Source organism: Trichosurus vulpecula, chromosome 1 (assembly GCF_011100635.1).
Source record: "Trichosurus vulpecula isolate mTriVul1 chromosome 1, mTriVul1.pri, whole genome shotgun sequence".
Classification (NCBI taxonomy): Eukaryota; Metazoa; Chordata; class Mammalia; order Diprotodontia; family Phalangeridae; genus Trichosurus; species Trichosurus vulpecula.
In genome coordinates, this window is record NC_050573.1 from 527410020 (window position 1) to 527480263 (window position 70244).

A 70244-nucleotide genomic window follows, 5' to 3' on the forward strand; every position below is an offset into this window, starting at 1 on the left:
CCCTCCAGTGCTAAATGATTTTTCCACTACCACCAGCAAAAATAAAACCAAAACAAAACCAAAGATTCTGACCTCATTAAGTAAATAGCATGCTGCAATGTAAAATGCACTGGCTCCGGAGCCCGAGGATCTGGGTTCAAATGTTACTTTTGATGTTTACTATTTGTATGATCATGCCCAGTCACTTAAATTTCCTGCACTCTAGTTTCCTCAACTGTAAATGAGTGATCCTAGGGTGAAAGGACTAAAGTTGGAAAGCACCTCAGAAGCCATCTAGTCCAAACCCTTCATTTTAGAGATGGGGAAACTGAGGCAGTTGATGAAGATTAAATAACTTGACTAGGGTCACACAGGTAGAAAACTTTGGAAGAAAGATTGACCTCCAGTCCTCTGACCTAAGGTAGGGATAAGGGATTAGATTAGATGACCTAAGAGGTCTCTCCTACCTTTCGAGCTAGAAACCTATGGCTTCAGGTCTCCTCAAGACCCTCATTCCATTAGTTTATGGTTTCTTAAGCTGGGGTCTGTGAATTTGATTTTGTAAAATGTTTTGATAAGTATATTTCTGTATAAATGTTTTACATTTGAAGCCTATGTATTTTATTTTATGCATTTAAAAGCAACATTCTGAGAAGTGTTCATTATTTTGCCAAAAGGAACCATAACACATAAAAAGGTTAAAGACCCTTGCGTTAGTTACTCCCTCTATTTCTTGCATCTTCAATCCTTATGTCTCCACTAGCTTCATAACAGTACTACTATCAATAAAATTAGACATTTATACTGCCCTTTTAAGGTCTGCAAAGCACTTTACATACATTATCTAAATGTGCTCAAGTCTCTGATATCCTAAAACAAACTTCTTTTAATACTACTAATCCTCTGAACCACACACCCTCTCACCCCTTCTTATTGTCCATCTGCTTACTTACTCTCTTCCTAGTGTCCTGCCCATAATGACAACTTCAACCACCATGTCCAAGCTCAATAATGACAAAAGCGGAATGAGATCCCCATCTCCTGACTCTATGATTAGTGCTTTATTCCCATTACATAGGCTGCCTTAACCCAAACTCCTCTCTCCAAGATCAAGGCTGACCCCACTGATTAAATGGATCTTTTTTTAATCCCTTATTCTTTTTTTTCAGTAGCATTTGACAACTGTTGGCCACCCCTTTCCTGAAACACTTGATTGCCTTGGCTTTCATTATATAATCCTCATCTTTTTTTTTTCCCAATCCAACACCAAAAAAAAAAAAATGCTGTGCCAAGCACTTGTTATAGACTAGGCACTCTACTAGGAACTGGGGGGGAAAGACTGATTATAAAATAAACAAAATTCCCTTCCCTCAAGGAACTTACATTTTCCTGGACAGAAATAATCAATATGCAAATAAATACACAATAATTTCCTACATTTCTGAACAAATTTCCTGTCTCCAATGGTTTCTCATCCCTTTGAGCATCCCCAAAAGCTTTGTCCTCTTGTCTTCTCAATATATACTTATAATGAACTCACATACACTTATGGCTTCAAATATATAGGATCATATGGTTGAGATAGCTAGGTGGTTCAATGGATGGAACAGCAGACCTGGAGTCAAGGAGACCCAAGTTCAAATCCTGCCTCAGAAGCTAGCTGTGTGACCCTATGTGTGTCACTTAATCCATGTTTCCCTCAGTTTCCTCAACTGTAAAATGGGCATAATAATGACACCTATCTCCCAGGGTTGTTGTGAGGATTAAATGAGACAATGTTTGTCTCAAGCATTTAGCACAGTGCCTGGCACATAGTGTGGAATGGGACAGCAGGTAGAGAAAGATTAGTTTGTGTTTTGTTAATGAATAGTTAGGTAGAGATATTCATTGTTGTTTAATTGTTTTTCAGTTGTGTTTCAATCTTTGTGACCCTATTTGGGGTTTTCTTAGCAAAGACACTTGATTGGTTTGCCATTTCCTTCTCTAAGTCATTTTACAGATGAGGAAACTGAGGTAAGCAAGGTTAGACTTGCCCAGGGTCACATAGCTAGTAAGTGTCTGAGAGCAGATTTGAATTCAGGTCTCTCCAGCTATAGTAATGAGCATTGGTTAAGAAATCGCCTTGTGTCAGGCACTGTGCTAAACACTGCATAGACAAATATAGGCAAAAAGAAAGATAATCTTGCTTTCAGGGAGTTTACATTCTAATATGAGAAGCCAACACTCCAAGAGAGCTGAAAAGTGGGAATGAGAGAGAAGGAATGTATCTAGTGTAAGGACAAGGAAAAGCCTGAGTGAATAAAGGTAGTCTGGTCTGAGATTATAAAAAAAAATGGAGGCTCTAGAAAGAATTTGTCTATGGGAGAAAGGGGAATAAGGCTTGTGGAAGAATATGCTAGGTTGTATAGGTTGCAGAGGTGGGAGACTCTTCCAGGGAAAAAATTCATTAAGCTCTTTGAGAAGTTTAAGATTAGCTAGCAGTAGAGAGCCATGATTTTGAAATCAGACAGGGCCAGGTGGAGAATGGAAACTACAGTAAAATACTAAATTTAGGATTAGTTTTTTCTCTTTTATTTTACACACACATATTTATAGAATAAAACAAGCACTTCTATAACATAGTACAATAAAAAAGATAATTGTATATGAAGCTGCTAATCTACTAAGCACAACTTGCTATTCCTTTCAAATATGTAGCAAAATTATCATTTACATTTTCTTCTTTTTTTCTACTGTTCCCAACCCCGAACTAGAGATGACTACCATTAGACATAAATAGGTGTGTGTGTGTGTATGTGTTTGTAAAATTATCTTTTTATCAGTTTTCCTCTGGATGCAGTTGGAGTCTTTCATCAGATGTCCTTTATAGTTAATTTGTGTGTTTATAATAGTCAAGATAATGTATTCACTCAAAGTCATTCTTAAAACAATATTGCTATTACTGTATACGATGTTCTCTTGGTTCTGCTCATTTTGCTCTTCCTCATTTCATGCAAGTCTTAGAATGTTTTTCTAAGATCACTGAGTTCATTCTTTCTTGTAGCACAGTAATATTCTATCACTATTATATACCACAATGTATTCAGTTGTTTCCCAATTGATGAACATCTCTGCAATTTCTGGTTTATTGCCACCAGAAAGAATGCTGCTATAGTAAATTTAGAACATACTGGTTCTTTTCTTTTTTTCCTAATCATCTTTGAAAATAGACTAAGTAGTGGTATTGATGTGTTGGGGTCCTTACCACCCCAAATCCCAGGCCTTTGTCCAGCAAAGGCCCGATCTCACGGACAATGAATGAGGCGGGAGGCAAGATGGTGAACAACTCTGTTTATTCAGGTTAGTAGCAAAACTTTTATATCTTTGGTTACATAGGCACTAGGGCCTCCCTGGTTCCTCCTACTCTCCTCCCTTTTCCTTCCCACACTCTCCCATGATTCCCTTCTGATCAGGCAAGTCTGGACAAAGACCCAGAACTGCCACGTTGTCAACAAAGGCAAGACCCTTCCTCCTAGTACCATCTTGTCCCACCCTTACCTCAGAGCCCTGAGTTTACCTCAGCAGGCCCTGGACACGGAGGTCCAGTGAGGGCAGAGGTTGGCTCTAACTCACCCCGTTACATTAATGGGTCAAAGGACAGTTTAATAACTCTTGGGGAATAATTCCAGATTGCTCTCCAAAATGGTTGGGTCAGTTCACAATTTCACCAATGACTAATTAGTGTGCCAATTTTTTCACATCCTCTTCATTCCCCTTCTATCATTTTAGCCAGTCTGGTAGGTATAAAATGATATCTCAAGATTGTTTTAATTTACATTTCTTTAATCAATAAGGATTTAGAGCATTTTCATATGTTTATAAATTGTTTTGAATTCTTCACTGGAAAACAGCCTATTCATATCCATTGACCATTTATCAATTGGGGAATGACTTGTATTCTTATAGATTTGACAATGTTCTTTATATATTTGAGATAGAAGACCTTTATCTAAGAAACTACCTATAAATTTTCCCTAATTTTCTGTTTTCCTTCTGATCTTAACTACACTGTTTTCTTTACACAAAATCTTTTAATTTAATGTAATTGAAATTATCTATTTTGCCCCAAACTTTGCTTTCTCTCTTGTAATGAGTAATATATTCTATATTCTTCTAATTTTCTTGTAAAATCTCTCATCTCTCTTTAAATCTAGGTCACGTATCCATTTTTACCTTATCTTGGTGCATAGCATAAGATATTGTGCTAGACTCAGTTTTTGCCATACAGCTTTCCAGTTTTCCCAACAATTTTTACCAAATAATGATTTTTTATCCCCAAATTTTATGTCTTTACACTTGATAAATACAAGGTTTCTTTGCTGCTGTAAATCATATGTCTACTCTATTTCACTGATCTACCTTTTTGTTTCTTAACCAGTACCAGGTAGTTGTGACAATTACTACCTTATAGTATAGTTTGAGGTCTGGTACTGCTAAATCTTTTCCTTTACATTTTTTCCATTATTTTTTATATTCTTGATTTTTTGTTTTTCTGAATTAATTTTGTTATTTTTTTCTAATACAGCAAAAATGGTAATTTAATTGAAATGTCATTGAATATACAAATTAGTTTAAGTAAAATTCTCATTTTTATTCTATTGGCCCTGTGTATTCATGAACAATTAATATTTCTCCAGTTATTTAAATCTGATTTTATTGGTATAATTTTTTTCTATACTTTTGTTCCTGGATTTGCTGTGGCAAGTGTATTCCCAGGTATTTTATATTGTCAAGAGTTATTTTAAATAGGGTATCTCTTTCTATCTCTTCTTGAAGAGATTTTTGGGATGTGCTGATGATTTATGTAGATTTACTTTATATCCTGCTACTTTGCTAAAATGATCGGTTGTTTTGACCAACTTTTTTGTCATCAAAGTAAGATTCTATGGTCTGTTTTTTTCCTGCTGTTTGCTCATTTTCCCGGTTTATTACTTGACTACTTAATTCTTTATTACAGTAGGTCTCTGCCTCCAGTGTGGAGGGTGCACTGTCCCAAGCTTCAGGGGTTTTGTGCAGCTGTTTTCAGAGACACTTCTAGGGCAATGTAATTTTCAGTTCTTCCAAGGTAGTATAATCAAGGAGAGGTGTTTACTCCTCTCCTGGTCTGTGCTCTGGTCTGTGAGTGACCACAGGCACTCTTTTCTGCCTTGGAACTGTGAGGGGGATTCCTTCTCCACTGCCACCACAAGCTCCCTCACACTAGTTCTCCTCCTCACTTCTGGACTGCCACCCAGGATTTTGACCCAGATCCAAGCACAGGAAAAGCAAGAGAATACTACCTCAATGCCAAAAACTCAATCCATGCAATCCCCCTCTGATCAGCCACTTGATCCCACCACCATCTATAGACTGAGAGCTCCAGAGGCAGCCTCTGCTGCTGCTGCTGCTGCTGCTGCCACTGCCGCCACCACCATGGAGCTAGGGCCAGGCTGCACTACTCTCTGACCCATGTCTGACAGCTCTTTCCTACTGACCTTCTAAGTTGTCTTTGGTGTTTGTGGGTTGAGAAGCCTGGAAACCATCCCAGCTGCCAGTGATTCAGTCCCCCAAGGCCTGCTTTGGGTTCAAGTTTTGCAGTGCACTGTACTCCTCCCTCATCCTGGTGCAACAGACCTTTCCTGTCAACATTCCAGGTTGTCTTGGGCCGGAAATTTGTTTCACTTTGTCATTCTGCTGCTCTAGACTTTGTTTAGAGTCATTTTTTGCAGGTATTTGGAGGGATTTGGGGGAGATCTCAAGCAAGTCCTTGATTTTACTCCTCCATCTTGGCTCTGCTTCTTGGATTACTTTTATTTGATTTTTTAAATTACCTGTCTCTTGCTCTTCTCTCTCTGTAAAACAAGCTTAAAAAATTTATTCATTTGAGTTATAGGATCATTCCCCCACCCTCTGATTTTGTAAATGAGGAAATTGAGCCCTAGGAAATTTAAGTGATTTGTACAAGGTCATACAAGTGGTTAAGAATCAGAGGTGGAATTGGAATTCTGGTCCTCTAACTCCAAAAGCACTTTCTTTTATAGAAATGTCAAGATAAAGACATCCATAGCTTTAGGGTAAGGAAGTCTCACCATTTCTCCTCTCCCTTCATTTATCTGGGTCACCAATCAACCATTTGACCAGGTGAGTAAAATGACTATGCAGTTGCCATGGGACTTTTCAAGGACCAAGATTCACAGTGGAGGGAGTCACAGAGAAACACAAAGGATTCCCATGTGTTGCATTCTTCAGGACCAAGTCTTTAAAGAACAGACTGCTTTTTCATAGTGTTACTGTGTCTGGTCTCTCCTAATCATTTCGGAATCCTGTGTAGAGTTTGTCCCAACCTTACTCTCTGATGTATAGACATATATGTAATTTTTATCTTTCAGGTCAGGTATGAAAATCCAAATTAAGAGAGAGTGGCATTAATCAATATTGTTGAGCACACAGGCTGTTCAAGGTGCTGAGTGCTGATCACTGTGGAAGAGGCCTGACAAAAGACCTTTGACCTACTAGCAGGAATTTACAAGTTAAGTAAGGTAAGATTGGATAGAAATGCATAAAGACTTTAGAAGTTAGCATGTTTTAGACTGATCTTTGGGATGGGATTGGATGGGTTAAGGCAGTTGGTTAGAATTCTCCCCACTATTATTTTACATAGTTCTGGAAAAGATAATGACAACAGTAAGACAATAGAATTGAGTTAAAAGCATAAACATTGACAAAGAAGAGATAAAATTTCCCCTATTGTGTGAACAATAAGATGGCTTACATAGAAAATCCTAGACAATCTGTAGTTGGCCAATAGGAAGAGTTGAAGTCTTAAAATTCTGGCTTGCCTTTTGTGTTTATATGCTTTGGGGAAAGGAAGAATGGAGAGGAAGGTGCCCAAAGACTAAAGATAGAATTTGGGATACAATAATAGGCTCTCTTCACCCTGCCATGATCATGTGATTTCTAATGCTACTGCGAAAAAATGGTCAATTATCTACACATTGCCACATTTGAACTTTGCAAAAGCTTTGTGATGTGTCTATTACAGATATCATTATTCCCTCTTTACAGTGAGAAAACTGAGTCTTGGAGGAGTTGTGAGTTGTAGGTGATCACATAGCTAGTAAGTGTGAGGCAGGATTTGAGCACAGCATTCTATGCACTGTGTCACATGGCCTCTCAAACAGAATATATTTCATATGCATTTTCACAGAAATTTTCCAATCCTTATTCTTTTTTTTAAGAGGCTGGAGGAGTAATGAGTGAGAGAGGGCGAGTGAGGAGTCTTTTTTGCCACCAAGTCCTTGGTTTCTATTCCTCAGCATCAAGGGTTTTAGGCACAAGTTTCAGAATGATTGGCTTCTTGGGCTTCATCAAACCCCTATTGTCTACTTCCAAGGGAATCTGTAGAGGAAAACAAATGGAATGTACTGAATTACTTGATTCATTCAACAAGCATTTATTAAATGCTTACCAACAATATGCAAGGCACTATGGATGCTAGGATATGCTGGGAGCTAGGGAATGCAAAAACCAAAACTTAACCATCCATGCCCTCAAGGAGTTTACATTCTATTGAAGGGAAAATATGTTCAGAAATAAGTGTGTATATACATATATATACATATATGTGCATGTGTATGTCTGCGTGTCTGTGTCTATGCGTGTCTCTGCACATGTGTGTATGCATATTTGTTTGTGGACATTCAGAAAGAATATATAAAGTGATTTCAGTGGTGAGGAGGACACAAAAGCTTGAGAAGGAGGATTAGAAATGCCCTCAAGTAGGAATAGCATTTGAAATAAACCTTGAAAGAATCTAGAGATTTCAAGAGGTAAAACTGAAGAGGTTGTGCATTCAGGGATGAGAAATAGCACATGTATGATAAGCCTGGGTGAAGGTGAGTGGAGCCAGATCTCACTGGCTCTGATGATTGTGAAATTTTCACTGTGGAACTTACACCTCAGAAATCAGCAATTGCTATCAATCAGGATTTAATTTATTGTTTTGGTGATGGTCTAGACTTAAGAGAGTATTCATAATGCAGACTAAACCAAAATACATTCTGCTTCCCATGACCACCCAGTTATTAAGCATTTCCCAGTATGCCCCTCAATTGCTATATAAATGTGGCTTGAGTCGGCAGCATTCAGTAGAGGACTCGGAGAATGAAGTCATCACCAGATTGGAGGCCTGGTGACTATAGGACAACTACAGGAGAAATAACAATTATTATGTCAATCATATGCTGTTATACATTATCTATTGCATATGTAATAATGATGATTATAAGTGCCATTTACATAGCATTTTAAGGTTTGCAAAATGCTTTACAACTATCCTCTCATTTGAGTTTCATGACATCCTTGCCTATGATTCCTTCTACTTCTGAACCAGTGTGTTTAAATTCAAATAAAAACTGGGGGTCACTAAACCATACATAAGGATACTTGGTGGCAGCATATTGACTTAGTTTCAAGCTATAATGTTGTCTATGCATTACTGCATTTTTCTTATTTTGCTAAATATTTCAGAAATATATTTTAATCTGTGGCACATGTACACATATATACATAGACATATATGTGTATGTGTATATACATACATACATATACACATATATAATTTATTTTGCTGAATATTTCCCACTTACAGTTTAATCTGGGGTTTTTATATATTTTATTTATTTTGTTAAATATTTCCCAAGTACATTCTAATATGGAATTCAAAAAGAACGTTGCAGGTTGCATGGACCTTGTGTTTGACACTTATGCTCTTAAGCACTCTATAACTTGAATACTGCTCTCCACAGCTAATTGAGCCCAGCTTGGGGGCTCTGAAAAAGAACAAGAGAAGGTTTTCTGTGAAAAATCCATTCCAAAGGTCCCGTGTAGTTCTAAATTTCTATTCAATTCAATCTGACAAATATTTATTTATTTATTTGGGTGCCTACTACGCATATGGCACAGTGCTGGGCACTTATGTGGAACCCAAAGATGATGATCACTCCTTCTCTCCATCAAGAACGTATCATCCAGTACACAGGATAGGGCAGTTACAAAAACATTGCTCCAAGAGAGTGTAGGATATTTGCCATAAGAGCAATAGAAACAAAATTTTTAGTGTGTATATGTGTGCATGTGTGTGTGTGTGTAGGTAAGGTAGGGTGTGGTTATCAGGGAATGCTTCATAAAAGAGGTAACTAATTAAGAAGCTTTGAAATATTGGTGCCATTTCAACAGATGGGACTTCAGGGCAGGTGGCCAGGAGAAGGGAATTCCAGGTAAAATGGATGGCATAAGCCAAGACACAGGGGTGGGAGAACACAGAAGAGTTTGGAAATGTCGATCAATCACATTTGGTTTCAGTGTGTAGGTGCAGTGGGAGATAAGTCTGGAAAGATAGAATGAGGCCACATTGGGGGCCTTGAAGATCAGGCCAAGGAAGACTCAGTTTAGTAGGCAGTGGAGAAGCATCAAAGATTTTCAAGGAAAGGATTTGCTATTGACCATTAAACAATAGCTCTAATAACTCCTACAACTTAGAATATAAAATAAGGAGAAATAAGGTGTAGGATCCCTTCCAATCAACAATAAGTCAATTGAATGGTGAGTGATTATAAAGACCAAGAGAAAAACACTTCCCTCCTTCCACTGAAAAGTGGGAAGCTATAGGTATGGAATGTTGCATACATGTTCAGATGTGACTGATGTCAGTGTTTTTGCTGAATTTCTTTTCCTCAACCTTCAGTCTTTGGTACAAAGGAATGCTCAATAATGGTGGGGTATATTTGGAGATGAATGCAATATAAAACAAAAGTCATCAATATATGGGAGAAAATTGGATACATACTAAATTTAAACAGTAGATTCATATGTCTCTGGAGGAGCATGCATCACTTGCTAATAGGCTTAGCCTATTAAATACTAAGTCCAGAGATCCTGAGTTACAATTCCTTAAAACTCCATATGCAAAGAGAGATCAAGATTTCTCTAACCAAGGTCTCTTTGCAGGGTGCCAAGGGGAAATTCTATGAGATCTTGACTGGAGCAGTCTTCATGATCAGCATAGCAAACCTCCTTACCATGCAGTTCTATGACCCCAAATACAGATAGAGATGAGACGCTGTGCATCCCAGGGATGAGAAATAGCACATGTGTGATAGGCCTGGGTGAAGGCTTATCAGCTCTACCAGTTCCAAACTGAAGGAATACATATAGGTAAATGCATTTTCTCCCCTCTCGATCAAAACTGTACCCAAAGAACAAGTTGAAGAGAAAGGCCAAGAGAAGTTGAAAACCTACTTCATCTTGCAATTGGGTACAAACTTTATGGATTTTCTTCTTTTTTGTTCCCTCTTTCTCTTTTCCATTCCCCTTCACATTTAGAGGACCCATCAACCATACCTAGACCCATGTTATGAGAAATGGAAGTTTACTGAGAATCCAAGCTTGAAATAATGTTCACCCAAGGCAGCAAGTATAAGACTAGTTTATGTGATGATTAATTTATAGGAAGATTGGATGCTGAGCTTGGGAGGCTTCAGGGTCTAAGTATGGAGTGAGAAAAATCAAATTGGGCCACAAGTGTGGACAAGATCAGTTTCAGCATTCTTGTTCCAAGGAAAATGAATAAAAGGGGAGAAAGCTGTTGGGCTCTCAGTCTAAATACGCCAAATTTTAATTCCCAATAAAAATTAATTCCCAATTTCACAATCAAGATACCACATATTTAGTAGTCATATATACATAGATCATAGGATGTGAGAGCTGGGATGGAACTTACAGGTCATCCAGTCCAAACTCCTCATTTTACAGAGGATGAAACTGAGCCCCCTGCCCCCAGAGTTAAATGTCTTGTCCAAGGTCATACATCTTGTAAGTGAAAGAGCCTGGATTTGAACACACCAAACCCAACATTCTTTTCATTTTACAATGGATTGTGTTCAGAAGAGGTTCCTGGGGTCACAAAAGCATGAAGTTCCATGGATTATTTTTAGTGAGGAGAGCAGAAAACAACCAGCTCTCCCTCCAGAACAGGCAATCTCTGTAATTGCAGACAGGAATGTCGATGGTGAAACTTTTTTAAAACAGGTGAAAATTGGGCTAAAATGAACATCAGAGAAATCTTGAAGGAGAGAAGGCATTGGTACTACACAGAGTTTAAGGGGAAGAGGAAGGGATGCAAAATTTATAAAAGACATGGAGTCATTGTTTCCAGGCAACCAGAAAGCAGACTCTTGTCCCCACCCTTTTAAATATGGCCATATATATATAAAAGCACTGCAGATCTTTCTTAGCACCAGCTGGTGGCACTACCTCCTTCTCTAAATCTTGTGGTCTCCCTGTAGTTCCAGCTGCCTGGTCTCCCTTTTCAGCAGCATAAAGTTCAGGACAATTCCCCTAATTGCATACCATAGGGAAGGCACTCAATGTCATTGCCACCTGTCATAATGCAACCTGGGTTAGTTCTAGGTATAGACTTGACTGTTAAACAGAGGGAAGTGGGTCATGATTCAGTTGTCTCAGGAGGCCAGAATTCCTTTCAGAATTTGCTATGCACAAAGGCTATGCTGTTTATTTATTCCCCTATGAATGTATTGGATGAAAACCTCTGTTTGAGGGAAACACAGGCTGATTTGTAAAGCTAATTTAAAAACAGCTCTGGGTTTGGAATCAGAACAGCTAGGTTCAAATCCCAGTTCTTCCTTTCACTAATTTATAACAACAGGAATGGCAACTTTATTGTTATTATTATTGTTATTATTAACCAGCTTCCCATGACAAATAGAGAGCTGGCTTCAGCAAGACCAGGTGAAAGTTGCTCTTCTCACACACTGGTTATATGACTGAGCAAGTTTTTTTTTAACATCTCAAAGCTCTAGGCACTCTAAGACATTAAATTTCAGAGATGATGCTTACTTGCATTAGTAGAGGCAGTTCTTCATACCAATGAAATCATAGGTCCAGTCCTCATCCTTACTATCATCATAATCACTACTGTTAACATGTGGATTTGTACAAAGAAGATACCAACCTTTGCCCAACCTTGAGGGCTTGTCCCTGACTGAAGTTGCACTTAATACTACTGCTACAACCCACACCTGGGCCTTCTAAATCTTGGTCAACTCCCTGACGCCAGAGTCTCTAAAGCCATCACTGGTTCCTGCCTCATTTGTCAGGTTTTGACCCCACAATGATGCCAGAATAAGACTTGCTCATAACCACAGCTGGGAAATTACATTTTATTTTCAACACATCTTTATCCTTCTTGTTGCTGATTTGCCTGGCCCTGGGCCAGTATCCCCATGGCTCTGGTTTTAATATCTGGCTATAAACCCTCCCAGTGTTACAACTACTTGAAGCTGGTCCCATTGTCATTGTCTTCGATGCAGTTAATTAAATTCCATGCACAGTATATGGCCCCACATCATAAAGACTCCCTGCCTGGAGATGCTGAGGCTAACTGTCTATGGTCCATGTCCCATAGAAGCATCCTGATTACCTTTTCCTGACAGTCTCAACAAGTGGCCCTCTAAAGTTAACCAGCCCATTGCCTTCCCTTCACACACCTTTCAGGATAGAAATCTTTAGGTTCTCTGCATCATGATGCAGAACATGTAGAGGGATCATCACCACTGTCCCCTTGGGAATGGTTGTAACAATGATCTCACCAGTTTTCTCACAGGTCCTCTCCAAATATCCTCCCAGGGGGAAGAGCCTGAGTGTCTCATTCACCATCATGTCCAGATACTGCATCTGGAAGATGGTATCGTGGGTGGGGGCTGCCTAAGGAAAGAAGTCAATATTTGCAGAAATGAAATCCATCTGCAAATATCTATCAGATGCTTACTACATGCAAACCAGTGCTTTAAGAACAATGGTGGGCACCCAACAGATTAATCCAGTGTGATAATTTTAAATAATGATTCATTTGGCAGCTAGGTGGTACAGTCAAAACAGTCCTAGACCTAGAATCAGGAAGATATGAGTTCAAATCCATACTCAGACACCTACCAGCAAATCACTACACCTCTATATGCCTCAGTTTCCTCATTTGAAAAATGAGGATGGAAATGGCATCAACCTCCTACATTGTCATGAGGATAAAATGACATAATGTTTCTAAGGCATTTTGCACACTTAAAGTGCTATATAGATGACTCTTTATGGAAGCAAGAGCCAACCATGGGCTCAGGCCTGGGGACCATGTTTTGGGAGATAATAAGACCTTCAAAACACAGTTCCAGCACATAAAGAATTAATAGTTTATAATCATTCCCGAATTAGTGGAATTAGTGCTAAGTACTAGCCTGTCACTGCTAGAATAGATATTTTCTTCCTACCTCAATGCAGGTATAATAGCACATAATGAATATGAATCCAATGAGATGTTCATCCATTCATCATTCATTCATTCATACCTCTCTTATTGCTTCATTGGCTATGCACATATTCTTCTACTTTAGTCAAAAGAAAAACATTGAGTATTTCTGTGGGTGGAGAAATGATGAGATTCTGAAATCATTCATTCAATCAGCTTTGAGGGAATGTTTTTGCAATATCTTGCTAGCTTTGAGCAACTGTACTTTAAAATGTCATAAGTTCAGATACAATTAATTTGGAGTTCGTGATACTTTGGACAAAGTGGGAAGATAGCTTATCTGAGCATTGTCTGTGAAAGAAGGGGTTGCTAAACAAATGAATGGTGTAAAAGAGTTTACAAGCAAAATATTTGAAAAGGCAGGAAAGAATAAACAGTTTTTAAGTAATTTAGAAGACCTCATTTGCTTACAATTGCTGTGGTAATTATATCATTATTTAGTCATCAAACATTCCCTCCTAGGACCTTCACTGGACAACGCTGCTAGCTTATTAGCAGTTACTACGTACATTGCAAAGGAATATAGCTAATACTTCTTGGAAAATAGGCACTCAGATTGATTTTGCACCCCTTGGTCTAAATCAGTAAGGCTTTACTGCTTTGGGTTAAGTAGACAACACTGATACTACACATTTGCTATGGCAGATAGTATTGCATTGGGTGGTTCTCATTTGGTGCACAAGAGAGCTTTTGGCTGATTCCTCTATCTTTCTCACAGCAATTTCCGGGAAATATTATATATCAGGAATAAGTTTGCTTTATTTCCAGCACATGCTGTATCACCCCCCACCCTCTGTGGGTTCATATATTCTGTAGTCTGTGTAATGTCACTTAGTCCTAGGTTAGCAATAGTCTTGAACTGTGCCATTCTTTGTTTCTCTCACCATTTCTGATCCATAGCGGCCTTCAATAAATACTTCTTGGTTACTAAATGTTTATTAGATGGAGTTAATTGATTTCTTTTGTCTGATGATAGCATAAACATATCTTATCTATTTCTAACTTTGGGAAACCCTGTGTTATACAACATACTTAGATTTCAGAGGCATCATGTTCAAGTGGCTGTGAAACAGATTTTGAAACTACAAAAATCTGAGGTCAAGTCTCCACCCTGAAACCCACTGGCTGTAGGACCCTGAGCAATTTATTTAACCTCTCAGAACTTTAGGCAGCTCTCTATAACTATGATTTGTATGAAGGTACTGATCTACATGGGCAAAAGAAGTTCCTCCATAGGATCTCTATTCACTAGTAGTACACCACTGAAATGACAGGTTCACTCTTTTTCCTTCCCCTGCTTAGACTCAATTCAATTTTAAGACTTAATAAGAAGTATTAACCTTTGGGAGAATCTGATAGTACTACTGGCCTTGAAGGCAAGGTAATGGGCAGAGAAGAGGCACCTTCCAATATCTATATGTTGCTGACCTTATCTTCCCATTGTCAGAGGGAGGGAAGAAGGGAGAGAGGGAGAGAGAGAGAGAGAGAGGGGGAGAGGGGGCGAGAGAGAGAGAGAGAGAGAGAGAGAGAGAGAGAGAGAGAGAGAGAGGGAGAGAGAGAGAGAGAGTTTTCCATTCTGGGTAAATAAACAATAAACACATTTTCACTTTTTAGTTACTAGATGTTTATTAGATTGAGTAAATTGATTAAACTAAATAAGCATTACTTGCCTTTTTTTACCTTTTGGGGTTGAGTACTTTCTATTTCCTCATGGAGTTTCTTCTGGATTTCAGGATGAGTGGCTAAGATGTAAACTGTAAAGGTGAGGGCTGAGCCAGGAAGAAGAAAAAACACTTGAGAAACCATCTCCACTTCAGTCAGAGCCTTAGGGAGAGAATCAAGTTATGAATGTGAGAGAAACTCAGCCCACCATTAGAACCCTGGATTGTACCTGAATTCCTAGTCAAAAGGAAATATTTCAGTCTGGATCTTGGATGGGTACAGCTTTGCTCATTGATTAATCAGAGCAAAGTGTCATGTAAAATTTATTGTTTCTCTCAAGTCCTTGTGAAATGTTCATTTGCCATAGATGAAATTAATTCAAAGTTGAATCTTACTAGGTTCTGATGGAGGCTTTACGAAGCCATTCAGCCAAGTACAAGAGTACAATAATTATATTGTAAAGAATTTTGTAATGGGAGGACAATAGTAAAACAAAAATCATAGAATAATGGAATTCTGAAGTGGAAGGGATCTTAGAGATCATATACTTCAACATACTCATTTATAAAGAAAGAGATTGAGGATCTGAATAGTTAAGTGAGTTTGCCCAAGGTCACACAGCTACTAATAGATACAGGACTAGGATCCAGGTCTCCAAATTCTAAAGTCCATACTCCTCGAAAAAATTCTTTTGATGCCTGATTTTGCATCAATAATACTTCCTTTGAAATCATGATTGAACTATAATGGAGCATCGTTGAAATTGTTGCGTTTATATTTATGTTCCTATTCAGTGACTCTCATCATGACGTTACCTTTTGGAGAGTTAGTTATTCATCTTTTTAGATCCAGGGTCATTTGTGGCTTGGGAATCAATCATTAATTGTAGGAAATCCATCCAATCCTGGTAACAGAGATAGGTTAAGAAAGCAGAAAAACAGGTTGAAATGACTAAAGTCATATAAGCTGCATTATTCTTTCATGGACTCCATCTTTTTTCTGTGGCCTAATCATAAAACTTTCATATTGAAAAGACTGGTAGAAAAGAAGGCCAATGTTTCTTAGAGATTTCCAATATGTGTTTTACTTTAGAATTCACTAAAACTTGACAGGAAGAGGGTGCTTTTCTTGTCTCCCCAGCACCCCATCTAGATTTCCCTGGTTTGATCCTCTGGCCATCTGTGCCCTCACAACACTAACCTCACAGAGTTGGCTATATGCAAAACCATGGTGTAGGTAAGGCTTGTTTTTCAGATCCGATCCTTCTAGTTCCTCTCCAAGCCTACCACATGCCCTCATACCATCTCCTGCACATCTTTTCTAAATAAACTCAACCTACTTTCGTGACGAAAAAGATAAAATGAACTAATTCATATTAAAAAGTTAGCTACTGATCGCTCCTTCAAGGAATAGGTGGCCAAGTTACAAGTAAAGTTCAGGATCATGCATATAATTTTAAAGCCAGCAAAAAATAAAAATAACAGCCTGGATAGAAATCCCCATTTAAACAATGATTTTCAGGAGAATTTAAATTTAAATTCTAAATTTTAATTTTAATTAAAATCTAAATTTAAAACAGAGAAATGCAGCTGACAGGCAGGACCCTGGCTATCTCCATTGCTCCCAACCAAAAGGGAAAGAGAAAGAAAGGCAAGAGAACAAAGATTTGTTATATGCCTACTATGTGCCAAGACACTGTACTAAGAGCTTTACAAATGATATCTTTACAAATATTTTTTGTGAAAAAAAAACACTGGGTCTTCAATTGGTTGCAGTTTAAATTGTGTGAATTGATATGGAATGAAGTGAGGAAAATCAGAAGAATCTCTACTGTCTATTAGTATTTCTAGTATAACACCAACACTGCAAAAATGAACAACCATTAGAGGCCTAAAAACCAATATCAATAGAATAATCAACTATGATTCCATGTGCAGTAGAGATGTGGTTTTGGATATGACCAATATAGAGATTTGTTTTCTTGACTATGAATATTTGTCATAGTGGTTTCTTTTTTCCAGTGAAGAAGGAGAGGGTAAAAATTTAAATGCTTATTAACTGAAAAAATTAATTTTAAATTTTAATGGAAAAAAAACTCTTAGCTTAAGAATGAAACTCTACAGGAGTGATTTTTGATGGCAGTAACAGGATGCAAGTGAGATATTCTTCATAGTACTCCTCCAAGTCATGCTCCAGCATGGCATAGCTTTCCTAAGAGAATCTTCTCCATCTTCACCCTGTGTAAAACCTTAAAATGTGTAGGGAATCCTAGATATTGAATCAAGACTTGGATTATGAAAAAGACATAACTGGGATTGGTAGCAGGCACAAAAGGGACTCCAAAGGATTATCAGGATTCTGTCCCCTGCTTTATGCTAGCAACTAGTAAACTATGAGAGCTTTAAGGATTATGACAGCAGAGTCTATTGAAGAAGATACTCTGTCTTTGTCTCCCTCTCTCTCTCTCTCTCTCTCTCTCTCTCTCTCTCTCTCTCTCTCTCTCTCTCACACACACACACACACACACACACACACACAGGATGTTAGAGTTAGAGAAAAGCATAATTACATACTACCCTGCCTCATTTTCCAGAAAAACCAGGCTCTAGAGAAGGTTGGTAACTTGCCTGAAGTCACATAGGTAATTAATTATTGGCAGGATGCAGAACAGAACCCAAGTCTCTTGACTCCCAGGCATCTACGAACACTCCATTTTCTTTTACATTATAAAATCACCCAAAACTGAATATGCCTCCTCAGTTCTTTTCAGTTCCATAAGCTGAGCAGGCATGTTGATGCTGCCTTAATACCAGATCTGAAATAGATTTATTGGATGTTTCTACCACATTGGACAAATATTTAAATTCTTTGTGCCTCAGTTTCCTCAGCTGTAAATAAGAGAATTTGATTAGATAACCTCTCAATTTCCTTCCAGCTCTAAACCTAGGATCTTATCAAAAAACAAACAAAAGTACATCTTTTCACCAAAATGTTTTCCCAGACCCAAATTTCAGCAAAGCTGCCTCCATATACTCTAGGGATACACCTACCCTGCTGTTGCTCTTTTGCCAGTCTGCCACAATATGCCATATTGCATTCACAAGAAAGTTTGAATGTCTTTTAGAGAAGAAACATACATTCATTTTTTTCAAATATGGGCATAACACAAGGAAGCACCACTAGTGAAAATGGCAAAAGAAACCCATTAGTATAATATGAAAAAGTAAGAAAGAGGCTTTTCAGAGATAATTTATAGTGACAATGATGAGACATGTGGCTAAGTAGGAAAAATAAGAGGAGACATTAGGGAGGTCATTATTTTGAGATCAATCTTAGTTCCAACTCAAGTCATTTAATACTATAGGAATATAGTCTAAAAGAACATTGCTTCCGGACCTGGGTTATACTTTTGTCTCTAATGCTTACTACCTGTGTGACCTTGGACAAGTCACTTCCTCTCTTTAGGTTTCAGGTTCTTTTTCTGTAAAATGAAGGCATTTTATTAAATGATCTTTGAGGTCTCTTCCAGGTGTAAATCTATGATCCTGCAATCCTCTGACTTTTTTCAATGATCTGTCTATATGATTATTAAGAACAGATTCTAATTCCATGAAATTTGGTGAATTGTTGGACTAATGGACATAGTGAATGAGACAGAATTCAATGGAATAGATGTTTTTTGTGTGTGCAAAAGTCTATGTTAAGCGTATAGAGCAGAGGTTCTCAACCTTGTTAGAATCATGGACCCCTTGGACAGGCTGGTGAAGCCTATAGGTATTTCTCAGAGTAATAGTTTTAAACACATAAAATAAAGTTAAAGGGAATCAATTATATTGTAATTTAGTTATCAAAAAGGTTTCTTTTTTAAGTTCATGAGGCAGCTGGAGTCTCAGTGGACCTCACGAACTGCCCAGAATCTGGGCAAGTCACTTACCCTCTGTTTGTCTGGAAAGAGAAAAGGATCTACTACATCCACTGGAGAAAGAAAAGACAAATGACTCCAGTATCTTTGCCAGGAAAACCACATGGACACTTTGTCCATGGGGTCATGAAGTATCAGACATGGCTGATTGACTGAATAACAACAACAAAGTTCATAGACCTCAGATTAAGAATATCTAGTCCATAGTAGTCTATAGGAGTCAGGACTATTTCGATGTTCTCCTAATAAGTATTCCCACCTTCTCTCTCCCTCCTCACCTTCTAATTCATCCTTCCTACTGCTACAAAGGTAAAGTCCTTGCACTTCTAGTCACTCCTCAGCTCAAACCTCTGTAGTGGCTCCGTACTGCTTACAGAGTAGTATTCCAACTCTTCTACTTAATATCCAGTGCCCTCCAAAATCTATTATTTAATTCCTCTCTAAAAAACTCAATTTACTAGCCAAACTGGACTGCTTTTTATCAACTGAATACACCATGTGCTATTCCTCCTTTATGTGACTTGCCAAGTTGCCCTGGCTCTGCCTTTAACATCCTGCATTTTTCCTTCCCTAGTTAAATTCCTATTCATCCATTAAAGTCCAATTCAAATGTTACTTCCTTCAGAAATTCATTCCTTTTATTTCCAAGTAATAAGAATTGTTCCCTTCAGACCATAGATACTACTTCATTTTATATCTTGTTAAAGTGCTTGTTGTGTTATACTGTATGTGTATCTTATGTCTGAATCAGATGGTAAGTTACATGAAGGCAAGAACAGTAAGTCACAGACACTTCAAATGTCCCTCAAAGTCTAGGAGAAAGCCTTATGCTTTAGGTGCTTAATATGAGAACTGAAATGCATTGGAGGATCAAGGGGGCGTGGAGCCAAGATGGTGACTGGAAAACAGGGATTGGTTTAAGCTCTCCCCCAAATCCCTCCAAACACCTGTAAAAAATTGCTCTGAAAAAATTCTAGAGCTACAGAACCCATGAAATAACAGAGGGAAACAAGTCTCCAACCCAAGACAGGCTGCATGGTCACTGGGAAGGGTCTATCACACTGTGCTGGGAGACCGCAGCCCAGCATGGGCCATGCCAGGACCAACCAGATGAGGAGTGAGGCAGAGCAGGACTTAGGGCCCTGAATCACTGAGCTGTGGCAGTTACCAGACTTCTCAACCCACCAACACCAAAAGCAACTGGGCAGGTCAGTGGGAAAACTGCTAGATCAGTGTGAGAGAAGTGCACTATCAGGCCCCAGCCCCAGGGAAGTGGAGGTGGTATGGCCAACAGGAATTTCCCATGGCTGCTTCCAGAGCTCCAGCTGTGGCTGCTCTTCTGGCCTCAGGCCCACCTGGTGGGAGGAATCAAAGGGCAGATAAGAACAGGAGTGCAGGGATTGCTTTGCTAGCACAGAGGCAGGGTTCTCTTGCTTTTCCCTGCTTAGGTCTGGGTCTCAGTCCTGGTTGGTGGTTGTTGGGGGAGGAGGAGCGCTGGTGTAACAAAGCATGCAGTGAAGTAGCTCTGAAAACAGCAGTGCAAGGCCCCTAAAGCTTGGGGCAAAGTAGTCTCCATGCTAAAGGCAGTCATACCTTGACAAAAAGCTCAAGAGTCAAGTAGTTGCCTGGGACTCAGACTCAGACTATAGAATCTTTTTTGATTACAAAGAAGATCAAAACATACAGCCAGAAGAAGTCAGTAAAGTCAAAGAGCCTACATCAGAAACCTCCAAGAAAAATATGAATTGGTCTCAGGCCGTGGAAGAGCTCACAATGAATTTGGAAAAGCAAGTAAGAGAAGTAGAAGAAAAATTGGGAACAGAAATGACAGTGATGCAAGAAAGTCTTGAAAAACAAGTCAACGACTTGCTAAAGGAGACCCAAAAAAACTGAGGAAAATAACACATTAAAAAATAGACTAACCCAAATGGCAAAAGAGCTCCAAAAAACCAATGAGGAGAAGAATGCCTTGAAAGGTGGAATTACCTAAATGAAAAAGGAGGTCCAAAAGACCACTGAAGAAAATACTACTTTAAAAATTAGAATGGAGCAAGTGGAAGCTAGTGATTTTGTGAGAAATCAAGAAATTATAAACAGAACCAAAAGAATGAAAAAAATGGAAGACAATGTAAAATATCTCATTGGAAAAACCACTGACCTGGAGAATAGATCCAGGAGAGATAATTTAAAAATTATTGGACTACCTGAAAGCCATGATCAAAAAAAGAGCCTTGACATCATCTTTCAAGAAATTGTCAAGGAAAACTGCCCTGATATTCTAGAACCAGAGTGTAAAATAGAAATGGAAAGAATCCACCAATTGCCTCTTGAAAAAGATCCCAAAAAGAAAACTCCTAGGAATATTGTAGCCAAATTCCAGAGTTTCCAGGTCAAGAAGAAAATATTTGTTTGAATAATCCAGGGTAGCAGTTTCTGTGGGGGTATAAGATTCACCCACATCCAGCACCCAGAAAGCTGCCAACAGCACAGGTTCTTTTGCTCTGCTTAATTAAGGAAAGCAAGGTGAAGGGGTTGACGAGCTTACTTTTAATTCAGCATTCAAATATCATTCATTTAGCTCAGGGGAAAAGGCCAGCACCCTGAACTTCAAAACAAAATGCAAACAAATTACAAACATCAAGTCTGATTCAATCCCAACACATAGTTACCAGAGTTCAACAAAGTTTCAGCATCTGGGTTTACAAGCTGGAGGGCTCCTTAGCTACAGCTGCCCGGAGTCTCCTCATCAACACCATCTCCAGAGCACTGCACAAATGGTTCTGCCCTCCCTTCTTATAGGGCTTCAGACATCAAACATCATCTGAACCACCAGAGCTCAGGCTCTGGTGATTGGTTCTTGAGTTGGCCCCTCACCTTAGGACCCTGGGAGGTTCACATCCACATGGATTACGTTAACACATAATGGGGTTTGGGCCTGGGGCTAAGCACCTAGTAAGGCTCACTGAGATAAATTAAGTCACTCAAAGAAAACAAAGGCCATTCTGGTTACAATATTGCAAGTAATCAGTAAGAAACAATTTGAGTATAGTGGAAACACAATCAGGATAATACAATTTCTAACAGCTTCTACATTAAGGGATTGAAGGGCTTGGAATATGATATTCTGGAGGTCAATGGAGCTAGGATTAAAACCAAGAATCACTTACCCAGCAAAACTGAGTAAAATATTCCAAGGCAAATTATGGATTTTCAATAAAATAGAGGGCTTTCAAGCTTTCTTGATGAAAAGACCAGAGCTGAATAGAAAATTTGACTTTCAAATACAAGAATCAAGAGAAGCATGAAAAGTTTCCTGGGAATGGCTTGGGGAAGACCACGGACAATTGCTACCAAACAGAGTGAGAATATATTCACTACCATGCAGCAACAAGTAGGGAACATCTTGTAGCTGGCATCCATGGCCTGGCTCATGGTATCATTGGTGGATTGACTAGTATAGTAACCTCAATGGTAGAAGGTGTGAAAACTGATGGGGGAGTCAGTGGTTTTATATCTGGCCTTGGAAAAGGCCTCATTGGCATGGTGACCAAGCCAGTGGCAGGCACTCCAGATTTTGCATCAGAAACAGCTCAGGCAGTGAGAGACACAGCAACACTCAGTGGCCCCAGCATGGAAACCCAGCTGCTGTACAGGGCCCCAAGAGCTGGTTCCTAGGTACTCAAAGAGCCAGACTGATGGACAGGAGCAGTTATTCAGATTGACTGACAACATTCAAGATGAGTTCTTCATAGCTGTAGAGAACATCGACAGCTACTGCATCCTCATCTCCTCCAGAGCTGTTTACTTCCTCAAAAGTGGAGACTACGTCAATTGAGAGGTCATCGTTCTGGAAGTCTGCTATGACAACTTCTACCACTGCCTTGTCTCCAAAGACCACGGGAAGGTGTATGTGCATCTGACCAAGAAAGCAGTGAAAACAAGTAGTAGAGTCATGATTCCTGGACCTTCCCATCAGAAACCAATGGTCCACATGAAATCAGAGGTGCTTACAGTCAAATTACCCCAAGAAATAAACTATGTCAAAAGCCTTTACTATGAGCAACAACTTATGTTGAGACTCAGTGAGAATCAAGAGCAGTTGGAGCTGGACTCCTGAAGAAACCCTCCTGCCTGAAAGAGAAAGAGAGTGAGAGTGAGCAAGAGAGAGTGAACGAGAGAGAGAGAGAGAGAGAGAGAGAGAGAGAGAGAGAGAGAGAGAGTGGCCATCAGACACCAGCCCCAGAGCCGTTGGGCTGAAGAAGCCCATTCTGTTGGCCAAATAAATCGGTCAAGAACCATGCGGACAAACTATTCTTGAGAAACAAGAGAAAGTGAGCCATGTTGAGAAGAAAAATTCAAATGGAAATCCACATTCAATATTTGGGGGGACTTTAAGATTATGGGAAAATAATTTTTTAAAAAGCTGTTGGTTGAATAGCATCAAAAATACGCATCTGAAACAAGCTTAGCTTTCAGATGGCCCTGTATTTTGTTAACATGTATATATGTACAACTGTATGCTTGTAAATATATGAGAAAGTTTCAGAGCAGGACCTGTAGTGTGTATAAAGGTTTGTTTACTGTAAAGAAATTAAAATTATATCGAATATTCAAAAAAAGAAAGAAAGAAATGCACTGGAGAATCTTAAGGGGAGCATGGGAGATATCGGATTTACAGAAGTCACTATAGCTCTAAGTCAAATAAAGTATAGAAATATCTGTGAGAAGGGCAGAGCTCTCAAGAATTCAAAAGGAAATCCTGGTTGAGAAAAATTCCAATGAAGCCTCTTTGCAATGTGCTGATAAGCAAGTGTATGATGAGAAAGTGAATATCAGCTTGGAGTTTAGAAAAGAAAAATGATGGAAGCTTGCCTGGGGGTCTCAAGTTTTTAGGCTAAGAGAGACCTAACAATACCTAAATAGAAAAGGGAAAGAGTCCTTGGAGAGCCAAGCAGAGTGAAATATTCTATAACCTTGGAAAACGAGTCTATCAGGCCCTAAATGTTACTGAATCATCACAGTGAACACTGAACTTGGAATCAGAAAATCCTAGCTCTTCTTCCTCTGTGTCCTTAGGTAAGTCATTGTTATTACTTGGACCCATTTTCACTGAATTTAGAGTCAGAAAATCCTGAATTTTCTTCCTCTGTGTCTTTAGGTAGGTCGTTTCCCCTCCTTGGACCCATGTCTGCATTTCAAAAATAATGATTTGCAACCCTGAATCCAAGGATTCAATAGATGATTTTTAATGAGCCTGTCTCCCATGCCAGAATTTTTTCATTCTCTATGTAATGATGCCTTTTCTAAATGGAAACAATGGTGGCAAAAACCATGGCCCTGGCGGGTGGTTTATGGCTCCTACATTCTAGTCAAACTAGCCTAGCTTTCAATCCATTCCCTGAATTTGGCCCTCCATCTCTCACCTCCATGCCTATATATCCCTTGGTTCCCAGAATTCATTTCCTCCTCATTTCATTTTCTGAAAATCCTTGGTTTCCTTCAAGGCTCAGTTTATGTTCCATCTCCTACAGAAGGCCATGTTTGATCACTCTGCCATGCATGTGTGTGAGTGATTTCTCTTTTCTCTCGTCATGTGTATTCATTCAACAAACTATTAAGTACCAACAAAATACACAAAGACCATAAAATGTTAGGGATACGGATAAAAAAGAAAAACTGTGCTTGCCTTCAAGAAGCTGACATTCTATTGGTAGAAAAACCATATACACAGATATTTAAATGTAAAATGTGAACAAAGTACATACAAAATTTGTATGTTGCGTCTCCTGTAAAAGGTCAGCTACATTGCACAGTGGATAGGGCAATGGTCCTGGAGATGGAAGACCTGAGTTCAAATCCAGCCTCAGACAATTACCAGCTGAATGACCCTGGGCAAGTTAATTAATCCTTGTTGCCTTGGTTTCCTCATCTGTAAAATGAATTGGACAAGGAAATGGCAAACAAAACCAGTATCTTTGCCAAGGAAACTCCAAACGGAGTAATGGAGAGTCAGACATGACTGAAATGACTGAACAACAATGGTGATACCAATCCCTTATGGAAAATAAGTTCCTTGAAGGTAGAGACTCTTTTGTTTGGTTTGGTTTTGTCTTTATATCCAAAGCATATTCCACCATGCCTTGCACAGCAGACCTTTAATAAATCCCTTTTAGATTGGATCGATTTCCCAATTTGTCCGTCCAAATGTTCTGCCAAAATACAACGTCATAGTGATAATGACAGCCAGCACATATATAGTGCTTAAAGATTTGCAAAGCATTTTGCACATATTATCTCATTTGAGTCTCACAACAGCCCTATGAGGTAGGGGCTATTATTGTAACCATTTTATAGAGAGCTTAGGCCAACTTACCCAGCTAGTCTGAACCAAGGCTTGAAATCAGTTCTTTCTCACTCCAAGTACATCATTCTAGCCACTAAGCCACCCAGGTGGCTCAGGAAATTAAGGATTTTTCACTGACATGAGAAATGCATTCTATGCTTTGTGCCTGGAACAGTGCTATCAAGTGTCTTTAATTTTACTTGAATATTGGATTATTCTCCTACTCTGAGAAATTGACTTACTCTTGTGGAACTATACAAAGCCTGAAGTTGGGAGTAAGCAGAGTGTCTTTAATGCAGTTGATGTCCAGGCCAAAAAAAAATGCTGGTGATGACATCCAGGCTGTAGGCCCCAGAGATACTGTAGAGAGAAAAAAAAAACTTTGAATAAAAAAAAGAAATCCAAACCGGATGGACTTCCAAGAGCCAAGTTGGCAGAGTAAGCAGTAAGTTGTTTTCATTCTCCTTTACTGACCTTGAAAAACCCAGAAAATACCACCCTGGCAAAAATCCTGGAACAGTGAAGGCATCAGACAGACAGGGTGCAGCAGGATTTTTTTAGCTCAGGAGACTAGGGGGATGAACAGAAAAGGTCACTCTTGCTGTGGCTGAAAGGAAAAAGTACAGGACGGGAGGCATCCAGGAAAGCCAGCAGCAAATCCCACCTCAGCAAACCAGCAGGAGATCCTGAGCCCCAGGGTGGTAAAGCAGGCAAGTGCCAACACTAGGACCACCCACATGCCTTCACACAACCAGGGGAATTGGCAGACACCAGCACAGAGAACCACCAGGATGGGCATCCACCAGCAATGGAGCCTACCCATGCCTTAGCATGGCCCTTGGGGAGAGCTCCTATGGCCAGACCACCCCTCCCCCAACACCTCACACTGTGTGTGTCAGAATAACCCCAGGAAAATGCAGAAAAACTTTACCTAGCCTCAGCACACACCAGCTAGCTGGAGCTCAGCACTAGGTAAGCTATAGCATTATACAGCTTCCAGCTGCCAGAACTGGAAACCCTAGCACAAAAAGCCAGTAACCAGGCCCCTAGCCTCCAGCACAAGAAGCATGAGACAGAGCTCCCTGTGCCCCAGAAGCAGAGGGCCACTTTAAAAGCCAGGAAAAAGGCAAACACAATGAGCAAGGACCATAGATTCTTAATATGGGAACAGGGAAGATCAAAATACGAATTTAGAAGAGGAAAGCATTGTCACTATACCCACATCTGAAACCTCAAAGGGGAATATGAACTGGTCCCAACACCAAAAAGCCTTCTTGGATGAATTCAATAAGGATTTTAAAAGTCAGATTAGAGTGGTATAAGAAACATTGAACAATCCGTTTAAAAATACAATTGACAAAATGGGAAAAAAATCATTGAAGAAAGGAACTCCTTAAAAAAATAAAATTGGCAAAATGGAAAAGGGAATACAAAAGCTAACTGAAGAAAACAACTCCTTAAAAAGTAAAATTGGCCAAATGGAAAAGGAGGTACAAAAGTTAACTGAAGAAAACAACTCTGTAAAAATTGAATTGGGCAAGTAGAAGCTAATGACTCCATGAGGTGTCAAGAATCAGTCAAACAAAATCAAAAGAATGAAAAAATAGAATAAAACATAAGATACTTCATTGGAAAAACACCTGACCTGGAAAATACATCCAGGAGAGATAATTTAAGAATTATTGATCTGCCGGAAAGCCATGATGAGAAAAAGAACCTGGACAGTATTTTTCAAGAAATCATCAAGGAAAACTTCCCCAGAGTCCTAGAAGTAAAGAGCAAAATATTCATCCATAGAATCCACTAATTAACCCCTGAAATAGATTTCAAATTGAAAACACTAAAGAATATTGTAGCCAAATTCCAGAATCATCAGGTCAAAGAAGAAATGCTTCAAGCAGCCAGAATGAAACAATTCAAATATTGTGGGATGACAGTGAGGATCACAAAGGCCCTTGAAGCTTCTACGTTAAAAGATCAGAGGGCTTGGGATATGATGTTCTGTAAGGCAAAGAAGCTTGGATTACAATCAAGAATAAACTACCCAGGAAAATTGAGCATAAACTTTTATGCAAAGAGATGGATATTCAATGAAATAGGGGACTTCTAGACCTTTCTGATGAAAAGACCAGAGCTCAATAGAAAGTTTGATCTTCAAATATAAGACTCAAGAGAGGTGTAAAAAGGTAAATAGGAAGGAAAAAAAAGTTATTCAAAAAGAGCAAATTGTTTACACCTCTATGTGGGAAGAGGATACTTGTAAATTTTGAGAATTGTATCTTTATTACGACATTTAAAAGGAATATTCACAGACAGAAGGTGTGGGTATAATTACAAAACCTTCATTAAGGGGTGCAAAGGGATTGTAATGGGAGAAGAGGAAAGGAGGAGGCAAAAAAAGGCAAATTTCATCACATGAAGAGGCACAAAAACATATTATAGTAGAGGGAAAGAATGGAGGGAGATAAGCATTGTCTGAAATTTACTCTCATCGGATTTGATTCAAGGAGGGAACAATATACTCATTTACGTATAGAAATCTAACTTGTCCTACATGCAGTAGGAGGGGAAAGGGAAAAGAAAAGGGAGAGGATGATTAGAAGGGAGGAAATAAGTAGTAAGGGAAAAAGAAAAGAAAAGAGAGGGGGACTGATAGAAGGGAGGGAAGATTGAGGGGCAGTGGTCAAAAGCAAAACTCTTTTGGGGAGAAAATGGGAGAAGGGAGAAATAAAAGCATACATGGGGGTGGGGGATAATAAGATGGAGAAAAAAAAAACAGATAGTAATCATAATTGTGAATGGGATGAACTCTCCCATAAAATGAAAGCAGATAGCAGAACGGATTAAACACCATAATCCTAAAATATGTTGTTTACAAGAAACATTTGAAACAGGGGGACACACAGAGGGTAAAGGTAAAAGGCTGGAGTAGAATATATTATGCTTCAGTTGAAGTAGAAAAAGCAAGGGTAGCAATCCTCATCTCAGACATAACAAAATCAACAATGGATCTAATTAAAAGAGATAAGGAAGGAAACTATATCCTGCTAAAAGGCACTATACACAATGAAGTAATATAATTACTAAACATATATGCACCAAGTAGTATAGAATCCACATTCTTAGAGGAAAAATTAAGGTACTTGCAGGGAGAAATAGACAGCAAAACTATGCTAGTGTGGCACCTCAGCCTCCCCTTCTCTGAACTTGATAAATCTAACCTCAAAGTAAACAAGAAAGAAGTTAAGGAAGTGAATAGAAATTTAGAAAACGTAGATATGATAGACCTCTGGAGAAAACTGAAATGAGATAGAAGGGAATATACCTATTTCTCAGCAGTACATGGCACATACACAAAACCTGATCATGTACTAGGACATAAAAACCTCACAATCCAATGCAGAAAGTCAGAGATAGTCAATGCATCCTCTTCAGATCATGATGCAATAAAAATTATTTGTAATAAAGGACCATGGAAAGATAGACTAAAAATTAATTGGAAACTAAATAATCTAATACTAAAGAATGAGTGGGTCAAACAAGTCATAGAAACAATCAATAACTTCACTCAAGATAAGGACAATAATGAAACAACATATGAAAACTTATGGGATGCAGCAAAAGCAGTTCTTAGGGGAAGTTTATATCTCTGAATGCTTACATGAATAAACTAGAAAAAGAGGAGATCAATGAATTGGGCATGCAACTGAAAAAGCTAGAAGAAGAACAAATTGAAAATCCCCAATTAAACACCAAATTAGAAATACTGAAAACCAAAGGAGAGATTAAGAAAATTGAAATTGAGAAAACTGTTGAAGTAATAAATTAAACTAAGAGCTGGTTTTATGAAAAAAATAATAAAATAAACCATTGGTAAATTTGATTCAAAAAAGAAAGAAGAAAAATGAATTACCAATATTAAAGATGAAAAGGGTGAATTCACCACCAATGAAGAGGAAATTAAACCAATAATTAAAAACTATTTTGCCGAACAGTCTGCCAACAGATTTTGCAATTTTAGTGAAATGGATGAATATTAACAAAAATATAAATTGTCCAGATTAACAGAAGAGGAATTAAAATACTTAAATAACCCCATCTCAGAAAAAGAATTTGAACAAGCCATCAATGAATGTCCTAGGAAAAAATTTCCAAGGCAAGATGGATTTACAAGCAAATTCTATCAAACATTTAAAGAACAATTAATTCCAACACTATATAGATATTTGGGGAAATAGGTGAAGAAGGGGTACTACCAAATTCTTTTTATGATACAAATATGGTACTGAAACCTAAACTGGGAAAAGCCAAAACAGAGAAAGAAAATTATAGACCAATTTCCCTAATGAAGATGGATGAAAAAATTTTAAATAAAAATATTACCAAAAAGATTACAGCAATTTATCATGAAAATAATACACTTTAATCAGGTAGGATTTATACCAGGAATCCAGGGTTGGTTCAATATTAGGAAAACTATCAGCATAATTGGTCATATCAACAACAAAACTAGCAGACACCACATGATTATCTCAATGGACGCTGAAAAAGCTTTTGACAAAATACAACACCCATTCCTATTAAAAACACTAGAGAGCATAGGACTAAATGGAGCCTTCCTTAAAATGATAAGTAGCAGCTACCTCAAAACATCAGCAAGCATTATATGTAATGAGGATAAGCTAGATGCATTTCCACTAAGATGGAGGGTGAAACAAGAATGTCCATTATCACCCCTGTTATTGAATATGGTACTAGAAACATTAGCTTTAGCAATAAGAGAAGAAAAAGAAACTGAAAGAATTATAATAGGCAAAGAAGAAAGTAAGTTATCACTCTTTGAAAACGGTATGATGATATGCTTAGAGAATACTAGAGAATCAAGTAAAAAAGTACTTGAAATAATAAACTTTAGCAAAGTCTCAGGATATAAAATAAACCCACATAAATCCTCAGCATTCTTATATATTGCTAACAAATCCCAAGAGCAAGAGATAGAAAGAAAAATTCCATTTAAAGTTACTGTAGACATTATAAAATATTTAGGAGTCTACCTGCCAAAACAAACCCAGGAACTATATGAACATAATTACAGAACACTTTTCACACAAATAAAGTCAGACCTAAAGAATTGGAAAAACATCAGTTGCTCATGGGTGGGCTGAACTAAAATAATAAAAATGATAATTCTACCTAAATTAATTTACTTATTCAGTGCCATACCAATCAAACTACAAAACAATTATTTTAAAGAGCTAGAAAAAATAATATCAAAATTCATCTGGAAGGACAAAAGGTCCAGAGTATCAAGGTAATTAATGAAAAGAAATGCTAGGGAAGTTGGCCTACTCAAAACAGACCTTAAATTGTATAATAAAGCAGCAACCACCAAAACTACTTGGTACTGGCTAAGAAATAGAAAGGTAGATCAGTGTAATAGGTTAGGTACCCAAGACACAGTGGTCAATGATTATAGCAATCTGCTGTTTGATAAACCCAAAGACCCCAGCTTCTGGGATAAGAAATTACTATTTGACAAAAACTTCTGGGAAAACTGAAAAATAGTATGGCAGAAACTGGGCATAAATCAACATCTGACACTATATACCAAAATAAAGTCCAAATGGGTACATGATTTAAATATAAAGGCTGATACTATAAACAAATTAGGGAAGCAAGGAATAGTTTATCTTTCAGATTTAAGGAGAATGCAAGAATTTATCATCAAACAAGTGAAAGAGAACATTATGAAGTGCAAAATGGATAATTTTGATTACATTAAATTGGCAAGTTTTTACACAAACAAACCAATGCAGCCAAGATTAGGGAAGGGAAGCAAGGAGGGAAGCAGAAAACTGGGAAAGATTTTTTACAACCAGTGTCTCTTATAAAGGCCTCTTTTCTAAAATACATAGAGAATTGAGTCAAATTTATAAGAATACAAGTCATTCCTCAACTGAGAAATGGTGAAAGGATATGAACAGGCAGTTTTCAGGGGAAGAAACTAAAGCTATCTATAGTCAAATAGAAAATGCTCTTTAATCACTATTGTTTAGAGAATTGTAAACCAGAACAACTCTGAGGTGCCACATCATACCTATCAGATTGGCTAACATGACAAAACAGGAAAATGATGAATGTTGGAGATGTGGGAAAATTGGAACACTACTTCATTGTTGGTGGTGTTGTGAACTGATCCAACCATTCTGGAGAGCAATTTGGAACTATGCCCAAAGGGTATAAAAATGCACATACCCTTTCTCCCAGCAATACCCCTTCTAGGACTGTATCCCAAATGTTATAAAAATGGGAAAAAGACCCATCTGTACAAAAATTTTTATAGCAGCTCCTTTTGTGGTGGCAAAGAACTGGAAAGTGAGGGGAAGCCCATTAATTGGGAAATGGCTGAACAAGTTGTGGCATATGAATGTAATGAAATATTATTGTGCTATGAGAAATGATGAGCAGACAGACTTCAGAAATCCTGGAAAGACTTATATGAACTGATGCTGAGTGAAGTAAGCAAAAGCAGGAGAACATTGTACACAGTAACAGCCAGAATGTGTGATGACTGACTTTGATAGACTTAGCATTTCTCAGCCATGCAAGGACCTAAGGCAATTCCAAAAGACTCGTGATGGAAAATGCCATCTACATCCAGAGAAAGAAATATGGAGCCTGAATGCTGATAGTAGCAGACTATTTTCTTTTTTGTTTTGTTTTGTTTTTTTCTTTTTCATGGTTTCTCCTATTTTTTTCTAATTCTTCTATACTATACGACTAATGTGAAAATATGTTTAATGGGAATGTATATGTAGAGCCTATATCTTGGGGAGAGGACGGGAGAGAGAGGGAGAAAATTCAAAACTTAAGGAAGTGAATGTTGAAAACAAAAAATAGAAAGTCAACTTATTATTAAAAAATAAAAGTTTAATCCAGTTATGACTTCCAAATATTTCATGATTTTGTGATATGGTATGCAAAGTACTATATAAGTGTGGAAGAAAAGTAGGAGCTACAAATATTTTGCAGCATCTTAATGATGTAACAAAGTAGAAATCTCCCAACCAAGGCACTCAGTTAAGCAGATAGTTTCATCCACTGTTGTAATAACCACTTACATTCTTTGGAAAAGAGTTACTTCAGGTTTTGTCCAAAAAAACACTTCTTTTAGAATTGTAAAATTATTTGGTCTCTTCCTCTTATCTCCTGCCCTTGAACAAAGAATGCTTTCTTATTCCATTAACAGATCCTGATACTTGCATTCCAAATAATCTCTCTTTCACCCTTGGCTGATGCCCCTCTTTCTATTTCCCTTCTCCTGTAAAATGCTATACTTTTCTTTCTGATGCTGCTATACGTTGTTGCTGATTGGCTGTATATTTCTTCCAGCAGGCAGTACAGTACACTTAGTAAATGTTTCTAAAATTATAACACATTGGAGCCTTTTGGAGTAATAATAAACACAGCTGAAATTTTTATATTGCTTTAAGATCTGCAAAGTTCATACTATGTCTTATCTTATTTGACCCATATGGCAACCCTGAAAGTTAGACACTACAAATATTATTATGCCTAATTTGCAGATAGGAAAAGTGAGATTTAGAGAGGTTAGGTGACTTGTCTAGGGTCACACAACTAGTAAATGTCAGAGAAGGGATTGAAACTCAAATTATGTCTCACTTGACTGCAAGCCCAGTGCTCTTTCCACTCCCACTCTAGACTGCCTATGATAGTCATCTATGCTGGGCCATAAGAAAAATGCTCTGAAATATAGCAAAACATGTCCCTGATACAAAACTCCATTAAGGGAGACATGTTTTTGAGATTGGAATTGTGTAGAGTCACTTGATTTCTAAGACAACCACCTTGTCCTAAGAACCTCCAAGCAGGCTAAGAGACGAAAATGTTTTTAGTCTTAAAGCTGGAAAAAACCACACAATAGACTGCCCTATGTGTCCTTAATAATCTAACTGCTGCGTCCATTCCTGAAAGAAAACAAAAGAAAATTAAAACCAAAACCAGTCACTTTGTCCCATACCCTGAAGACCAGAAAAATCTTTGCAAGAATATATATATTTTTCCTGCTACTAAATTTAAGGCCAGAGACAGCCCTGGTGCCATGGATAGGATGCTGGGCTTGGAAATCCAAAGACCTAGATTCAAATCCTAACACAGACACTGTGTAACTCTGGGCAAGTTACTTTACCTCTATGTGTCTGCTCACTGTAACTCTCTACAACTCATTTGCTAAGTCACTGACTATCATGATAGGGGGAGTTCTCCATGCCAATAACATCACCAACTCATGTTTGCCTGGTGCTTTACCATTACAAAAATGTTTTCACACATGATAAAAGTAGCCAACAATTATATGGCAGCTGGAAGATTACAAGGAAAGTTCAAGAGGATTTTCTCACAACAATCCTATGAGGGAAAGCATTATCATCATTTTATAGATGAGGAAATGGGAATTTTGATCAATGGAATAAGACCCCCTGGACTAGGTGACCCCTAAAATCCCTTCTAGCTCTATCTAAATCTTTGATTCCATTAAATGTCTGACTTCATCATTAGATCCACAAGCAGAAAGAGTATTAGGCTGACCAGGAGTTAGGACAACAAGGTTTTTCATTCTAACTTGACCAGTCATATTTAGGTGTTTGACCCCTTGAAAATTAGCCTCAAGAGGCAGAGCCAAGATGGTGGAGTGAAAGCAGGGACATATATGAGCTCTCTCACAAATTCTTTCAGATACCTCTTAAAAAGTGAATCTCAACAAATTTGAGAGAGGTAGAATCCACTAGGAGACAGAGTGTGGCAGATTTCCAACCCGGGAGAGTCCAGAAAGTCAACGAGAAGGATCTGTTGCACAGGGCTGGGAAAGCACTGAATGCACAGAACTACACCCTACTATACCAGAGCACCGTACTGGAATGAGAGCAGACCCAGCCCACAGGCTGCAATGGTGATCCCCAGGCCTCTCAATGCAAGATGCTGGTCTGTTAGAGTTAGGTGAGACTGAAGCACAGAGCCTGTGGCAGCAGCAGCTCACGGTCTAAAGGTTTGAATCTTACCTTCCTGAACTTCTGGTAACCACAATATCTGAGTAAACTCTAAGAGCTCCCATCCCGCCCTTGAATAACCCAGAGAATACTGCCCCAGGAAGAATCCTGGAATAGAGAAGCCAGAAGTAGAGGTACTAGGAAACAGGACCCTCTTACAGTGACAGGAGACCAGTACAGGAAGGGAGGCAACCCAGCAAACCCCACTTCAGTAGACCAGTGGGAGTCCCTGAGCCCCAGGGGGTTGGAGTCAGCAAGTGCCAACAGCAGAAGCCCAGGCATGCCCTCTCACAGACAGGGGAATTGGTACACACCAGCACAGAGCAATGGCTGAGGCCACCCATGCGATATAGCACAGCCCTAGGGGAAGAGGAGACTTCCAGCAGCCAGACCACTCCCCCTCCACACACCACACAGGGAGCATCAGGGTAACCCTGGGGAAACTGAGAAAGACTTCACCAACCTAGACCTTGGCACACACAAGCCAGCTCCAGCTTAGCACCAAGGGAGCTGTAGCATTATATAACCTCTAGCAGATAAAACCAGAGGCCACAGCACAAAAAGCCAGTAACCAGACCCCTAGCTCCCAACACAAGAAGCTTGGGACAGAACCCCCTGGGCCCCAGAAGCAGAGATCCACCTAAAAAGCCAGGAAAAAAGGCAACCACCATGAAGAAGCAAACTAGAAAAGTAACAAAGACCATTGAATCATATTATGGGGACAGAGAAAATCAAAATACTAATTCAGAAGAGGATAGGATTGACACCATACCCACATCTGAAACCTCAAAAGGGAATATGATCTGGCCTCAAGCCCAAAAAGTATTCCTGGAAGAGCTCAAGGAGGATTTTAAAATCCAAATTAGAGAGGTGAACAAAAAATTACAGAACCTAACAGGAAAAAAATGTCTCCTTGAAAAGTAAAATTGGCCAAATGGAAAGAGAGATGCAGAAGCTATATGAAGAAAAAAAATTGTTAAAAATTAGAATTGGGCAAGTCAAGAATCAGTCAAACAAAATCTAAAGAATGAGAAAATGGAAGAAAACATAAAATATCTCGTTGGAAAAAACAACTGACCTGGAAAATTGATCTAGGAGAGATAATCTAAGAATTTTTGGTCTTTCATAAAGCCATGATGAAAAAAAGAGCCTGGCCAGTATCTTCCAAGAAATCATCAAGAAAAACTACCCTGAGGTCCTAGAGACAGAGAGTAAAATAGTCATCAATAGAGTCTATCAATCACCTCCTGAAAGAGATCCCAAATTGAAAACTCCAAGGAATATTGTAGCCACATTCCAAAATTATTGGGTCAAGGAGAAAATACTACAAGCAGCCAGAAAGAAACAATTCAAATATCATGGAACTGCAGTCAGGATCACATAGGACCTTGCAGATTCTATATTAAAAGATTGGAGGGATTGGAATATGATATTTCAAAAGGCAAAGGAGTTTGGACTACAACCAAGGATCAACTATCCAGCAAAATTGACCATAATATTTCAGGTGAGGAGATGGACATTCAATGAAATAAGGAATTAGATACCTTCCTGAAGACCAGAGCTCAGTGGAAAGTTTGATCTTTAAATACAAGACCCAAGAGGGGCATTAAAAGGTAAGTAGGGAGGAAAGAAAGAAAAACAAAAACTTGTTATTCAACAAGGACAAATTGTTTACATCCTTATATGGGAGGACGATATATGTTAATCTTGAGGATGGCATGGTTGGTATGACATCTAACAGGGATATACATAAACATAAGGTATGGGTGTAATTTAACTGATGTGATGATAAAAAACTTAAAGGATGTAAATGGATTATAATGAGGGAAGAGGTAAAAAGGAGGCAGAAAAGGGTAAATTACATTACATGAAAAGGCACAAAAACACAGGGAGAAGAGCAGTGTTTGACCTTTACTCTCATCAGATTTGATTCAAGGAGGGAATAACATACTCTGTTAAGTATAGAAATCAAATTTGGCCTAAAGACAGTAGGAGGGTAAATGGGAAAGAAAAGGGAGGGGTTGTAAAAGCAATTTAGATCCAAAGATCTTTCCCACCCATTAATATTATTGCCTTACTCATATAGGGGAGGTTAGAAGGGAGGGAAGAAGTAGGAAGGGAAAAGGGTGAGATAAGGGGGGGAGGGGCGAGTTGACAAAGAGTGAATATTGAGTGAGGTGGTGGTCAAGAGCAAAACTCTTTTGAGGAGGGAAAGAGAGAAGGGAGAAATAAAAGCATAAATGGGGGGGGGGAATAGGATGGAAAAATGTGAATGGGATGAACTCTCCCACAAAACAGAGGCAAATAGCAGAATGGAATGAAAATCAAAATCTTACAATATGTTTTTACAAGAAGCACATTTGAAATAGGGGGCTACACACAGAGTAAAGGTAAAAGGCTGAAGTAGAATATATTATGCTTCAGCTGAAGTTAAAAAAAAGCAGGGGTAGCAATCCTAATCTCAGACAAAGCAGAAGCAATAATAGATCTTCTTAAAAGAGATAAGGAAGCAAACTATATTCTGCTAAAAGGCACCATAGACAATGAAGTAAAATAGTTACTTAATATATATGCACCAAGTGGTATAGCATCCAAATTCTTAAGAGGAGAGGTTAAGGGAGTTACAGAAAGAAATAGACAGCAAAACTACACTAGTGGGGGGCCTCAACCTTCCCCTCTCTGATCTTGATAAATCTAACCTCAAAATAAACAAGAAAGAAGTTAAGGAGCTGAATAGAAATTTAGAAAGGGTAGATATGATAGACCTCTGGAGAAAACTGAAATGGAATAGAAAGGAATATACCTTCTTCTCAGTGGTCCATGGCACATACACAAAAACTGACCATGTACTAGGACATTAAAACCTCACAATCCAGTGAAGAAAGTCAGAAATAGTCAATGCATCCTTTTCAGATCATGATGCAATAAAAATTATTTGTACTAAAGGATCATGGAAAAATAAACTAAAGATTAATTGGAAACTAAATCTAATCTTAAAGAATGAGCGAGTCTAACAGAAAATCATAGAAACAATCAATAACTTCATTCAAGAGAATGACAATAATGAGACAACATATCAAAACTTGTGGGATGCAGCAAAAGCAGTTCTTAGGGGAAGTTTTATATCTCTGAGTGCTTAAATGAAAAAAAATAGATCAATGAATTGGGCATGCAACTGAAAAAGCTAGACAAAGAACAAATTGAAAATCCCCAATTAAATACCAAATTAGAAATACTGAAAAGCAAAGGAGAGATTAATAAAACTGAAATCAAGAAAACTGTTGAACTAATAAATAAAATTAAGAGCTGGTTTTATGAAAAAATTTTTCCAACTATATGTCGTGCAGCCAACAAGTTAAATAAAATGAATGAATATTTGGAAAACTATTGAATTCGCAGATAAACAGAACAAAAAGTCAAGAGTTTAAATGAACTAGTTTTGAAGGGGAAATGAACAATCCACAAATGAAGTTTCAAAGAAAAAATCCTGGAAAGGTTTGGGTTTAGAAGTGAATTCTGTAAAACATCTAAAGAACAATTAATGGCAATATCATAAAAAAAATTGTTTGCAGAAATAAGAAAGTCAAATTTATTTTATGTTATAAGGTCTTGAAACATAATATTACCAAAATCTTGCTACCTAAACTATGGAAAGACAAAACAGAGAAGGAAAACTATAAAGGAATATCCATTATGAATACCAATGCAAAAATTATAATTAAAATGTAAGTAAATAGGCTATAGCACATATCAAGAGGATCATATACCAGGATGTGTTGGCAACCAAAAATGGGCTCCTTAGCACTTAGTCAACAAGTGCCCTTGACTAGTTTGGCTTTTTCCCCTGAACTGAATGCTGTTTGTATGTTGGACTGGAGTAAGCTTGTCGGCCCCTTCACCTTGCTTCCCTTGCTTAAGCTGATGGAAAGAACCTGTGCTTTCCCAGTCAACCCCTTCACCTTGCTTAAGCAGATTGAAAGAACCTGTGCTTTCCCCGGCGTACCTTACACCCCCGCAGAAGCCGGATGGTTAAAAGCAGCTCCCGTTGGAGCCAGAGGCTGCTATAGCCACAGCCACAGCCACAGCTGAAGCAGGAGCTGCCAGTGGCAGAGCTGACCTATGGGAGGAAGCTGAACAAAGACTTCAGGCCAGTGGGTAATCTTTTTACCATAGAGGGGGAAGCATGATTTTGCTTTATGCAGTCATGCTTCTCTGTAGCCTCCTGGTTACTCTTTCCAGGCGTACTTATTGGGCCTGGAAGCTTTTGATCAATATATCAAAATGGGGTTGCTGGTTCATGGGTTGGTTACTGTGGAGCCTAAATATATGTTTTGATTCTTCTGCCTTCTACTTTGAGAGTTTCTTATATCCAGCGGTTCCGAACCTTTCAGACATGTTTATGATCCTCTTTGAGATTATAAACTCTGCCCTCCTAATACATTTGGCAACGAGGATGGGATTGCTAGGTATAAGATCTCTATTTAGAAGCAGAACAATTTCAGAGGAAGAGATGAATATCCCAGGATGGGAGGATCCATTTTATTCCTCCCTAGCAAAAGAATTGGCTAAAAAAGCTGGACCCTGTGAAAACTGGGAACCAAGGCTACGGAGAGGAGATCCTAGGGATTTGGAAAAGTGTTTACAAGAAGTTGGGATTCAGTCAGGGGCATCACTATCTAGGCAAAGCTGGATAGTGTTATCAGCCTACTGGCTAGTATACGAAAGATTGAGATTAAGTGAAAGACATGGGGGCACTCCTACCCCACAGCAAGAAGGGGAATCTCAGATAGCAGGAGACCAAACTGACTCAAATGAGAACTTTTCTATTAATGTGGCTAGGAGCAACAGGAGACCAAATAAGCCAAGAGTGCATTCCAACCCAGCCCAGAAAGTGCCTGACTGCCTGCTTCGTCCTAGCCATGGTGGCAGAGGAAGTGAGTGGGGGGAAAATGAGACAATGTTAGGGGCTGAGGCACAAAACACTACTGGGGTTCAGGATGTCCCTCACACAGAGAATAGGAGATGGTTAAATGAATAGACAAGGGCTCGACCCATACAAAGGAGGAAGACAGAAACCCGAGGTGAAGATTCAGTTACAAGGGAAATTCAGGAAGATTTCTCACTGCAAGAGGTCACAGATATTTTGAGTAGATTCAGCCAAAGAATAGGAGAACCATTAATATCTTGGATGGTAAGACTCAGTGATCAAGGGGCCAGTGGAATATCAGTAGATAGGACAGACTGTATGAGATTCATAGGTATCAGCCATGATCCTCTAGTTCAACAAGCTTTTAGGGAACATCATCAGCAAGGAGATGGTGATAGCAGGACTACTCTGTTGGTGTTAGCCGCTGTGGGATGCAATAAGAGATATGCTACTGATTCTATGTGGCCCACTGAGCACAGACCCTGGTATTCACTTAGAGATCATGAGACTAAAGGAGGAGGTGATGAAGACTGCCATTATGATAAGAACCGCAGACAAATATTACAATGATCCAATGGGACTGCCTCATAGGAATTTAATAATTAGGACAGCTCCCCCTGCTTATAAACAACTAATTTTGAATTTATTACTTGGAGAAGTAGGGAGCCGTCTTACAACAGTGATAAATAAGATTTTACAGTTACATGACTTAGGTGACTGGGGAAGGGATAGATCTCCTCGAGAGAGAAGGGTGAATAACCAGCAAACTTGGCGCCAAAGGAGAGTAACAAGGAAAGAAATGTTTACTGCTCTATTGAGAGCAGGGGTATGTTTTGAAATGATAGATGGCATTCCAACCAATGAATTATACAGAATGTATAGAGATAAAGGACTTGATAACAGGAGAGATAGGGAAATAAGAACTGCTCCTGCAAATGCTACAGATGTTGAACCTTCAAACCCAAGTGAATCACATGAAAGGGAATACTAGGGAACAGGCCGAGCCCCAGTCCAAATTAAGGAAATACACAGGCTGGATTGCAGACCTCACATTAACTTGACCATATATTGGAAAAATGGGTCAAGTACGGTAACTGAGGCATTAATAGATACTGGGGCCGAGGCCACCCTTATTTATGGAAATCCAGACAAGTTCAGCCATGGAACTCCTATTACCATTACAGGACTAGGAGGGACTGAAATATCAGCCAGGCAAGTTAAATTAATGATGAAAATTGGACAGTTGCCCAAGAAAGAATATAGTGTGGTTATTGTGCCTATTCCCGAATACATCATTGGAATAGATATATTGAAGGGTATGACCTTAAATTTACCCGAAGGGAAATACCAATTTGCTGTGAGGAAAATGGGCATTAATGCAGTCTTAGTGGGGAAAATCAAGATGGATCCAATCACTTTGCCCGAACCTTCTAAAATAATTACTTTGAGGCAATATCGTGTGCCAGGTGGGCAAGATGAAATTGCCAACACACAGGATCAGATTGTATTTGTACTAGGAATTCAGGGTTCATTCTATTTTAGGAGAACTGTGAACATAAAAGGCCATATTAATAAGAACAACAAAATGTCATATGATTTTATCAATAGCCAAAAAACTTTTTTGACAAAATACAGCATCTATTGTTGTTTAAAAAAACACTAGAAACATAGGAATAAATGGACCTTCCCTTAATATCTATGTAAAACCAATAGCCATCATAATATTTAGTAGGGATAAACCAGAGACTTTTCCAATAGTATCAGGGTAAGGCAAGGGCTTCTATTAAAAACATAATTTGAGGGAGTAACTATAAACAAAGAGGAAATAAAATTATTGCTTTTTGCAGATGCCAGGCTGTTTTTTTTTAAATTGAAACAATAACTTCAGCAAAACAGCAGGTTATGAAGTAAATCCATGTGCATCATCAGCATTTCTGTATATTACCAACAAAACCCATCCAGAGGAGATAAAAAGAGAAATTCAATTGAAAATAGCTACTGAATGCAGCCATTCCCCAATAGATAAGTGATCAAAGGATATGAACAAAAGGTTTTCAAAAGAAGGATTACAAAGTATTCACAACCACATGAAAAATTGTTCCAAATTTCTAAGAAAAATGTAAATCAAAATAACCCTGAGATCTTAACTCACAAAGTACGAATTTGCAAAAAAAAAAAAAATGGCAAGTAAATGTTTAAGGGATTGTGCAAGGATATACCAAAATATTGGTGGAGGTGTGAAATGGTACTAACATTTTGGAAAGCAATCTGCAATTATGTAAATAAAGTGACTGAAATGTCCACATTTTGAACCAAAGATTCTGTTACTGGGTTTATATGCCCTAGGGAATCCATAGATAAGAATAAAATCCCCACACATTTTCAGCAGCACTTTTTGTGACAGCAAAGAATTGGAAACAAAGTAAATACCTGTCAGTTGGGGAATGGCTGAATGAATTTGTGATGTGTATGCAATGGGATATTATTGGGCTGCAAGAAATGATGTGTACAGTGAATAGAGAAACATGGAAAGACCTATATGAATGAACTGATACAGAGTGAAGCAAACAGAGCCAATACACACACACACACACACACACACAGAGAGAGAGAGAGAGAGAGAGAGAGAGAGAGAGAGAGAGAGAGAGACAGAGACAGAGACAGAGACAGAGACAGAGAGAGAAGAAATATCAGAGGACACCCATAACCCAATTTAGTCATGGGAGTGGGAGGTCCACAAATGTTATACACGGCACATGTTTTTGGACATTTTCAATGTGTCTTGTAGTTTATTGATTCTTTTTTCTTCTCAAAAATGCTATTTGTTATATAAGTTCGTTCTCTAAAAAAGGAGGGGGGAGAAATACTTGGGACAAATATGATGATATAAGAAAGAAAAGACATCAATAAAAACTTTTTAAAAAATAACTACAGACCCTATAAAATACTTTGCAATTAACCTATCAATATACATAATGGAACTATATGAATACAACTACAAATCATATGTTCTTCATGGAAATAAGTCTAACCCTAAATAGAGAAATATTAATTGCTCGTGAGTACACCAAGACAGTAAAATAAATGACAAAACTATCTAAATTAATTTATGTATTCAGTTTCATACTAATCAAACTATTGAAGGATCTCTTTATATAGCTGGAAATAATGAAATTCATCTGGAGAAAAAAGGTCAAGCATCTCAAGTGAAGTAATGAAAAAAATAGTGGAAAGAGAAAGGGCCTAGCAGTACCAGATCTCAAACTATACTACAAAGCTGTAATCATCAAAACTATGTAATACAAGCTAAGAAATAGATCTTTCAGTGGAGCAAAATAAAATACAATATACAGAAGTAAACAAGAGTAGTCTAGCATTTGATTGAACTCAAAGATTCCAGATATTGGGGTAAGGGTTCACTGCTCAAAAACAACAACAACAACAACAAATTGGTGGGAAAACTAAAGAGTCTAAAAGCAATTAAGACCGGCATCACATATTGTAAACCAAGAGTAGCCCTCTCATGACTTAGATATAAAGAGTGACATAATGAACAAATTAGATAAGCAAATAAGAAGTTATGTTTCATATCTATGACTAGGAAAATAGTTTTTGAGCAAACATGGAAATTATAGATCACAGAAAATGAAATGGACAACTGCAATCACATAAAATTTAAAAAGCTTTGTATAATTTAACTAAATGTAGTTAAAAAGAGAAGGGAAACAGGTCACCAGGGAAAACTCTTGGCAGCGAGTTTCTCTGAAGAAGGTCTCGTTTCCAAGATACATATTGAAATGATTCAAATTTACAAGAGCAAGAGTCATTCTTCAATTGATAAACAAAGGCTATGATAAGTCGATGATTATGAGCAAGCGATTTTTAAATGAAGAAATCCAAGCTGACTACAATCGTATGAAGAAAAATATTCCAAATTGCTTATAATTAAAGAAATGCAAATTAAAGTAACCCTGAGGTTCATATTGGCAAAAATGCCAAAAAAATGAAGTGATAACCATTAGGAAGGACTGGCAGAAAGCTTGTACACTAACACTTATGGAGGAGGTGTAAATTTGTACAACTATTCTTAAACCAATTTAGAGACATCCCAAAAGTCACTAAATTGCAACTCTTTGACACAACAATATTACTACTAGGCTTATACCTCAAAAAGTTCAAACAAGAAGAAAAGGACAAGAACTGGAAAATAAGGTGATGCCCATCCATGTATTGGGAATTGCTCAACAAATTATGGTAATTGAAAATAATGTAATGTTATTTCAGCATAAGAAATTAATTACAAAAGACACAGTTTCATAAAAATCTGGGAAGACATTTATGGATTGATAGACTAGACTTCCAAATTGTGTGACCAATAAGATGGAGGACTAGACATTTTCTCTTATCATCACAACCTCTCAAATCTTTCAGAAGTAGGATCTATGCACAAGAAATAAAGCTTTTTCAGCTGTCTCTAGGCTAAGAAATCAAGAACCCTAATGAGATCATAATTCGATGTCTAGCAGAGAAGGTTAACCTCTGATCCCTAACATAAACACTGACCTACAGACTTGCAACAGAATTGAAATCTCCTCCCAACTCTCCCACCCTATGACAACAGAAGTTACAGGAAAATAGGAAGCTTGTTCTACTTGAGCTGGTAGTTTAGTAGAGTGCTGTGTTATAATAGTTCTCAGTCAGAGAATCGAGGAACAGAGGGTACTGTGATAGAACATCAGTGCTTATGTCTTTACCAGATCTGGGAAAAAAAAGTGTGTGTGTGTGTGTGTGTGTGTGTGTGTGTGTGTGTGTGTGTGAATTTTTGTCTAGCTGTGGCCAATTCTATCCACTCAGAAGTCACTTGAGGCAGAAACTGAGGGTTAATGACAAATAAATTTCCAAGAATGAAAGGAGGCAAAGTCGGTTTTGAAGTAGACTCACCAGGGAAAACAGCACCAAAGGGGTAAGTAGTCAGAAACTGTTCAATAGAGAAATATAACAGGAAGATAATATTAAAATTACCAAAGATTTCAGGAGGAAACAGTTAAAAATCTTGATTGCAAGCAAATAAACCAGGAGGGAAAATATTAATAACAAAAGGGAATAAGATCTCCAGATTATCTAAATGAGTCAAAACATCTCTGAATAAATATTGTCAGAAAAGGAATATTAATCATACCTGATGAGGCAGAGACCCTGTAGATAATCAAGAGAGCAAGGAAAGTCAGCAGAATGTTTATGACTAGTTCAAAAAATAAATAAGAATCATGAAAGCTGAGTTTATGGCCTGTACAGCAGAATTTAAAAAAAAAAATAGAAGAGAAAAAACTTGAATTGATGGGGGAAAATCTCAGGAAAGAAACAAAAGAGAGGACAGATTGTCAATGACAATACACAGAAGTGACTGCTAATCTTGACAAGGAGAAGCATCGTGCAATAATATTAAAAGAAAATATCATAGAAAATAAATAGAACAATTTTTATAACAATATGCTAAAGATAAACAACTTAGAAAGACTTAAGAACTCTGATCATTTCAGTGACCAAGTATAATTAGAAAGAATTGATGACACCGCCCCCCACTGCCTAACAGAAGTATTGACTCAAGATTCAGACTACGAGGTACATTTGGGGATATCATTAATGTGGAATATGGTTTTGTTCAATTTTGCATATTTGAAACAAGAATTTTTTTTCTTTTTTTAATGGATAGTGGCGGAGTGAGAAAATCTTTAAAATGGTTTTGTTGTTTATTTTTTTAAAGAAACAACGAAGTACTATGATCTTGACGACTGAGATACAGATGTTCAGTCTTAAAACCTCTCATCTACTAAGGAATATAGAATCACAAAATTCAAAAGTAAAAAGCACCTTTGAGATTACCCAGTAATTCCCTCCCCACTGTTCTATACATCATAATACCAAGACCCAAAGTTGTCAAGTGATTTAACCCAGATTATATAGATAGCAAGCATCTGAACTGGGAGATGAACCCAGGTCCTCTGACATGAAATCCCTTTCCAACTACATCATGCTGCCTCTCAAGTTAAAATTGCCTGGCCAGAAAGTAGGAACCGTTTAGAACTTGTTACATGTTATCAGGCTATTCCTCCAGAATAGTGAATGGATTGACAGTACCATCAGAAATGTATATGTGCCTATTTCCTTCATCTTTGTTAAGAATGGATTTGACAATTATTTATTTTTGCAACTTGAAGTGTATAATTGTGATATGGCTGGACTGGAAAACTTAACATTAATCCTTTCACTACTTCTCACACTCTGTTTCTTCTTTCTCTCCCATACCCCCTTGCTTCATAGGAAGGGTTGGAAACTGATGGGGGTGATGTTTCCAGTAAAGCCTCACATGCTTCATACCCACTATCACTGCCAAAGAGAATCTTTTCCTATCCTTTCTAGAAAGAAATAGATATTCTATGACAAAGGAAGCCTCTTCCACATGTGGGCCTATGTCCATATGGTATCCTATCTACCACTGACTAGAGAATATGCCCAACATAGTAGAAAGAGTGCCAACCTTGAAGCCAGAAAGACCTTGATCCAAGTCTTGCATACAGGCTGTGCAACTCTGGACAAATTACTAAGCAAATCTTTAAGTTGCTAAGAATGGACCAAGCTGCATTGATGGAGGGAGCTTCCTCACCTTGGAGTTCCTTATATCAATGGAATCACAAGTCTAGCTCCTATCTCCTATGCTGCCATGATGTATCAGTAAGGCAAGATTCATGATATTGATGGTGACCATGAATATGCCCGTATAGTTCAGAATCACAAAGTATAAAAGATTCTCTACGCAGAAGGCAGAAGAAGTAAAACATTTATTCAGACACCAGGGGATCTAATCCCAAAACCAATAATTCCAATTCTACATAGCAACAATTTGTATTCCAAAACCAGTAATTCCACCTCAATGTAACAGCAAGGAGATTAAAACACAGTATCACAGCAAAGAGCCAAGCCATCCTGTAACCTTCCCTTCTTCTGGGGCCTTCCTGTAAACACTTACAAATCCTAACTGTCTACTTGCCTGGTCCTCTCCTCCCCCAGTTCCGAAAGCCCTTACAGTTCTCAGAGCCCTTCCAGTTCTCTCTCACACAGGTTCCTCTTCTTCTTGAAGTTCTATATTCTTTGCAGCTTTCTTGTTCATCTCCTAACACCTAGCATTAGCACCTAGGAGCAAATGTGTGTAGGCCTGGGGCTTAGTGCTTAATAGCAAAAGGGTGTGGACCTGCCTACAAGCAAGCCTCTCCTAATCAAGCTTCCCTTAACTAGCTCCACCTGGGGCCTATTGAATGGGTGAGGAAGATCTTTGATCACATTAGCATCACACATGGGAAGAAATGTGAAATCCCTCCCTGGGATCATTCAAGAAGCTTTCTCCTACACTGAGAGGCCTAAATGTCATTGCTCTTTCTCCAGCTTCTCAGGCCTTCCTTAAGAGGAGAATCCACAGAACCATGTGGTTTCTGTTGAATTTGTACTCATTGTTTAAAGACCAACTCAAAATGTGACTTTCTTCAGGAAACTTTCCCTAAGTTAGTACTTTAATTTGCATCCTCTAATTCACATATCTTTTATTATGTATCATGGTTGTCTACTAGTTTTTAACTCCCTAGGAGTAGAAACTGTCTTTTCTAAGCTTAGAGGCCATAGGGAAAAAAAATGAATAGCATAAGCTCTGAATTGGAGTCAAAAAGACCCAACTCAGCCACTTACTAGCCATGTGACCCTAAGTAAGTGACTTAATCTCTCTGCTCCTCAGTTTCCTCATCTATAACATGAAAAGAGTGCACTCAATGGCCAGTAGAGGTCTCTTTCAACTCTAAATCAATGATGCTATGTGACACTGTGCCCTTTGCTAATCTTCTGCACACAGATGGTATTCGATATAATATTTGTTAAACTGACTCAATAGAAGGTTGGAAGGAGGGTTTAGGCACAGAGTCAAAAATGATGGGGTTGAAACTAATGCATTGCTAGTGGAGCTGTGAACTATTACAACCATTCCAGAAAGCACCCAGCTGTACTGATGACACTATTAGGTCAGAAACATCTAAGAAGATCACTCCTCCCTTCCCTTCACTTTGCACCCTTCCCTTCTTTTTTTCTTTCTTTCTGACATGGCTAATGTGCACATCTGTTTTTCATGCCTATACATATTTGTGATACATTTTGCTTTCCTTGCCTTTTCAAGGGGGAAGAGTGGTAAGGAGAGAATTCAGAAGTGAAAGTAAAATAAAACTGAATTTAAAACAAAAAAAGAAGGGGCAACTAGGAGGTGCAGTGAGTAGAGCACCAGCCCTGGAGTCAGGAGGACTCAAATCTAGCCTCAGACACTTGACACATGTACTAGCTGTGTGACCTTGGGCAAATCACTTAACCCCAATTGCCCAACACCCCCCCAAAAAAAAACAACAAAAAAAAGAATAGTGGCGTTGTGGACAACAATGATGCCAAAATAATATTTTTTAAAAAATAGTTCTACACCACTGCTGACTCTATCCCTTTTGCTTAAATTAGCTAATTTAGAAAGGTTTTGACTCTTTCCCATTTACACATATTCGGGGAAGGTAGATTTACAAAAAGTAAATGGTGACTAGGATCAATATTCTTGAGAAGTCAGAACCAGAAGCTTAATATTATTGGCAGCAGGAAGGAAAGGAAAAAAGACCAGGGAAATACGGATGGAAATCTGAATGTGAACAGACAGAGGCCATAAGGGATCTGACCCAGTCATCGTCAATCTTTGTGAATACTGAATATCCTTATGATTCCAACAATCTTTGAGCCCCTAATCATCACTGGCTAAGCTTTGGCTACAGACTGAACTGTACCTACCTCTTTGAGTTTCTCACTGGTAAATGTTGGGGAAGTGATGGCCCAGATACACTTCCATTCCTCTCCTTTAGCATTGGAGATGGAAGAATCCAAAAGAATTAAATCAAAATCCAAAGTAAATAGAACCAGGAACCAACTGAGTTGGATGGAGGAAGTTGTGAGATTTTTCCAAGTAAGGATTAAGTTATATTGACACTGATAACAAGCTATGTTGTTCCTCTCAGAAGAATCTTTAGAGATACAGGAGGAGACTGGGTAGCATGATGGTGGTAGGCAACAATTCTAGGCTTTAATATTTTGTACTTGAACATAATAATGTAGGGCAAGAGTTTTTAACCATTGTGTTTGTGTCATAGATCCCTCAGGCACTCTAGTGAAACGTATGGCCCCTTTCCCTGAGTAATGTTTTTAAATGTATTAAATACATAGGATTACAAAGGAAACCAATTATTTTGAAATAAAAATTAATTTTTTTCTCATTCAATTTCATGGATCCCCTGAAATCTATCCATGGACTCAGGACAACAGGTTAAAAATCTGTATCTTAAGGTCTCATGTATTTCATATAGGCCTATCCTTCACAGTCACACTGGCTATGGAAGGAGGGTGGGAGGAGGAAGATAGATCCAACGATGAAGTTGATGAAAAAGCAAAATAAATCCATAAAATATTTTATAAATAGCTCCTCTCAGAAAAAGGCCCCATTCACTTCTTAGCATAAATGGTGGGGATAGAAGGAAGACTGAACTATTACCAGGAAGGACACTTGAACCTGTTAGTGATGATGATGATGATGATGATGATGATGATGATGATGGTGGTGGTGATGATGATGACCATAGAGCATTTTATGTTTCTGATCTTATTTGAACCTCTCAGCAAAACCTTGATTCTTAAGGATGAACCCTGAATATTATTCTGAACATTGTAAGCAAGCCCAATTTTACAAATGAGGAAAGGGGCAGCTAGGTGGCGCAGTGGGTAGACTGCTGAGTATGGAGTCAAGAAGATGAGTCATCCTGAGTTCAAATCCAGCATCAGACATTTACTAGCTGTGTTGCCCTGGGCAAGTCACTTGACCCTTTTTGCTTCAGTTCCTCATCTTTAAAATGAACTGGAGAAGGAAGGGCAAACCACACCAGTGTCTTCGCCAAGAAAACCCCAAGTAGGGTAATGAGGAGTTGGGGTGATGAAGAGCTGGACACAACAGAAATGTCTGAACAACAGATGAGGAAACAAAGACTCAAAGGAGAAAAGCGACTTGTTCACAATCACACTACTAGAGTTGTGGATAGGACTTGAGATTGGATCTTTCTTGACTGCAGGTCCAATTATCCTTCCTCTATACCACACAACATTCCCAAAAATGCAAATAAGGTTTACCTTTTAGTCTTATCATAGTGAGACCTATTAGCCTGAGTTCCTTCAGTACAGAGATTCTCTTTTACCTTTCTTTGCACCCCCAGAAGTTAGCAAGGAGCCTTACACATAGAAAGCAATCAAAAAATATTTATTGACTGACTGACTGACACTCTATCAAAATGAGGATGGGTTAGCTTCAAGAAAATTGCTCAGTTATTTAGAACCAAATGTCTGTAGACTAGGTTGAAGGTTTTATTTTTTATGGACCAGAAACAACCTGGTGTCATGAGTGAGTAAACAGCTGGCCTTAGAACCAGCAAGAGCAGGGCTCAAGTCCTACCTTTGACAGATACTAGTTATGCAACCATAGGCAAGTCAATCAAAACTCTTAATACCCCAGGCAACCCTAAAACTTTGAGTTTCTGACTAGCATTAGTAGAAGAAGTTTGGGGTAGTAGTCAGGAGTCAGGAAGACTCATCCTCCAGAAACCAAATTCAGCCCCAGAAACTAGCTGTGTGACCCTGGGCAAGTCACTTAACCCTGCTTTCCTCAATTCCTCATTTGTAAAATGAGCTGGAGAAGGAAATAGCAAACCACTACAGTATTTTTGCCAAGAAAGTCCCAAATGGGGTTATGATGAGTTAGACACAATTGAAATGACTGAACAGTAACAAGGAAGTATCCATACTGATGAGATTGCAGATCTAGAAAACAAAAAAAGGGAAGGTGGAGGGAAATTGGCAGTTAGTTTTATTCTTGTTTTCCCTAATTACCCTTACTAAACATTTGCCAAAGCCCTGCCATAAGGCACCACATGAGAAAAATTTGTTGGCAATAATGCCTTCCTGGGGCTTTTATAAAGCTAAGAAGGATTAGGTCACAGCTCTCACAACAACTGCTTCAATTATCCTTAAAGTGCAGTATAATAGAAAGAGCGCTGGACTTGGCAGTCATAAAAAGATGTGATCTTAAGCTCTGAATAAGCCTGAGTTTCCTTCTCTATAAAATGGAGGCAATAAGACGGCCCTATGATTCTTGCAGGTGTGTTGTGAGGATGGAATGGGGTGTGGGATTTCATCTCCAGCCTCCATGTCTTTGAGTAGGCTGTCCCCCATGTCTGACCTCTATTAGAATCCTTAGTTTCCTTCCATTTTCAGCCCAAACTCCAACTCTTATATTAGACTTTTTCTGATCTCCTTTGCTGGTAGTGCCTCGCCCCACTCCCACATCCTGCCAATTACCTTGCATTTACTTTGTATATATGCATATGGATACATGTCATCTTCCCCAGTAGAACAGAAGTTCTTCGAGACCAGGTACTGGTTGATTTTCATATATGTATGCTTGGCAGCCAAAAAATATTAAATGTTCAATTAATGCTTGTTGATGGAGTTTGAAAACCTGAGTTTTTAGAAGAATTAACTATCTAATTAGATTTTGCATGTACATAGATATAGATCTACATTTATGTAAATATATATATATATATATACATAACTTACTTTTAATTTTGTAGAACAATTTACATTTCTATAAGAGCTTCCAATCTCATTGGATTTTCTTTCTACCACTGCAATGTAGGCTAAGCATGACTATCCACAATGGATAAAACTGAGAGAGATTATATTGTAAGTGGCCAAAGGTCTCACAGAACAAGGACAGAAACCCAGGTTTCCTGATGCCTACTTCAGCATTCTTTTCACTAGACCACAAGGAAGAGAGCTGAGCAGAAAACTAATATATTTTGCAGGGTGTATCGACAAGGCAATAATAAAAATATAGATGATAATTGTCAAAATGCCTGTGGTTCTGTATCACAAAATATACAAGACTCTACGCATAGAAGGTACAAGAAGTAAACCATTTATTCAGACACCAGAGAACCATATCCCATAAGCCATCTGCCCAATCCATCAGCAGCAAGCATTTGATACATAATATCACAGCATGGAGATTCACCATCCCAAAACCTCTCTACCCTTTGTTGGGGCCTTCCCACAAAATAATCAAAACTTACAGTACAGCTACTACAGGTCAACTCCCTTTCTCTTAGTTCTAACTGTTGTTAACTGACCTAAAGGCTCTCTCAGCATTTCCTGTGATACAACTTCCTTTTCCTCTCAGCAAGTTCCTCCCACCACATGTGACTTAGGTTTCTTGTGATGTAAGCAGGTCACATGATCTATTAATGGGTGGGAAAGATCTTCAAATCTTAACTGCTATTACATTCAGTCCCAAGCTCTTTCTTATCCATTACTTAGGGCAATGGGAATTTTAGGATAACTGGTGTCAACAGAACTTCACACAATAATCTAACATGGATGACACAAGAAAACATATAAAACAATGTCATCATTCCCCCCTTAAACAAATGGGGCTCAAAATTTTGGGGTAAGGGGTGAAGGTCTCATCTTCCATAGCTTCTTCCTGATGAAATTGGACATAGAGCTATCCCTGCCCAAAGAAGTAAAGAGTCATGTTCAAGAGGTCTTTTCTTTAGCAAACTGGCAACCAGAACTCAGCTGATGCCAGGTCCAGGGATGACACACCACAGTCGTGGACAGGTCCAGAGATGACATATCACAGTCATGGACAGGTCCAGAGGTGACATCTGAACATATCAGAGGGTGACATCTGGCTTAAGCAATCAGGCATTTGCAGGTGGATGGTACTAAGTCTGCAGGAAACAAATTTCACAAACAGATTTAGCAGACAAAAGCCAAAAAGAAACAAAGAGACTATCATAGCCTCATTCACAATAGAATACATGAGTTAAGGATACAGTTTCATAATCATTTTTTCTTGGGTAAACCACTGTTACAATGTTATCTTTCCCATGTGCTATAATTTCTGCAGCCTTCATCGTCCAGCTTCCATTTTACCCATACTTTAGCTCCAAATTTTATTCTATCAGTAGAATCAAACCCTTCTTTTCCTCTGCTAGTTATTTTGGTAGGAGGATCAGTTTTCAGAAGGAGTATTTGTTTCACAAGGAATAATAATCAATCAAACTATTCTATCATTTTTACAAAACTGTATAGGTTCTTCACTCAAATTCTGGAATGTTACAATAATTTCTCCCCTAGAATCTATTGTTCCAGCCAATACACATATTTCCTGAGCTGCTAATCCTGGTTTAGGTAATATCCATCCAAAACAATTCTTAGGGATTCTCATACAGATCCCAGTAGAGATTTTTCTTATCTCTTTTCTATCCAACCAAAAGTCCTCTAAACAATGTAAATCATATCCTGCCGAACGAGGTATTCCTGGATACAGTGGTGGGACATCTTCCCTCACAGTCCAGCACTCAATATGGTAGATCTTATGTGTTTGCTGTTTTCTAATTTGGAGATTTGGGGTCATCATTCTGGTTAGAGGTGTACTTCCTCCCAATGGTCTATTATTCAAATTACATAAAGCAGTGAATAAATTATCCTTCCAATGTTGATATGAATTATTAGAACTTAACTGTTCTTTCAACAATCCATTCATTCTTTCTCTCAACCCAGATGCTTGTGGATAATATGGAATATGATACATCCCCCCTATATTGTTTAATGTACAATATCTCTTCATCTCATTACCTTTGAAATGTGACCCACTGTCACTTTGAATCTGCATTGGGGTTCTATAATATAGAATTATAATATCTAGAGTTTTACAAGTGTTTTCCTGGGTTGCATTCTTATAATGACAAACCACTAGTACACCTCAACAGGTGTCAACACAAGTACATATAAATTTGCATCCTTTATCTTGGAGAAGTGGTCCAATATAATCTAGCTGCCAAATTTGGAATGGAACTTTTCCCATTGCTATTTCCCCAGTTACTACTTGAGGAACAGTTCATTCCTTTTCCAATTGATGCATATGACATTCTTGCTTTAATGACGAATGAGAGATACTAATGCCTTGATCTTGTGCCCACTGGTGTGTGGCCTCGACCCCTAAATGGCCAGCCATTTGGTGGACCCATTTTGTCAGTATTGGATCATCAGTTGGTGTCAAAGTACGGAGAATACGTGCAGTAGCGATCTTTGCTAGTCGATCAGTGTGTGCATTGTACTCACATTCTGGCATAGTGAGGGCCACGTAAGTTTCTACCTGAAAAATGGACAAATTGGTAACCAAAGACTTGTCCCATATATCTTCCCATACTTCTTTGCCCCAAACTTGTTTACCATGAATTTCCCAATTTTGATTTTTCCACATTGGCCTCCATATAGCTAACCCATTAGCTACCGCCCATGAATCAGTGAATATATGACACTGCCCTCCTTTCTCTGTTTTAATAGCTTGATATACTGCCATAAGTTCAGCATATTGACTACTTCCACCTATCCTAGTACTTTCCAAAGTTCTCTTCATACATGGGTTATAGGCTACTGCTTTGCAATGTCTTTTATGGCTCAAATATTTTGCTGTCCCATCAGTAAACTATATATGTTTCTTCTGTTCTTCAGTCAATTCATCATATCCTTCATTCCATTTTGCCAAGGATTGTACCAACTGTTGCCTTGGTTCAGAGGGTTTGTCATTTCCATTAATGTCGATGCTTGCAATGGATTCAAGTAGAGCAGAAACTTCCCTTTTGCTTGTTTGGGATCTATTCTAAATATAGCATTTCCATTTAATTATGCTAGCCTCTTGTGCATGTCCAGTTCTGTGAGATGCTGGGGTACTCTTTACCCAAGTCATAATCGGGATTCCAGGTTTTAATATCATTTCATGGCCCAGGGTCAGTTGTTCAGTCTCTACCCAAGCCCAATATGCAGCTAACAACTGCTTTTCAAAAGGTGTATACTGTATTCCAGACCAAAATCCTAAAGGTACATTTCAGCTTTGTTGTTTCTGCCATAAATTCCAATTCACATAGTCATCCTGTACAGTCACTTATAATTCCACTGGACCACTTTGCGTAGGCCATAAATCTAGAGCCAATTGTATAGTAGCTTTGGTTTCTTCAAAAGCTTTACTCTTTTCAAGTCCCCCATCAAATTCATATTTTTTCCTGGTAACTTTATATAAGGGTTTCAAAATCTGTCCAAGATGTGGAATGTGGTATCTCCAATATCCAAACACTCCTATGAACTTTTGGGCCTCTTTCTTATTAGTGGGGATAGGAAAATCTTGAATATTTCATCAGGCTTATGGGAGAATTTCTTGCAGTTCTTTATTCCACTGTATACCCAAAAACTTTACAGTTTGAGCTTGTCCTTGAATCTTTGCAAGATTAATTTCCCATCTTGTTTTTCATATGCTCAGTTAAAAGTATCAAACTCTTCTCCACTTCTTTTACATTTTCTCCCTGTATCATAATATCATCTATGTAGTGGGTAAGCTGTACACAAAGTAATTTTAATTCATCCAAATGTTCAGCCACAATCCTATGACAAAAAGTTCGGCTATGCAGATATCCTTGTGGCAAGCATGTAAAACTATATTGTCGGCCCTGCCACATGAAAGCAAACTGGTCCCATTGTTTGGAGTCTATGGGGATCATAAACAAAGCATTGACCAAATCAATAACTGCGTACCAAGTCCCATCATATTTCTGGATCTTTTCTATTAAGGTAACAGTATCTGGAACAGCAGCATACAAGGAAGGAGTCACTTTATTCAGTTTTATATAATCCACTGTCATTCTCCCTGTTCCATTTGACTTTCATACTGGCCATACAAGATTATTCCGTCGAATGGTTGTAGGGACTAACATTCTTCCTTCAACTTATTCCTTTATAGTATCGGCAATTTCATCTTGCCAACCTGGCACATGATACTACTTCAAAGCAATTACTTTAGAAGGTTCAGGTAAAGTGATAGGGTCCATTTTTATTTTTCCCACTAAAACTATATTAATTCCTATCTTCCTTACTGCAAATTGATATCTTCCCTCAAGCAAATTCAGAGTCATACCTTTCAACATATCTATTTCAATGATGCATTCACGGTATATTCTTTCTCAAGCAATTGTCCAATTTTCATCATCAGTTTGACTTGTTTGGCTGATATTTCAGCTTCTCCTAGTTCTGTGATGATAATGGGAGTTTCATGCTTAAATTTGTCTGGGTTTCCAAATATCAAAGTGGCCTCTGCCCCAGTGTTGATCAATGCCCTAGTAATAGTATTTGACCCATTTTTCCAATATATAGTCAAATTAATATGGGGTATGTAATCCTGTCTGTGTGTTTCTTTAATCTGAGCTGGGGCTTGGGCTATTTCCCATTCTTCCTGAAGGTGTAACTCACTTGGATAACAAGGGTTCAAGATCTGTAGGATTTGTAGGGTCAGTTCTTACTTCTCCATCCCATCTGTTATTAAGCCCCTTATCTTGCTACATTTTGTATAGCTCATTAGTTGGAATACCATCTATTCTTCCAATATCTACCCTTGCTCTCAATAGAGTAATAAACATTTCTTTTCTTGTCACTCTATTCCAACGTTGAATCCGCTAGCTATTCCCCCTTCTGTCTTGAGGAAATTTATCTTTTCCCCAGTCTCCTAAGTCACTTAATGATGAAATCCTATCCAGCACCTCTGAAAGAGGGTTCTCTACTTCTGTAATTAGCAGAGTCAGAATTAGGTGTTTATAAGTGGGGGGTGCCATTTCTACGATGATATTTCTATGAGAGACTCCCAGGGGAATGTCATAGTATGTATCTGTGTTTCCCATCATAATGGAAAGTCTTCATTACCTCCTCCTTTAACTTTCTCATACAGTCCCTAAGTGAATACCAGGGTCTATCTGCAGTAGGCCACATAGTATCAGCAGGATATTATCTTTTACAACTGGTTGCAGCTAAAGCTAACAGATTGGTTGTTTGGTTACCTGCTTGCAAATGATAATCCCTAAAAACTTGCTACACAAAAGGATTCTAATACTTACGAATATCATACAATCCACAGTATCTACAAATACTCCTGAGATCCCTTCATCACCAATTCTTACCATCCAAGATATTAACGATTCTTCCACTCTCTGAGTGAACCTACTTAAGATATCTGTGACTTTCTGCTGTGCAAAATCCTTCAACATCTCTCTGAACACTGTATTATTATCTTGGGTTTCTTTCCTCCTTCTCTATATGGGGTGCACTTCTGGTTGAGGATCTAACAATACCTCATTCTCTGTGTGAGGAGCACCATGTAACAAAGTATCATCTGGTGTCTCAACTTCTGATGCTCTATCATCTTCTCTAGATTCTCTCCCCCTGTCACCATGGTAACCAGAACGGCTGCTAGACTTAACCTAGACAGAATTGAAATGCACTCTTGACCTCCTTGGCTCCCTCTGCCTTCTAGCTGAATTTATAGCAAAATCAGTAGATTCTGAACAATAACCTGTTGTTCTAATACCTGAGATTCCCCATCTTGCTTTGGTATAGAAGAAATATTCTCATTTGAGTTAGATGTTTCTGTAACTGTCTGAGTCTTCTTTCTTTCTGGTAACAGTCTGTCAAATATAATATGATACACTGTAAATAAAATCCAGCCTCTCCTAGAGATTGCTACTGGCAATTTTTGGTAACTTTTGGTAACTTCTATCACACATCTTTCCAAATCTCTACATTCTCCCCTCTGTAGCTTCTGTTTCCAGTCTTCACACAAACGAGTGCCTTTAGACCATTCCCTTCCTAGGGAGGAGCAAGTTACATCATCCCATCCTGGGATAACCATTTCTTCCTCTAAAGCCCTTCTTCCTCCAAACAGAGATCTTACACCTTTTTATCTCATCCTACTCATTGCCAAATAATGTATTACTAAGGCAGTAATAACAATATAGATGATAATTGTCAAAATGCTTATGTGGTTCTGTATCGCAAAATATACAAAGCTCTCCACATAGAAGGCAGAAGAAGTAAACCATTTATTCAGACACCAGAGAACCATATCCCATAAGCCATCTGCCCGATCCATCACAACAGCAAAGCATTCGATACACAATATCACAGCATGGAGACTCGCCATCCCAAAACCTCTCCACCCCCTGCTGGGGCCTTCCCACAAAACAATCAAAATTTACAGTACAGCTATAACAGGTTGACTCTCTTTCCCTCATTTCTGTCATTAACTGCCATAACAACTCTCTCAGATTTCCTGTGACACAACTTCTTTTTCTCTCAGTAAGCTCCTCCTACCACATGTGACTTAGGCCTTCTGTGATGTAAGCAGGTCACATGGCCTATTAATGGGTGGGAAAGATCTTCAAATCTAAATTGCTATTAAAATAATTCAATATCGAAAATGTTTCAAAGTCTATTTAATGTTTATATCACATGTAAGGCTGGCCCAGGACAAAATTACAAAGTAGAGAAAGTTTTCCCTATAGTACCTTCCTCACTCTTATCTCAGTATCCTTCTCTCCCTCAGGCAATAATCCTGTGTCCCATTTCTACTGGATCTCCATTTTAGCTAGCCACCAATGAATCCTCAATAAGGTATTAGATAATATGGCTTCAGGTATTCCCTTCTCCTTGCAGTAGTTTGTGCATCTTAATAGGGGTCTCTGGAAAATGGAAAAGGCTTCAAGACTAGAGGGAAATAATTGTAGTGGAATTTTAGACACTGAGGTTGAAGGCAGGGGAGAAGATATTCTGGAGTGGGGGGGCAGGTAACCTTCCTGGTGCCCAGCACATTATGATACATGAGTAATTTGTCTTGATGGGTTTCATGGGTAGAATCACCTATCAACACTTGTGCTGTGGCATAAGTATTTTGACAAGGGTCGATTTTTATCTTTTAAAAAATGATGACAGTTTGGCCATGGAAACCTCACATTTGTCTGCTTCAATTGTATTACCTTTATCACTTAATCTGTTCTAGTCAATAGAAGTTATTATTGTCACCAAAATCCTGACGTCCTTTCTATACTGGAATACTGTTTTGGAATACAGACATAAAGTCATGCTTTACTTTCTGAACAGCACTGCGACCTCCCAAGTGTTGGTACAAAAGCCCTAATTCTGGCTTTCTTTTAAAGTTTCTTGCCATATTCTTCATGATGGATCAAGCCACTAGACTACAGCAAGATATAACTGTTTAGAAAGGGCCTTGTACATGTTATTTGATAAATGATCACTTCAGCCACCCAAGACCATGATCATTCTTCAGTCTTAGGGAATTCAGCCAATATAGCAAGAAAAGATTTTGAAGTAAAGTCACCAATATTTCCTGCAGAATTAGAAAGCTTAAGTTAGAATGTTTGAATGGCATCAAGCAAAGAAGCATCCTGGTGCACCTCTGGCCAACAGTAACTTACCCAACAGTTGGTGAAGAGTGTGTAAAACTCTTTCATTATAACTATTTTAATGAAGGCTGGATCTAGAACGGCTAAGATAGGCAAGTCTGGCATCATAAAGCCTACTGAGAGTATCAAGATAGAAAAAATTAAAAATTTATTTCAGAGATCTGCACAGAAAGATGACTTCTTAAGTCAACAACTCATCATATCTGCCTTTGGAAAGCTCAATAGCCTTGGAGCTAGATGATAAAATAGCCACCACCACTACCCTTTTCTTACCCTTCCTCCCTCCAACCCAAGTTTCAGTATGTATTTCACAATCATAGGTTTAGAGGTAGGAGGAACATCAGAGAAAGGCCAACTAATTTAAACCTTTGGTTATACAAATGAAGAAATTTGGCAAAGAGATATTAACTGACTTGAGTAAGGTCAAACCAATGGTATGCATCAAAGGTAGGAGTGGAAACCAGATTCCCTGACTTCACAACCAGTTCTCTTTCCAGTGTATCAAAATGTCTCCATACTGTAATTATAATTCAACCAATCTTCATCATGGAGGTAACCCTAGGCTCTTGAAAACTATACTAGCAATATTCAAGCAATATCAAATCCCCTACCAAGCTAGAAAATCTCTGGGTGCTGTTCTGGCTACAAACTATGAGTCTGTCATCCAAAGATGATCCTGAATCAGTTTGGAGAGACCTATCACCAAAGAACTGGATATCAGGTGATGATATTTTCACCCAAGGGAACTCTAGAAGACAAATGTTTGGTAATAGTCATCAGTGGAAAGAGTCCATAATTCATAATTCAATGCTGTTTCTGTGACTACACATGTTGACCTCTAAACCAGGGGGTTCTTAACTTAAGTTCTGTGAACTTCTTTTTTTTAAAATATTTTGATATTTTTAAAAAATCGGTATAATTGGATTCCTTTGTAATCCATGTGTTTTGTTTTATGTATTTAAAAATATTATCATGAGAAAGACTCCATAGGCTTGACCAGACTGCCAAAGGGGTACATGAAACAAAAAAAAATTATGAAGGACTCTCTGCTCTAAGAGAAAAATAGCTCTCATTCCCATGGTCCTTCAAGGTTTACAAAACAAGAGTCCTGAACTTGAGAGTCACAAGACTTGAATTAAAATCTTACTTCTAATGAAACTACTTGTATAATCTTTTGGAAGTGAATTCTCATCTATAAAATTAGTGGGTTGGATTAGATGACCTCTAAGGTCTTTCATGGCTCTAAATCCAGGATCTCATGAACCTTGTGAAATAGTTGATGAATGCACTAATATTCCTATTTTCCAGATGAAGAAACTAGGGCACGAAATGAAAAAGGACTTGTTCATAGCTCACATTTCTAGTAAGAGTTAGAGCCTGGACTCAAACCATGAATCTCCTAAGCCCAGAACCTTTTGTCCACACTGTCTATAAAGGAGATGCCAAAGATGGAGGTGGTGCCCTCAAATTGATGACACAGTAGAAGTCCATGATTTTAAGTCAGAGGACTGACCTGGGTTCAAATTCTGACTCTGAGACTAATTAACTCTGTTATTTTGGGCAAGCTGTTTAACCTCTCTAGGTCTGTTTCCTCACCTGAAAAATGAAGACATTGGATGAGGTTAGCTCTGACATCCCTTCCAATTCCAACTCTGTTAACTTAAAATTGATAAAAATATAAGTTCTTTAAGGGCAGAGATTGTCATTCTAGTTTTATTTCCCCAGTGTCTCGCACATAGTAGAGACCTAATAAATACTTGGTTATTAATTGGGTGATCCTATTAAAAATTACTATGACTCCAAAGGGCATTTCAGAGGTAATTGTGTGGCCTGGAAAATACCTACCACCGTGGATAGCTATATCTTTTTATTCCTATTGTCTGTTTTTGCCACAAGTTCATACTTTTTGTCCTCTGGTTACATGCATTTTCAGCAAGTATCTCTGAAAATTATTAACTCTAGGTTTGAAGTTGTTTTGTTTTCTCTGTACAAGGGGCTATAGAAAATGTACCTTCCAACAGCAAAAGTAACAAAACCAAAGCCAGACAGATGATATGGAGCTATGGTCAATCTGTATTCATTTTTTTAAAGATAAAACTGACCTTTGCTGAAACATTTGTGTCCCAGCCTAAGTGCTGGTTCTCAGTAAGGCCTGGGCTCCTCACTTGCTGATGTCACTGATGGTATCTGTCTTCATCTCAACACAGAACCCTCCCTTCTTCCTTAATATGCCGTATTCTTGGCCTCATATCCTTACCTGTAGCTATAATTGTCTTGTTATTATTTATTTTATTTTATTTATTTTTATTTTATTTTATTATTTTATTCTGAACTTAAGAAATAAAACAAATATTTGCATAACATGGTAGAAGAGGAAAAAAAAGATAATTGTACATCAGACTGCAAAGGCATTATGTACAACTTGCTATTCCTTTTAAATATATAATAAAGTTATCAGGTAACTTGCTTTCCCCCCTCCTTTTCTCTCTCCCCCAACCCTATAGATGGCTACCATTAGACAAAAATGTGTTTGTGTGTGTGTGTGTGTATGTGTGTGTGTGTGTGTGTGTGTGTGTGTGTGTGTCTGTTGTAAAGCCATTCTATACATACTTTGATTTATCAGTCCTTTCTCTGGAAGCAGACAACATCTTCCTTCATATGTCTTTTGCGGTTAATTAGGATATTTATAATAATCAAAATGTCTTAGTTGCTCAAAGTTGTTCATAAAACAGTATTGTTGTGACTATATACAACATTCTACTGGTTCTGCTCATTCTGCTCTTTATCATTTAGTGCAAATCTATCCATATTTTTCTAAGACCATTGAGCTCATCATTTCTTATGGCAGAGTAGTATTCCATCACAATCATTTGATCAGCCATTCCCCAATTGACAGACAGGCATACCTACAATTTCCAGTTCTTTGCAACCACAAAGAGAGCTGCTATAAATATTTTAAAACACGAAGATTCTTTTCCTCTTTTCCTAATCATCTTGGGAAACGAAACAGACCTAGTAGAGGCATTGCTGTGTCAAAAGATAAGGACAATTTAATAACTCTTTGATTAATTTTTAGTTTGATTATAAGATTAAGCTCCCTTCTCTAAGAAAAGCTAGCCATAACCACTAAGCTAAGCCAGAGTAGCATAGATAGTCTCTTCAGTCTAGGTTACCTGTAGATTTAGAGAATAGATTGAGAAGATGTTATCATTTAGTAGCAGACAATTTGGAAGAGTAAAGTGATCATAAGATTATAAGGTTTTCTGAAAGGCTGAGTTTCTCTTTCTAGCAGAAAGGGTAGTTGACCAGAGGCTAATTTTCCCTTTCTGGAAGCTGGAGAAAGATTAGCCATAGGTTAAGTTCCTGTTTCACATCTTAGTGAATCAGCTCTCTTCTTTTCTTGAGCTAGAGCAGAACTGAACAACTTGGCAGTAGGTAGGGGCCAAAATTAAAATAGACTAAACTTCTTTGGGCTACAGATAGGTTTTTAGTGGCTCACTTTCCAAGTAAAGGTAGAATTAATGATTAAACTATTTTGCAAATAAGCCATATTTTTAAAAAGGAAAAGTTCAATTAAAATCAATTAATTACATTTATTAAGATTTTTGTTTATCATGAAATCACATTAATATTTTAAAAATTAATTTGCTAAATGGTACAAGTTTTAATATATTTTTTCAGGTTTTCTTACAGTTTACATTTAGTTAATGGGACATATTATACTTCTTGTCAGCAATCAGTTTATCACATATTCCACAATCATATTTAAAATAAATTTCTTTAGAAATCTGAAAATTAACCTTAGAAGTCACCTCATTGTATCAGTAAGGCAAGATTCATGACCTCAAGGATGTCCATGAATATGCCTATATGGTTCAGAATCACAAAGTATGAAAAACTCTCTAGGTAGAAGGCAGAGGAAGTATAATATTTATTTAGACACCAGAATGTCAAATCCCAAGACCAACAACTCGAATTCAGTATAGCAGTAATTATATTCCAAAACCAGTAAGGCCACCTCAAGGTAGCAAATTTATAGGAGGAAATTATTGTAGGAAATTATAACCCAGTATTATAGCAAGGAACCAAGTCATCCCATAACCTTCTCCCCTACTAGGGCCTTCCCGTAAATGATCACCACAAATCCTAACTGTCTGCTTGCTTTCATCCTCTCCTGCAGCTCTGAAAGCCCTTGTAGTTCTCAGAGTCCTTGTAGTCCCCTGGATTCTCTGGTTTCTCAGTTCTCCAATTTCTCAATGTTGTAGATTCTCAGCTCTTTGATCTCTGCATCTCTCTGGTCTGCACTCTCCACTCTGCAGTCTCTCTTGATGCTGGCTCTCTCTCAATGTCTGCTCTTCAGTGCCCCCTTGCTGTCTGCTCCCTCAATGTCTTCTTCATGTCTGCTTTTCAATTCTGCTTCTCTTACACTCTGGGCTCTCCTTATATACAGTTCTAGCTGACATTTGATTGGCTAGAACTCAGTGCACATACAATTGGCTCTGGTCTCAGCACCTCTCCTTGGGGCCCTGAGGGCTTCACACCTCTTGTGACCTAATTAGCAAAAAGGTGTGGGTCTGGGGCCTCATGCCTAGTTAGTGAAAGGGTGTAGGCCTGGAGCTTCACACCTAGTAAGTAAAGGGTACAGGCCCTATTGAATGGGCAGGGAAGATCTCTAATCATATTAATACCATATTCATTTCCTGAGTTTACTTTCTTGAAAAAAACATTGTTCTCCACTGAGATTTTTCAACAATTTGGACACTTTAATTTGGTTTTCATTGGTGTCCAATTTGCTAAAGTCAGGATGTTTTGATTCAAAGTGGCAAGGAAGATTGTGTTCCTTTGGAATATTACTTCTTGGCAAACAGGGCACAATATTTTGTCTCATGTATAAATAAACAAGTATGGAGCATAATTCCTTTGAACTCCTGTATAGAAGGCCCTTCCTAACCTCTGACATCCTTGTAGACCCAGAATAGCATTTGATCACCCAATTTGCAACTCAGCTAGGAGCTGTCAGGAATGCTCTAAACAAATATGCCAACAAGTATCTTCCAAAACCTCTTGGCAATGAAGAGGAGTGTCCTGCTGCAGTACAACCTGGAGATTGGGTCTATTTAAAATTATGGAAAACACAAAAGGGAGAACAAGTAGATGTCAACTGGAAGGGACCCTATCGAGTAATATTCACCACTCCAACAGCAGTAAACTTCGAGGGCCTCCCCAGCTGGAGTCATAATTCTAGGATTAAACCAGTGTCACTTCTTGCTTTCCCCCAAGTGACTCCAGAATATACCTGTGAACATTTGGAGGACCTCAAGCTACTGTTTAGAAAAGATCTAGACCCCTCTAGTGAATAGATGGATAAAAAGAAGTGAAATGAAGTGCCACCAGATGTCAAGACCCCAGAACTATTGTCTTAGCCATCCAATGCTTAACGCTTTACAAGGACTTTAGGGTGTGCACCCTCAGATTTTTAGCAACCCCCCTTCTCCAGTTTCAATGCCACATTGCCCAGGGTCACTAACTTAAAAAGGAAAAAAGCATGGATTCTGGGGAAATGTCCTCTATTTCTTTAAAAAGGGGACAGTGTCTCATGCCCTGGTATGGTCACCTACAACATAAACTCATTCTCTCTAACCTTACAGAGACCATCACCAGTTGACAAACGAAACAGCTTATGGTCTTTGGAAATCCAGTAATCTTTGGATTCCCTAGCAAAGGTGGTTCTAGATAATAGAATAGCACTAGACTACATGCTTGCCTCTAGCAGGGGTGTATGTGCTCTAGCAAACACATCCTGTTGTATGTACATCAACAATTCTGGGCAGGTAGAGGTTCATACTGAATGTATTTTGGAAAAGCCTGGTTGTATGCCAGCAATCCATAAAATTATCTTCATGGAAATCCTGGCTCTTCTCTGTACTTGCCGCTGTTCTTATTCCCCTATTGTTTATATTCCTCTTATACCTGTTTGTTCTTTGTTTGCTTAGCATCCTTGCCAGGTTTGTCTCCTCCAGGGTCTGAGCTATCAACTTCCAGATGACTGCTCAGGCTATATACCAACCTCCAACTGAATCCAAGGTCTCCAGCCCACTGGACATGGCATCAGCCAGGTTCTGAAGTCTGACCCCCTGAATGAAGTCTGACTCCTTGAATGAGAGTTCAAGAGAGGCAGGGTCAACTCTACACCCTTTGCCAAAATGAAGCAGTTTCAGAAGCCAAGACCTTCATTCCTTACCCCAAAAGAATTTGAGTCCCATTTGTCCACAGGCCCTGGAAAACCCCACCTTGAACTCTCCTTGAATCTTCCCACTTGAACTGGCTTTTCATGCCCAAATCTGTTACCCTTAACATAGCCTAGCCCTCCATTGTCTGTTATGTCCAGGTAGACTTCAGCTACTTCATACATTACATCTTTAACTTTCTTTTAAGTCCTTTATATTTTTCATGGGCCACCTGAAATCCTTTGGTGGGTAGCAAGCAGCCCACAGGCTGTATGTTGTGTGGGCCTGAGTTAGAGTCTAAGTTGAGTAATAGAGTCTTCCAAGGAAGATGGAGAGTGACTGCAAAATACTGACAAGAAGTTCTTCTTTCCCAACATGCTTTCTGGTTACAAAAGGCACCACTTCTAAGGAAAAGACTTCGGTGTAGGATTAAGAAAGTCTGGGAGAGGGACGGAACCAAGATAGTGGCTGAAAAGCAGGGACTTCCCTAAAGCCCTCCCCAGAACCATCAAACACCTATTAAAAATGGCTCTGAACAAATTTTAGAACTGCAGAATCCATGAAAGGGCAGAGAGAAGCAGAGCTCCAGCCCAGGACAGCCTGGATGGTTCCTGGGTAAGGTCTATCACATGGAGCTGGGAGCAGAGCAGAGCCCAGCACAGGACGTGCCAGGACCAACCAGACCAGGAGCCGGGCAGAAGAGGACTTAGTGCCCTGAATCACTGAGCTGTGGCAGTTACAAGACTTCTCAATCCGTAAACACCAAAGACAACAGGGAAGGTTAGTGGGAAAAAACTGCTGGGACAGAGTGAAAGGAGTTGACAGTTTGGCCACAGCCCCAGGGGGCAGCAAAGGTGGTGCAGCTACAGAACTACAGCTTCAGTGGCTTCTGGCCGCAGGCCCACCTGGTGGGAAGAATTAAGTGGCAGAACTGAGCTGGAGTGCAGAGACTGCTCAGATCTGAGTCGCAGTCCGGGTTGGTGGTTCTTGGGGCAGGAGGAGCACTGGTGTAGCAGAGCTTGCTGTGTAGAAGTAGCTCTGAAAACAACAGCCCAGCCCCTCAGGCTTGGGACAAAGTACTTTATACTTTACAAGCAGCCATACACTGCTGAAAAACTCAAGGGTCAAGTATTTGGCTGGGAACATGGCCAGGCAGAGAAAAGAGACTCAGATTCAGACTCAGACTTTGGAATCTTTCTTAGGTGACAAAAAAGACCAAAACATACTGCCAGGAGAAGTCAACAAATTCAAAGAGCCTACATCAAAAGCCTCCAAGAAAAACATGAACTCGTCTCAGGCCATGGAAGAGCTCAAAAAGGATTTGGAAAAGCAAGTTAGAGAAGTAGAGGAAAAATTGGGAAGAGAAATGGGAAGGATGTGAGAAAACTGTGAAAAATAAGTCAATGACTTGCTACAGGAGACCCAAAAAAATACTGAAGAAAATAACACCTTAAAAATAACTAACACAAATGGTAAAGGAGCTCTAAAAAGCCAATGAGGAGAAGAATGCCTTGAAAGGCAGAATTAGGCAAATGGAAAAGAATGTCCAAAACGCCACTGAAGAAAATACTACCTTAAAAATTAGATTGGAACAAGTGGAAGCTAGTGACTTTATGAGAAATCAAGAGATTATAAAACAGAACCAAAGGAATGAAAAAGTGGAAGACAATGTCAAATGTCTAATTAGAAAAACCACTGACCTGGAAAATAGATCCAGGAGAGATAATTTAAAAATTATTGGACTACCTGAAAGCCACGATCAAAAAAAGAGCCTAGATATCATCTTTCAAGAAATTATCAAGGAGAATTGCCCTGATATTCTAGAGCCAGAGGGTAAAATAGAAATAGAAAGAATCCACAGATCGCCTCCTCAAATAGATCCCCAAAAGAAAACTAGGAATATTGTTGCCAAATTCCAGAGCTTCCAGATCAAGGAGAAAATACTGTAAGCAGCCAGAAAGAAACAATTTGAGTACTGTGGAAACACAATCAGGAGAATACAAGATCTCATGCCTTCTACATTAAGGAATCAAAGGGCTTGGAATATGATATCCCGAAGGTCAATGGAGCTAGGATTAAAACCAAGAATCACCTACCCAGCAAAACTGAGTAACATGCTCCAAGGCAAAATATGGATTTTCAATAAAATAGAGGAGTTTCAAGCTTTCTCAGTGAAAAGACCAGAGCTGAATAGAAAATTTGACTTCCAAACACAAGAATCAAGAGAAGCATGAAAAGGTAAACAAGAAAGAGAAATCATAAGGGAATTACAAAAGTTGAACTGTCATGTTTACATTCCTTCTTGGAAAGATGATAAGATGATGTGTATAATTCATGAGACCCCAGTATTAGGGTAGCTGAAGGGAAAATATATATATATATATATATATATATATATGTGTGTGTGTGTGTGTGTGTGTGTGTGTGTGTGTGTGTGTGTAGACAGAGGGCACAGGGTGAGTTGAATATGAAGGGATGATATCTAAGAAAAATCAAATTAAGGGATGAGAGAGGAAAATATTGAGAGAGGGAGAAAGGGAGAGATAGAATGGGGTAAATTATCTCACATTAAAGTGGCAAGAAAAAGCAGTTCTGTAGAAAGGGAAGAGGGGGCAGGTGAGGGGGAATGAGTGAATCTTGCTCTCATCAGATTTGACCCAAGGAGGGAATAAGATACACAATCAACTGAGTATCTTACCCCACAGGAAAGAAGGAGGAAGGAGATAAAAAAGGGGGGACAATAGAAGGGAGGGCAGATAGGGGGAGGAGGTAATCAAAAGCAAACACTTTCGAAAAGGGACAGGGTCAAGGGAGAAAATTGAATAAAGGATGAGAGGATAGGAAGGAGCAAAATATAGTTAGTCTTTTACAACATGAGGAAGGTTTTTGCATAATGATACACATGTGGCCTATGTTGAATTGCTTGCCTTCTTGGGGAGGGTGAGTGGGGAGTGAAGAGGGGAGAGAATTTGGAACTCAAAGTTTTAAAAGCAGATGTTCAAAAAAAAGTTCTTGCATACAACTGGAAAATAAGATATACAGGCAATGGTGCATAGAAATCTATTTTGTCCCACAAGAAAGTAAGGGAAAAGGGGATGGGAGGGGGAGTGGGGTGACAGAAGGGAGGGTTGACTGGGGAATGGGGCAATCAGAATAGATGCCATCTTGGAGCAGGGGGAGGGTAGAAATGGGGAGAAAATTTATAATTCAAACTCTTGTGAAAATCAATGCTGAAAACTAAAATATTAAACAAATTTTTAAAAAAAGAAAGCTAAGTAGTCGGATGACTGGCCTTGTCCAATTGAATTGTGCTTCTGCATTCTTTTTTAATTACACTTTTTTATTATAAAAATCAGCTCTGTAAATCACTCTTTGCCTTTAACCTCTGAGGAAGCAGGTGAACTGGTTTGATATGCAAATACTAGCTTTGCAAATTAAATCATAGACAGCTTGGTAACTTGGCAATCGGTTTACTTTTTATTTCTGATAATTAATTTTAACAGTCCCTCTACCCGTCTTTTTCTCTTCTTCCATTTCTCATATTAAGATGTCTCAAGCTCCATTTTTCTTATTTTTGTTCAGTCACTTTTTAGTCATGTCTGACTCTCCACAGTCCCTTTTGGGGTTTTCTTGACAAATATATGGGAGCAGTTTGCCATTTCCTTCTCTAGAAAATTTTACAGATGAGGAAACTGAAACAAACAGGGGTCAAGTGACTTGCCCAGGGTCACATAGCTAGTAAGTGTCTGAGATCAGATTTGAATTCTGGTATTCCTGACTTCAGGTTTGGTGCTCAATCCACTGAGCCACCTAGCTGCCCCTCTACTTTCTTGCCAGTGCTAGTTGAGTTCCCCACCACCAGCAGCAGCAACAAAAATAAAATCAAAACGAAACCAAAGGTCCTGATCTCATTAAGTAAACAGCATGCTACCATGGAAAATGCACTGGCTCTGGAGCCAGAGAATCTGGGTTCAAATTTTATTTTTGTTGTTTACTATTTATAAGACCTTGGGCAAATCACTTAAATTCCCTGAACTCTAGTTTCCTCAACTGTAAATGAATGATCATAGGATTAAAGGACTAGAGTTGGAAAGATCTTCATAGGCCATCTAGCCCAACCCCTTCATTTCAGACATAAGGAAACTGAGGCATAGGAAGAAGGTTAAGTGAATTAACTATGGTCACACAGGTAGAAAACTTTGGAAGAAAAATTGACCTCCAGTCCTATGTCCAAGGTATGGATAAGGGGTTGGATTAGATCACCTATGAGGTCTTTCCTAGCTTTAGATCTATAAACTTATGGCTTCAGGTCTCCTCAAGAACTTCATTCCATTAGTTTAAGGTTTCTTAACCTGAAGTCTGTGAACTTGATTTTGTAAAATGTTTTGACAACTGTATTTCCATATAACTGGTTTACTTTAGAAGCTTATGTATTATAATTTTGTATTATATATATTGTATATATATAATTTTGTATAATTATGTATTATTTATGCATTTAAAAGCAACATTCTAAGAAGTGTTCACTATTTTGCCAAAAGGAACCATAACACATAAAAAAAGGTTAAGGACCCCTCTATTAGTTACTCCCTCTATTTCTTGCATCTTCAATCTCTATGTCTCCACTAGATTCATACTCCTACTACTATCAATAAAACTAGACATTTATACTGCCCTTTTAAAGTTTGCAAAGCACTTTACATACATTACCTAAATGTGCTTAAGTCTCTGATATCCTAAAACAAACTTCTTTTAATGCTGCTAACCCTGTGAACCACCACACCCTCTCTCCCTCCCCTCTTGTAGCCAGTCTGCTTACTTACTGTCTTCCTGATGTCCTTCCTGGCCGTGCCAACAACCTCAGCTACCAAATCCAAGCTCAGTGATGGCAAAAGCAGAATAAGAATCCCCATCACCTGATTCTCTGGTTAGTACCTTTTTTCCTGTTACACAGGCTGCCTTCACCCAAACTCCTCTCTCCAAGATCAAGGTTGACCCCACTGACTAAAAGGTCTTTTTTTAATCCCCTATTCCTTTTGATCTTTCAGCAGCATTTGGCACTATTGGCCACCCCTTCCTTGAAATTCTCAATTGCCTTGGCTTGCATTACTCTTTCATTATTCTTTCATCTGATGTTTTCTCAATCCAACTAAAAAAAGTACATTCACTTTGGGCAGAGCACATCTCAGGTAGGGGTTGTGATATCCTTATTTTCATTTTTTTTTCTCTTTAGGACCAGCCTTAACCCCAA

The 70244-nt window shown here is 38.5% G+C and overlaps 1 pseudogene; it reads right to left on the reverse strand.

Moving 5' to 3' along the window:
* Positions 1–7230: 7230 nt before the first annotated feature.
* On the reverse strand, positions 7231–24063 carry LOC118841304 (annotated as a pseudogene).
* Between the last annotated feature and the right edge of the window lie 46181 nt (positions 24064–70244).